This window comes from Scyliorhinus canicula, chromosome 1, assembly GCF_902713615.1.
Source record: "Scyliorhinus canicula chromosome 1, sScyCan1.1, whole genome shotgun sequence".
In the NCBI taxonomy this organism is placed as follows: domain Eukaryota; kingdom Metazoa; phylum Chordata; class Chondrichthyes; order Carcharhiniformes; family Scyliorhinidae; genus Scyliorhinus; species Scyliorhinus canicula.
The window spans coordinates 144,979,060-145,051,148 of NC_052146.1; the positions used below are offsets into that span (position 1 = coordinate 144,979,060).

The window sequence follows — 72,089 nt, forward strand, 5'->3', positions numbered from 1 at the left end:
TCAGGGCTTTCACTGGGGTGGGGACAGAGCCCCATTATTGGAGAATCCAGCCCGCTGTCTATGTTTCGGTTTTACTGTTTATCAATCTCATCTTAATTCTTTCTATTTAACATTAATTTTTCTATTCCCTAACCTTCTATTCATATTTTTTTCTCCACATCTCTCATTTGATTGTTTCATCTTTCTACCTGCCATTTTCTACTTAAATTCCCTCTCCTTCTGTCTCATTTCCTAATTGATTTGCTTCCTCCCCTTTAATTGCTTGTTCATGATTTCTTCCTCAGCAGTTCCTCTGATCTCTCATCTTTTGATTTCCCTGTTGAGCATCAAATCTCTCACATTTTTTCCTTACCATCTTCCACATTATCTTTCATTGCTAAATTCTTTTTTAATTCTCCTCTTCGGTCTTTTTATGCTCTCCTGCTTTCCTCTCAATTTCAAACTTCACTCCGTCAGCTTTTCCACTCCATATAATCTCGCCTTTCATCTTGCTCATTTCATTCAAGAGCCCCGCCCCAGGCCGGCGAATCGCCGCAACCGCACCACGACGCCCCAACGCCGGCGTACGATTCTCTGAGGTGCGCATTTGACATGGCGCCGGCTGCGGGCCACTGGAATCAGCGGGGCCTCCGATTCTCCGGCCCGGGGAAGGGCTGAGCGGCTGCGCGGATAGGACAGAGTCCAGCCGGCGCCTTTCACCCCTGGCCGCTGCCGGCGGGAACTCTGCGCGAAGGGTCGGGGGTGTGGCCTGTGGAGGGTGGGGAAGCAATCCTTCACCGGGGGGGGGGTCTACGGTGGGGTCTGGCCCGCGATCGGGGCCCACCAATTGGCGGGCCGGTCTCTTCCCTCCGGGCCTACTTTCTGGCGCTGCCGGCCCCTGAACACCGACGCCATGTTGAGTCGGGGCCGACGCGCTGAAGAAGTCCCCCGCGCATGCGCAGGTTGGCGTGGCCCAACTGCGCATGCGCGGGTTGGCGCAGCGCCCATTCGTCACTGGGAAAGGAGGCTGGAGCGCCGTGAACCACTACAGCGCTGTGCTGGCTCCTTGTGGGGGCCAGAATCGGTCGTCCCCGTGCCCTTTTCGCACCGTCGTGAAACAGGACGGCATTCACGACGGCACGAACACTTGGGCTCCATTTGGGGGAATCGCCCCTTTAGTCCCTGGAAGGGAGAATCTTGGCCATTTTCTTTTCAGTTACTCATGCCATGTTAGTCTAATAGGGACAGGAAAAGGCCATTCAGCACACCAAGCCTGCTCCACCATTTTATATGATCATGACTGATCACTTCAATGTCATTTCCACTCACTCTCCCCATAACCCTTTATATTATTGTTATGCAGAAATCTTATCAATCTCTGCTTTAAATGTACACAATGACTGAGCTTCCACAGCCCTCTGGGGTAGAGAGTTCCAGAGACTCACAACCCTCTGTGTAAAGACATTTCTCCTCATCTCAGTCCTAAGTGGCATCCCCCTTATTTTGAAATTGTTATCGACTACCCAACCAAGGGAAACATCTTACCTACATTTACCCCGTCTATTCCTCAAAGTATTGGAGCTATCTCACCCAACTCCTGTACAATTGAAGCAAGACCTCATTAATCCTGTTCTCAAATCCTCTTGCAATAAAGACTAACATTCCATTAGCTTTACTAATACCTTGTTGCACCTGCATGCTCGCCTTCAGTGACCTATGGAAAGAACACTCAGATTCACATTTTCTAATTTCTTACTATTTAGGAAATACTCGACACATCTGTTTCTTTTCCCAAATAGATTATCACACATTTTTCCACATTATATTCCACCTGCCATGTTCTTGCCACTCACCAAATCTGTCTAAACACTCCTGTGGCTGCTATACATGTTTCTCCGAACACACATTCCTGCCTCGCTTTGTATCATCTGCAAACTTGGAAATATTACATTTGGTCTCCACATCCAAATCATTGATATATATTGTTAAGAGCTGGGGCCCAAGGACTGATTCTTGTTGTGCCCCACTAGTCATGCCTGCCAACATGAGAATGACCCATTTATTCCTACTCCATTTTCTGCCTGTTAGCCAGTCCTCAATCCATGACAGTATGTTCCCTCCTGTACCATGTACTTATTTTGCTAATTAAACTCATGTGGTGGACTTTATCAAAAATATTATTAAAGTCCAAATATACTCATCCATCGACTCTCATTTATCAATTTTGTTCGGAACGTCTTCAAAAAAACTCCAACAAGTGGTCAAACATTTTTTTTTAAATGTAGAGTGCCCAATTATTTTTTTCCACTTAAGGGGAAATTTAACGTAGCCAATCCACCTACCCTGCACATCTCTGGGTTGTGGGGGCGAAACCCAGGAAAACACAGGGAGAATATGCAAATTCCACACGGACAGTGACCCAGAGCCGGGATCGAAGCTGGGACCTCGGCACCGTGAGGCAGCAGGGCTAATCCACTACACCACCGTGCTGCCCAAGTTTGTCAAACATGACTTCCCATTCATAAATCCATGCCGAATCTGCACAGTCATTTGATGATTGTACAAATGTCTATTTATCGCATCCTTTATAATAGATTCCAGCATTTTACCTACAACTGATGTAACGCTAATAGAATTGTACCCTGCTCATCAATACTCATTTAGACTGCAACCTGCTTGTTCTTACACTTAGTTAATTTTCCCAGTATACCTTGCAGAACACAATCCTAGGTGGTCGTTCGGCCACAATCAACTTTCAATCCCATTAATTTTTCAAATACAACCTTCGTACTGATGATAATTTCCTTTGTAATGAACCTCTTTTAAATACTAGTCTGACCCCTTTTTTCCTTTTTCATTCCTGTCTTGCTAACTGCTTCAATATTGTGGATTTTGAGTTTAAACTGAAGACATTAGTTAAATTGAAAACACCCCTGGTTTATGATGCTATTTGACCTGGCCTAAGGGAATTTCCCTCCATGCAGTGTGCTGTATGGCAGGGTCCTGTCGTGTCATTTTGATGGACTTGGCTAGCAGTCAATCAGCTCATCTGAAATTCCGGGACATATCCTGATAATGATTGTGATTCGTCGTGCCCTTCAAAAGATTCGAGAACAGAAGGCAGATTCCATTTTGGCTCACAGTTCTGCTTAAACATCAACAGCAGCTAGAAGCAGGTTTAAAATACTCTGTGAAATGTTAACCTCTGATTAAAATGTTGCAAGCATTCTGCAGCCAGTTCTGTGAAAACCTAGGAAGTTGTTGGTTTTGTCAGCTAAGGCTGGCGATTAAAATACTTTTCAGCCCAGCCTGTGAAAGTTTCACTTCTGATTAAAAGGATGTATGTGGAGGCCAATTCACTGAGTGTCTTTAAGACAGAGTTAGATAGGTTCTTGATTAATAAGGGGATCAGGGGTTATGGGGAGAAGGCAGGAGAATGGGGATGAGAAAATATCAGCCACGATTGAATGGCGGAGCAGACTCGATGGGCCAAATGGCCTAATCCTGCTCCTATGTCTTATGGTCTTATGTGATTTTTCTCAACTGATGGTATGTGTTTAAAGACGTTTCTCCCTGTAGTCAGTTCAATCTGCAGGAGGAACAAGTGCAGCACTACCTGTAGGAAGAGGGGGTTGTTTGAAAACCTATTTGAAACCCTCAGGTGTAGAATTCTAATGTCATCTCTGAGGCTGAGAGCCAGTTCAGTGGAGGTCATTCAAATGAGAGTGACTCCCCAGAGAGAATTCTACACCCTGTACGTTCTAGTTGGAGACCAACTTTAAAAAATCCAAACCAACCGATAATTTCAACACTTCACAGCCTTGGATGTTCACTGACTACAAAGTCTACCACTTCAGCAGCATTTCTGATCTTGTCCCTACCTCCACCATGTGTCTGTCTTGCAGGTGTCTGGGTGGAGGGTGGGATGGGGTTAGGGGAATAATTAGAGTAGCGGACCTTTGTTCTATTATTACCATTACAGCTTTATCTCTTCTCTTGTTACAAATAAAACATTTTAACATTTTACTTACAAATCTGGTTCCTGTAAGTGATTGCAGCAGTTGAGGGTCAAAGATCTCAGGAAAATACCCTAAATATTGGTTAACTTACATATGTTTGGACTTTGAGGTCTGCAGTTGACCGCACACTCGCTTAGGGTGTCATAACACCTTCAACCCAACATTCTCTCTACTCTCTTGGATATAGTCTCTTGGATCTCTACCTCTGGAAGATTTCCTATATCTTCCTTAGTGGAAACAGACACAAATTAATCATTCAGCTTTGCTGCCAGTTCTCTATTCCCCAGCATGAATTCTCCTACCCCTGTGGATCCATATTTGTCTGAGCCAAATGTTTCCTTTTTATGTACCTATAGACTAAGGGCGACTGGGGGCTTTTCACAGTAACTTCATACTTGTGACAATAAAAGGTTATTGTTATTGTAGAAGCATTTACAATCGATTTGTTGTTTTGCTAAATTGTGATCATATTCTGGCCTCCTGTTTCCTGCTTTGTCCTTCCTCTTTGTTTCTTTAGTCCCTGTTCCTCTGAACTGACATTTTTCTTTGTCATTCTTTATCATTCTTTGTCTTAATTTTTTTTGCTATTTCATATTTTATTTTTATTTTTCTGTCTTCTGCCTCATTTTTCAATTTACTTTTTCATCTCACTTTTCCGTGTCATTTTTTCACTACCCTTGCATAATCTCCCATAGCTTTTCACGTAAATTTCTGTCTCCTTCACATTAATCTTGTTACTCTATTTCTCTCTTCTTTTCGCATGTCATTTCATTTCCTATGTTCCTTGTCCTATCCTTTGCAACATTCACCTTTTATGTTTACCTTCTCATGATTGTAAATTATAAGTTACACATTAACTTAGACATAATGAAGATAGGTTTTATGAAGTGGCTTGGCAGTACACACAGCAGTACACTCAGCGTGTGTCATAAATCTCAGTCACAGGGGCGGCATGTGCTGCAGTGCTAAGCACTGGGACTGCGGCGCTGAGGACCCAGGTTCGAACCCCGGCCCTGGGTCACTGCTCGTGTGGAGTTTGCATATTCTCCCCATGTCTGCGTGGGTTTCACCCCCACAACCCAAAGATGTGCAGGTTAGGTGGATTGGCCACGCTAAATTGCCCCTTAATTGGAAAAAATAATAATAATTGGGTACTCTAAATATATAAAAAATAAATAAAATAAATCTCAGTCACAAGGTCCTTCAAAACTCTGTTTTCCTCAGGACAGAATTCTCAGGACAGAATTCAGCTCCTCTTCTCCTAGGATTTAGTATGATACACCCCACATCCCAAAAGCAGCTCATAACCAAACAGAGTTCCATGAGCAAAGTCTTCCCCAAAAATGGCATACATTTGCAGAACATCCTCAACCATGTTCACAAAGGGCTGGATAACATAAACGTACCAATGTTGTCTTAAGCAACTCAAATAGCTGCAGTAACTGTATATTTGCCTATTTTCAGTTCCTGAGTCTATATCTTCAACAGCCTGCCTGTATTGCACCAATAGGATCACCATCTGACCTCTGATGGTTCTGGGTCGTTTCATATGGTTTCAACTAGTTACTGGCCGGGATTCTCCGATCCCATGCCGGGTCGGAGAATCCCCTGGGGGACACGAGAATCGGACTCCGCCACCCCGACGCCGGCTTAGCTATTCTCCGGCGGAGATTCTCGGGCGCCTGTGGGATCGCTGCCGTGCCAGTCGGGGGCAGTTGAAAACGCCCCTCCCCGGCGTTTCTCTGGGCCCCGATGGGCCGAGTGGCTGCTGAGTTCGGCCAAGAGGTGCCGGCGTGGGTTACTCAGGTCTCACATGGCGGGTCCTGGAAAGTGTGTCTGCGGGGTCTTCCTGGAGGGGGAATGGGGGGATCCGACCCCGTGGGGGCCTATGTTCCCCCCCACCAGGCCTCCGTCAGGCTCCACCATATTGCCTGGAGGCCGATGCAGAGATGGGAACACACGCGCATGCGCGGATTCACGTCGGCCGTTCCGCGCATGTGCGCAACCACGGCAGCCATGGCGCGCATGCGCGAACACGCACCAGCCGTTCTGCGCCGGCTGGAGCTGGCGGGACCATTCCGGCATTGGCCTAGTCCCCTAGGAAGGGGAGCATTCCTGATTATCGGGGACTGTTGATGCCGGAGTGGTTGGCGCCGCTTTTCACGTCGGCGTCAGAACGTGGCCGCAGGATTGGAAAATTCCCAGCCATTGTCTCTCAGAAATGTTGTTTTCCAGTCCCAGGTTGAGACTTAATTTCCTTATGAACTGGAGGGGTCAATTTCCTTTCCCAATTTTCCTCTTTTATTCGGGTTTTTCTAAAACAAAACACAAGCTTTGAAGCAACGAAATCCATCACAGCCTTTTAAAAATTTCTTCCTTTTCTATTTTATTTTTTTTCTTTCCGTGTTTTTCCATTTATCTCTCAATTTTATATTTTTTGGCGTCTACAGCATTAAACTTTTCCCCTCTTCATCTCACTTTCTACATAATGTCCCCTTTTACTGTCATATTTATTCTATTTTCTGTCTGCTCTCCTTTATTTCATGCTACAAATCCCACTGTCAGTGGTTAATAGACTGGCGTTTTGGATCCCTAGGATGTATTTGCTTAGAAATAGTTATCACCCACCTCTAGAATATCATACCTCAAACAAATACAGACCATTGTGTTACTGGCACTGTCAGCTTTTCGAAGTCCCCTTCATCTGATGCAATTGGCACCACCCTTTATTGTTCACCAAGATTGAGGCATAACCAGACAAGGCTAATTCCTTAGCAAAGTGCAATGTCTGTCATCAAATTCCTACTCTTATAATTGGATTAATGTCACTCCAACAAGTTTGGTCAATTCCTCTCAATGATTTTCAAAGTGAGAATCGTGACCCTCGAGTGGATCGTGGGATGTCAAAAAATGGGTCGCCGAAATTGATTTTGCAAAGATTCCCTGTCCTATTTTCTTTGGGTAAATGGAACACTCTCTGCAGTATACAATATGACCACATAAGGCAATAAACAGGTCACAGTCCTATGCATATACATTTGGCACAAATTTCCTTTCCCTTTCTAGTAAGTTAATTCACTCTCTCTATACTGCACATGTAATGACAAGCTGCATGTAACCCATAGAGTGTTCTGTCATCCGAAAGGGAGGACACTGATAGCCGATAAACCTACTTGCCAGGATTGCACATCTGAATCTGCCACAGGGAACGTTAGCTGCTCTGCCGAGTCTGCGACAAGACAAAGCAGCACTAAGATTAGCTAGTTATGAATAAAATGCCAAGATCTCTGGTGGGCAGCCTGCAAATTATTGGAGGTTGTGTATGAACCATTTGGTTAAAGTGATTCGCCTGAAAAAAAGTTTGAAAACCATTGCTCTTGAACCCAAAGATATGTTTGTATATTTCCCTGCACCCTCAATCATATTCTGCTTCTACTGGGGCTGCACCCATTGCCTGGATTCAGAATGACAAAACTTTGACAATAAGACAATCTGTCAGCTAAGAAAAGGAATCAAAGATGATGTGGAGTGAATTATAATCCTAGGCTCTTTTTAGGACTATTATGGATCAGGAAAACTCCTTCAATGATCAATCTCCCTTCAGGTTGAGAAAGACAAGCCTCACAAACATTCAGCTCTGACACAGACTCAGCTCTAACAAAGAGTCATCCAGACTTGAAATGTTGGCTCTGAAATCTCTCTCCACAGATGCTGCAAGGCCTGCTGCGATTTTTCAGCATTTTCTGTCTTTATCTGGCAGACACTTAAATGGTTGCGAAGAACTGATTTAACTCTTCCTGAAGGAATGGAACCATTCGAGAATTTTAGCGCGTTTAGCTAGATTATAACAACCTAGGTATTATAAGGGCCCAGGCAACTCTCCTCAGCAATGTGCTGAGTATGCAGAGATGTGTTTTCAAGTTTTGATACAGCATAATATGTTATGAGAATATATATTTTAAATGATATTAAATAAACTTGTATTGAATAAACAAACCTACAATTCACAGTTGATGGTAATCATAATATTGGTGGCAAGTATAATTTTATTTCTAATAGAGAATCCCAAGTCTTCTGAATGTTACAGAGCTATATACAAAGTTTCCATCAATATTTAAAGTAGTATTTACCTTAAATCCCTGAGTGGAAAGCTACCGAGTCTAGTAAGCTACCTCTGTCCCAATTAAGCGGAGAATTATCATCAGCAACTACATTTATCTTGAGGGATGCTGGAGAGAATCCAAAAGAGCCAAAGAAACATACTGTTCTCTCCAATATTTATACCCTAAATGAGCAGGAAGCATGGTGAGCATTCATGCCAGACAACATACTTTGTTTTCCATCCATCTCTTTCAAGCAAACAGGATGCTAAGAGGCAGACAATGATCATTTCCTGGCAACACCAGTTTCCATAATTCAGTTAACAAGCCATTTAAGGTCATCCTTAAGGCTGCCTATTGTTATCATAGAATCATAGAATTTACAGTGCTAAAGGAGGCCATTCGGCCCATCGAGTCTGCACCAGCCTCTGGAAAGATCACCCGACCTAAGCCCACACCTCTACTCTATCCCGCGTAACCCAATAAAGTTTTTGGACACCAAGGGCAATTTACCATGGCCAATCCACCTAACCTGCACATCTTTGGACTGTGGAAGGAAACCGGAGCACCCGGAGGAAACCCACGCAGGCACAGGGCGAACATGCAGACTCCCACAGGCAGTGACCCAAGCCGGGAATCGAACCTGGGACCATTGAGCTGTGAAGCAACTGTGGTAGCCACTGTGTACCGTGCTGTCCCGTGTTGTGGTTTTTCACCATTCATCAATGCCTGGCTGAGTTGGTGTGAAGGCCAGTTCCTGTTTTTTTTCAAAACTTTGCGTTAGACGATATGCCACAGGATTTTGTTGCCCTTGAGCACACAATTATGCCCAGGCATGGTTATAAACATTTAGATATTTTTCGAGCAGATGAACTCTGTACTTAATTGTTACTTCCTACTTCATCGGAGTATCACTCTTTTTAATCGTCTAGCTCCTCATCAATAACAGGATTATCTTCGTATTTAAAGCTGCAGTCTTTCACAGACAGGGATGATAAAAGGATGCTGTATAGCCAATGGGAGCAAAAGACCCAAGGATAGTGCTAGTGTCATTAGAGGTAATCCCTCTTCCATCCACAAAGTGCCAGGTAGTGGACTCTGTGTCAGTCAAATTAATATTCCATTGGCCTGAAGTATTATTGAATTAATTTAAAGGACCAGAGCATTGTGTCTCCATTCTGGCGACATTTTAACAGGAAAGGTGACTAAGGAAGCCAGAAGATGTAACTGGCAACTCCAAAGAGTTTTGGGTTAAAAAACAAGTATAAGTTTCCCCTCTGTAGACAGGTTTTGTCAGAAAAAGTGGGAGTGTTTTTGAGATGGGCCATGAGGTTTGTTGCCTTGTATTAGGGGAATTTGTTGTCAGTGAAGGTCAGGGACTCAGGATCTTCAGCTATGGTAGGAAATTGAATCAAATTGTTACCTCCAGAGAACTGTTCTCAGTCCATTCACAACTGCAGAAAAAATGTGTGCAAATTGGTATGTGGCAAAAACAGAAAATGCTGGACAATCTCAGCAGGTCTGACAGCATCTGTGGAGAGAGAATGGATCTAATGTTTCGAGCCTGGATGACTCTTTGTCACTTTAACTATTCCCAGCAACAGGAAGGAGTGGTGTCAAAGGCAACAAGTGAAGGCATCCTGAGGGAATAATAGAGGTATATCTCTTACGGGATGAATGTGCACTGTCCCATCAAACACCCCAGCTCAGATGCTGTGAAAATCTCTCTCAATATTGGTTAGCCAAGCTCAGTCAACTCAGACAGAGAATGCATTCAATGCATTTAATGCATATAGCTCCATTGATACTGGACAATTAAGCATACCAAGTCAGTTACAGCTTAGGATAAATGCAGAATAAAAATACCAATGCATGAAATTATCAAGCATGCCCTGATGAAGTATTGAGAAGGCTACATGTGGATTAATCTCCAGAGAATTTGCTGCATCAAAAACTGGGCCTCATGTCAAACGTTGAAGATTGTCCACAGCATCTGGTTAGGTTCTTACCTCAGTTGAGTTGCTCACGTTGCTCACTTACTGTGAAACTTCTCACTTTTATCTCACCTTTGACACCAGGTCCTTTGTGATATCTGTCCCCTTCCCAGTTTCATGCAGTGATGATTCCATTTCTCTCACTCCACCTTCCTGGAATAATGCTCCCTTCAAGGAATTTCTAATATAAAATTAATATTAATTCAAGACTTTTTTTCTGGAATATGTGACAGATATATCTTATTTTGGTGTATTTGCAAATAATGACGTTTGATTAAATTACTTGCCCCAATATTGTTTCTTGACTTTCTTCCATTCCAACGGATTAAACTAATTTAGCTCGTCCCACAAATAACTCCTCTTGATAGTTACAAACCTAGTAACTTACTCATAAAAGAGGCAGCACCCAATCGCTCAACTAGGAAGTAAGTCACAAAGTCCCTCCCAACTAAGGTCTGCATCTGGTGTGCAGTGTTACTGGACATGAATGGAAAGTTTTGACTACACTTTCATGCACTGAGACTCCAAAAGTTACCCTTTTATTTTCACATTCTTTTCTTTTAAATTTAAACCAGGCAGTGTTATCCCCTATCTGTTGTGGCACTGCAAGGGCAAGGTGGTTTGAAGAAATAGTACAAAGGTGAGAGAGCTATTACAACTTCTTATCTGTTCTGAAATAATTTGAGTCCCTGTGTGGTGAATGTATATTGCGTAATTCACACTGTGTAGCATTGTGTCCTTGTGGGCTCTGTCTGTGAGCCGTTGCACGGCTCTGCCCACAGGGGGACATGAGGAGCTTGTACAGGGCTCCACCCTTGGCTCCGCCCATGGCCCCTCCCACTACCGGAAATATAAAGTGCTGCAGTCTTGTGAGTCTGCCCTCAGTTCTTCTGGGCGCAGGCAGGCTCAGTTGTAAGTCTATTAAAGCCACAGTTTATTTTCTCTCGTGTCTCGAGTGAATTGATGGCCGCATCAATTTAATAGACTTAGAAAAACCACCATGGAATCAGCCCTCAAACCTGATTGACTAGAACTCGACCCGCAGGCTGCAGAAGCAAAGGAAATCTTTCTACACTGGCTTCGGTGCTTCAAGGCCTACCTGGCTGCGTCGACTACCTCCGCTGTTACTGAAGAGCAGAAACTCAGTCTACTGCACGCACGGGTGAGCCATCGCATCTCTACGCAACTCAATAGTACCGACTCGTACACCGAGGCCCTCGCTATGCTCGACTAACTATACATGCGGCCTGTAAATGAAGTCTACGCGAGGCATATTTTTGCTACCCGCCGCCAGCGCCCCGCAGAGTTGCTAGAGGACTACCTGCACGATCTAGAAGCCCTTGCATGGGAATGTAACTTTCAAGCTGTAACTGCCTCCCAGCATATGGAACACGCTGTCCGTGATGTGTATGTTGCAGGGGTCCGATCTAACTACGTGCGCCAGCGTCTCCTCGAAAAAGGGGCCCAGAACTTGAAGGACACCAGGGCAGGAGGGTAGCATGGTGGTTAGCATAAATGCTTCACAGCTCCAGGGTCCCAGGTTCGATTCCCGGCTGGGTCACTGTCTGTGTGGAGTCTGCACGTCCTCCCCCTGTGTGCGTGGGTTTCCTTCGGGTGCTCCGGTTTCCTCCCACAGTCCAAAGATGTGCGTGTTAGGTGGATTGGCCATGCTAAATTGCCCGTAGTGTCCTAATAAGGGTAGGGTTAAGGGGGGGGGTTGTTGGGTTGCGGGTATGGGATGGATACGTGGGTTTGAGTAGGGTGATCATGGCTCGGAACAACATTGAGAACCGAAGGGCCTGTTCTGTGCTGTACTGTTCTATGTTCTATGACACGGTAGCACTAGCAACCTCAATGGAGGTCGCGTTTCAAAGTCTGAACTAGTTCCCCACAGACCACGTGGCCCCATCGTGGACCCCCGAGACTGCCCCAGGCCTGCGCCGCGCGGCCACCCACCCACTATGGAGCGCCGGCGTGCCATTTTTGCGGTCAGCCCCAACACCCACAGCAGAACTGCCCGGCCCGCAACTCGACCTACAGCGGCTGCGGTCGAAAAGGACATTATGCTAAGGTATGCCTGTCTAAATCTAAACCCTCTAACTCTCCTGCTGTCCAGAGCAATCACTCCCCCAACTCGCAGGCCTGCAGACCCCGCAATGTTACAGCGTGTCTGCCGACTCCGCCTCCATCCGACATGTGCGACTCATGGGGGCCGCCATCTTGGGTGCCATCTTCCTCGCCGCCCGCCACGTGCGATCCATGGGAGTGGCCATCTTGGACGCCACCTTCTTCATCGCCCGCCACGTGCGATCAATGGGGGCCGCCATCTTGGCCAACACCCGATGTTCATCTCGACGACTACGACCTCCGAGGACAGTCATCACGGGGCCACTCCAGCACTGCTGATGAAGCCACCGACTACCCACAACTCAACGCAGTCACTTTGGACCAGTCGCGGCCAAAGCACCTCAGGAGCTTGATGATGTCCGTTCAGGTCAACGGATACAAGACACCGTGCCTCTTCGACTCTGGGAGCACCGAGAGCTTTGTGCATCCAGACCTGGTAAGACGCTGTTCGCTCCCTATCTTCCCTGCACAGCAAACTATCTCCCTTGCCTCGGGTTCGCACTCGGTCCAAATACAAGGGCGCACCATTGCGACCCTAACAATACAGGCCGCCAGCTACTCTAATTTCCAGTTGTACGTACTCCCAGACCTCTGCGCCCCACTACTACTCGGGCTCGATTTTCAATGCAATCTTAGAAGCCTCACACTCAGCTTCGGCGGACCCCTACCCCCTCTCACTATATGCAGCTTAGCGACTCTAAAAATCGACCCCCCTCCACTCTTCGCTAATCTCACTGTTAACTGCAAACCCGTAGCCACTCGCAGCAGGTGGTATAGCCTGCAGGACAGGGTATTTATTAGAGCTGAAGTTCAGTGGCTCCTACGTGAGGGAGTCATAGAGGCCAGTAATAGCCTCTGGAGAGCTCAGGTGGTGGTTGTCAAGACCAGGGAAAAGTTCCGGATGGTGGTTGATTACAGCCAGACCATTAACCAGTTCACGCACCTCGATGCGTACCCACCCCCCCGAATTGCAGACATGGTCAACCAGATCGTCCAGTACCGCATCTTCTCCACGGTGGATCTGAAGACTGCATACCACCAGCTCTCAATCCGCCCGGAGGACCGCCACTACACGGCGTTCAAGGCAGATGGCCACCTCTTCCATTTCCTCCGGGTCCCCTTTGGCGTCATGAATGGGGTTTTGTTGTTCCAACGAGTAATGGACTAATTGGTAGACCAGTACGGGCTGTGGGCGACGTTTCCGTACTTGGATAATGTCACCATCTGCGGCCATGACCAGCAGGACCACGATGCCAACCTCCACCGATTTCTCCAAATTGCCCAGAAACTCAACCTCACCTACAATAAGGAGAAATGCGTTTTCCGCACAACCAGACTAGCCATCCTCGGCTATGTCGTGGAAAACGGAGTCCTGGGCCCCGACCTCAAGAGGTGCCTTGGATTTTTCTCCTATTACGCCCAGTGGGTCCCCCAGTATGCGGACAAAGCCCGCCCACAATTTAAGACCACACTCTTCCCACTTTCAGCCGAGGCCAGCCAGGCCTTCAACTGCATCAAGGAGGAAATCGCCAAAGCCGCCATGCGGGCGGTGGATGAATCCGTCCCCTTTCAGGTGGAGAGCGACGCCTCAGAGGTCGCTCTTGCCGCCACTCTGAACCAGGCAGGGAGACCAGTAGCTTTCTTCTCCCGAACCCTCTCCGCTTCGGAACTTCGACACTCCTTAGTCGAAAAAGAAGCTCAAGCCATTGTGGAAGCTGTACGGCACTGGAGGCACTACCTCGCAGGTAGGAGGTTTACCCTCATCACTGACCAGAGATCGGTTGCCTTCATGTTCGACAACTCGCAACGGGGCAAAATAAAAAACGATAAAATCTTGAGGTGGAGGATCGAACTCTCCACCTATAATTATGACATCATATATCCGCTGGGGAGGCTCAACAAGCCTCCAGATGCCGCGGCACATGCACCAGCACGCAAGACGACCGATTACAGGCTATCCACAATGACCTCTGCCACCCGGGGATCACCCGGCTCGCCCACTACATCAAAGCCCGGAATCTGCCTTTCTCCACCGAGGAGGAAAAAGCCATCACCAGGGATTGCCCGATCTGCGCGGAGTGCAAACCGTACTTCTATAAACCAGACAAGGCCCACCTGGTAAAGGCTTCCCAGCCCTTTGAACGCCTGAGCATCGATTTCAGAGGGCCCCTCCCCTCGACCAATCGTAATGTGTACTTCCTCAATGTCATAGGCGAATTCTCCCGTTTTCCGTTTTCTATCCTGTGCCCCGATATGACCTCCCATACAGTCATCAGAGCCCTGCACAGTGTCTTCACCCTGTTTGGCTTCCCCAGCTACGTCCACAGCGACAGGGGTTCGTCCTTCATGAGCGACGAGCTGCGTCAGTACCTGCTCGACAAGGGCATCGCCTCGAGCAGGACTACCAGCTATAAACCCAGGGGGAACGGGCAGGTGGAGAGGGAGAACGCGATGGTCTGGAAGACCGTCCTACTGACCCTACGGTCCAGGAATCTCCCGACCTCCCACTGGCAGGAGGTCCTCCCCGACGCGCTCCATGCAATTAGGTCCCCCCTGTGCATGGCCACTAACCAGACCCCTCACGAGCGATTATTTGTTTTCCCTAGGGGGAAACTACCACGGGGGCTTCGCTTCCATCTTGGTTGAAGACACCGGGCCCAGTTCTCCTCCGGAAGCACGTCCGGACACATTAAACGGACCCACTAGTAGAAAGGGTACTACTGCTACACTCAAACCCACACTATGCCTTTATTGAATACCCTGATGGCCGTCAGGACACCATTTCCCTCCGGGACCTGGCGCCTGCAGGATCCACCACCACCGCGGAGGTACCCCTCACACTACACCCCAGCCGACCCCCCCCACGCCCTGCACCCCCACACCTACAGGTTTCCTGCTCCCGCCTTCGCCCATTGAACCGGTCAGGAATGAAGCTCTGAACGAACCACCCGTGGAGTCCACCTCAGATCCACAATGCCCATCAGCACGCAGCCATCCAAAGAGGCTGCAACCCCGGTGCTCCGCCGATCCCAGCCGACGACTTGGTCACCGGACCGGCTCAGTCTATAGACCTGTCACCCCCGCCGGACTTGACTTTTTTTACAGGGGGTGAATGTGGTGAATGTATATTGCTTAATTCACACTATGCAGCATTGTGTCCTTGTGGGCTCTGTCTGTGAGCCGTTGAGCGGCTCTGCCCACAGGGGGAGATGAGGAGCTTGTACAGGGCTCCACCCTTGGCTCCGCCCATGGCTCCGGCCATGGCCCCTCCCACTATCAGAAGTATAAAGTGCTGCAGTCTTGTGAGTCTGCCCTCAGTTCTTCTGGTCGCAGGCAGGCTCAGTTGTAAGTCTATTAAAGCCACAGTTTACTTCCTCTCGTGTCTCGAGTGAATTGATGGTCACATCACCCTATAATAAATTGGACACAGAGTAAAGTTGCTGACTGAACATTGACAGGAATCATCAGAATGAACATTCACAGGATGGATATCACATAGATGAGATACAATCTGTATCTTTCTCGAAATTGGGGATTTTGTTGCCACCAGTTCTGCTCTGTGGACCTAGTGACGTATTTCCAATCCCAGTTTAGTGTGGTGACGATTCCACTTCTCTCGAACCACCTTCTTGATGTACTGTTCACTCCAAGAAACTGTTCATAAAGCACTGATTAATATGAACTTTAGAATCTGTAGCCAGGATACAATGAGACTATTTTTGTGACTATGGTTGGGCTACGGTTTGAAGAAGACTTAATGATGTGTGAGCAATGCATTCCATTGAAGTGCATATTGGTAATCAATCTGTGACAAGAAACATAGCCCATGATCAGCTCATTGGCACAAGCTACAGAAGGATTTTCTTTTCTCGATGCAAAAAATGGCATTTTGCCCTTAAATCCCATGGTGTTTGCATATTAAATTCCCACTGAATTCAACACTCAAAGTTAATCTAGTAATTAATAGCATAAGTACCAATTTAATTCTAATAATAATTATTATCATAATAATAATCGCTTATTGTCACAAGTAGGCTTCAATGAAGTTACTGTGAAAAGCTCTCTAGTCACCACATTCTGGTGCCTGTTCGGGGAGACCAGTACGGGAATTGAACCCGCGCTGCTGGCCTTGTTCGGCATTACAAGCCAACTGTTTAGCACACTGTGCTAAACCAGCCCCGTTATTATGATAATTATGCGATCATTAGTAATGACTGCCAATCAACCACTTGATCAATTAATGTGTGGTGTCTCATTCCTTCAATTAGAGATTTTTTTCAGATTTTAAAAAGCTAAAATATTTGTTTCCTATTTTACCTTTTCCTCTTTTCTTATCTCTTCCACAGATCACTTTATCTCCTTTTGATTTCTTGCTATGCAGCTGATTTGACTTTGAATTTTATGTATAATTCACCCACCTTCTTAATAGTTCCTTTGCCTATTTCAAACACCGTGGGCAGCACGGTAGCATAGTGGTTAGCACAATTGCTTCACAGTTCCAGTGTCCCAGGCTTGATTCCCGGCTTGGGTCACTGTCTGTGCAGAGTCTGCACGTTCTCCCCGTGTGTGCGGGGGTTTCCTCCGGGTTTCCTCCGGGTACTCCGGTTTACTCCCACAGTCCAAAGATGTGCAGGTTAGGTGGATTGGCCATGCTAAATTCCCCTTCGTGCCCAAAATTAGTGTTGGGTGGGGTTACTGGGTTATGGGGATAGGGTGGAGGTGTGGACTTGGGCAGGGAGCTCTTCTAAGAGCCGGTGCAGGATTGATGGGCCGAATGGCCTCCTTCTGCACTGTAAATTCTATGATTCTATGAAACACATTGATTAAGAAGGTACACACTGTTGGCTCCATCATTCATCAAGGTCCGACATGCCCAACTGGCCTTCAATAAAATCAAAATACTGTGGATGTTGGAAATCTACAATAAAACTGAAAGCAATAAAAGAACTCAGTAGGTTTGGCAACATTTGTGGAGAGAGTAATAGAGTTAAAATTTGAGTCCAATATGACCCTTCTTCAAAACTTCACTTCTGAAGAAGAGTCACATTGGACTCAATGTTAACTGTTTTTCTCTCCACCGATGCTGCCAGACCTGCTGTGTTTTTCCAGCACTTTCTGCTTTTTTTCATTGTAGCCCTATTTCCCTTGCTCACACTTTCAGCAAACAATGTTTGGGCTGATGATTGTAGAAATTAACCAGGCATGCTGACTGATGCAGTGCTCCAACTAATTCCGATGGTAAATTGAATTTCAATTCATGATATTGGAGTACAATTATTTTTTCTGTTATTTCCTGTTCAAAAAACAAAGAAAAGTACAGCACAGGAACAGGCCCTTCGGCCCTCCAAGCTGGTGCCGATCATGATGCTCAAACTAAAATAAAGACTTCTGCCCTTACTCAGTCCATATCTCTCTATTTCCTTCCTATTCATGTCCCCATCTAGATGTCTCTTAAATACTGCGAATGTGCCTGTTTCCACCACATCCTCTGGCAGCGGGTTCCAGGTACCCACCACTCTCTGTGTGAAAAACATACCCTGCATATCTCCCTTAAACATTCCCCCTCACCTTGAACCTGTGCTCCCTTGTAATTGACAATTCCACCCTTGGAAAAAGCCTCTATCCTTCCAATCTATGATTCTCATCATTTTGTCAATCTCTATCAGGTCTCCCCCTCAGCCTTCATCTTTCCAGTGAAAATAACCCTAGTTTATTCAACCTCTCCTCATAGCCAACACCCTCGAGACCCAGCAACATCCGGGTGAACCTTCTTTCCACTCTCTCCAAAGCTTCCATGTCCTTCCGATAATGTGATGACCAGAACTGCACGTAATACTCCAAATACGGCCTAACCAAGGTTTTATACAGCTGCAACATGATTTCTCAACTCCTGCACTCAGTGCCCAGGCTAATGAAGGCAAGCATTCCATGTGCCTTCTTAATCACCTTAGCCACGCACCTGTATTGCCACTTTTAGGGAACTGTGGACCTGCCCAGATTTGAACACCCAGCAGATGGGACACAGCTCCGGGGACGTGACCACAGGATGGGTGTGTGCCACAGGGTTGCTTGGAGAGATGGCCAAAGGGTCCTGGGGTCAGACCGCATTGCGGAAGAAAGTGACAGAGGCATCATAATGGTTGTGCAAAATGTTGTTTAATGTGCTGTACAATACCCCATTCCTGATAGTGACGCCCCCTAACCCTCCCAGCCCCCAACCACACCCACTTCCCATCCCCTACCTAGCCCCACCCCCACCTCCTATCCCGGTATCCTCAGTGATGCTCAACGTACCTCCTAGCGTTACCACTAGGTCTTGGTGTTTCCCCAGGATGCACATCTGAGGTGGGGGCAGCCATCTGCTTACCTCGCCCCGTGGCCTTCAATGTTGCTGGCGGACGTCCTCTGGAGGCTCTGGGGCCGGAGGGCCCCGGCTCACTTGTCAGCGGCACTTGCACAGTTGTGCCGCCCTGTCCCATGTGCTGCCTGCAAAACGCAGCCTCATCAGAGGGGGAGCTGATGGCCACTGTCACAATTTAATGCGACGGATCCAGGTTGGTACCCGCAGCTCCCGATTGGTGCCCTGGCTGCCCCTGCATCATCTGGCTCTGCCAGCCCTGGCGCTTCCCCATGGTCCGCACCATCATGTTGACGCCCTCGGCGATGCTCCTCAGTGACTTTGCCATGCTCTGCAGTGCCTTAGCCATGCCCATCAGAGAGCTCAATATATCCCGCAGAATCGGATTAAAGTCGGCCTGGTGCTGGGTGACATCCCGTGTGAGTCGGACATTCTACCGTAACCCCCAGGCATGACTGTCACCGACTGCGCGACGCCTCGGACACCTTCACTCATGGTGTCGATGTTGTGCAGCAGTCCCTACACTGCGGTCGCCACTCCTGCAGTGTTGGCCTCAGTGCCACTCATTGCTGGAGCCATCTCCTACGCTCGTAATCTCTGGGACTCCTCCAAGCAGCTATGGATCTGCTGGAGTGATGCTGAAATCTCCCTGTGAACGTCCCGGTTTCTCCCTATCATCTCCATCAGCTCCAGGTAACTCACTTCTGGAGGCTCAGCATCAGACTGGGACCCAGCTAGGTCATGCAATCCAGCAGAACTTCAACTGCTGTCTTTCCTGGGGGTTCCTGCCGCCACCAGATGTACGTTATCAGCAGTTGTGGTGCTCACCAGATTGTGCCCCAGGCGCCAGACCACTAACATGCCCACTGAGATGTGTGTATCTGCGCTGGTGGAGGATGGGGGTGCCGCGACTGTAACAGTTGCATTCACGGAGCTCTTCTCCGAGGTGTTCTCCTCGGAGTCAGGAGAGTGGGCTGCTCGGGATGGGCCTGCGCCATCGGCTGGAGGACCTGCGGGAGAATGGACATGTAGTGAGTGGGAGGGATGGGTCAGTCAGTAAGGAAATCACTACTCACGCATGACAATTCCTCCGGGTGGATCCCGGTGGCTCCTCACCTCTGCGGCATCCGCCAACCTCCGTGTTGGTGATGGCCCGGTCCTCGGCCACAACTGGTCACCTCCAGGGTCCATTTCTCGAAGGAGGTGACGATTTTCAGGTCTGTCACCCTTCCGCCAGGCTGATGCCTCTTCTGCCGATTGTGGGAGAGCATTTACTGAGGAGACAGAGAGAGGCCATCGTTAGCCAGATGTATGGTTTAGTGGTGGGAGAGGGGGTGTGAAGGCAAGGTTGGGGGGGAACGGGGAGGAATGGCTGGAGGCCACTTGGAGAGTTGGTGGGGGGGGGTGCAGTGGGGACGTTGGTGTCTACTCACTCGTGCTGCCCGGTGTAGGTAATTGACCTTCTTCCTGCAAGGGGATTGCAGTCCTGTTGGTCATACTATTGGAACTAATGGCGACCGTCCCCTCATCCCAGGCAGCACTGGCTGCCTTGTGGCTCACCCTGCGGGTCCCCCAGGGGAAAAGGGCATCCCTCCTGGTCTCCACCGCATCCAGGAGCCTCCCCATGTCAGAGTCTTGGGGCCGATCTCCTTGGCGCCATTATTGCGAGCTGGCTGGGGTTGGCTGAGCAAATGGAGTACAAGTGCTGTTTGACCTTGTTCGTGGGGGGAGGAAGGCGAGCACGGTCTTGTCGAATCGACTGGCGAGGCGTTATTGGCAGTGAGAAGCCCATGAGGCCTCCTTACGTGGACCACGCAATGTTGGATTGCGTTGCCAGTTCGCTGGGCCGAACACTGAGAAATGTGCAACAATTCCCGTTCGCAATGCTTGGAAATATTTCCGGAAGATCGTACCCACAGTATGGAAACAGAATTCACCCGAAAATGATGTCCTTTTGGGCAGTTTTGGCTGGGGGATGCCCGCCAGCTTTTCCATGAGATCCAGACTTGTATTCACCCACACTTCATTTTTGGGGGGCTTCAAGCTCCCAATTTTTTTCTGCAGCAGGGAACTAAGCCCGCCGACCAGATCGGCTCCTCAGAGACCAAGGTGCCAATTTGAAAGGGTGTTCCGATCTCAAACTTAGATTGAGGATCCTCCACTCCCCTCACCCACAGGCAAAGCAACCCCTCTCAGACATGGGCAACACCCCTAACCATTGACCACCAAGGGGCAACCTCCTCCCATCACTAAATGTTATTGTGTGCCCCCACCCCCATATTACCCAGGCATGAGAGTGACCATGCCCCACTGACTGCTTGGAGTCAGTGGACTCGTCATTATTTAAGAACTCAGCGACCAACCTAAACGAGTATGACACCACAATCACAGACTTTATGAGCAAATGTGTAGACCACAGCATGCCAAATAAAGTAGTAAGTACGTTTCCCAACTGGAAACCATAGCTTAATCGGGAGATTGACTCCCCACTGAAGGCCAGGTCTGAGGCCTTCAAGTCAGGCGACACTGACCTATTCAACAAATCCAGGAATAACCTTTGCAAAGTCATCAGGGATGCAAAGAGCCAATATCAGACCAAGCTAGAGTCACAGAATAGTGTTACAGACCATCGTCGGTTGTGGCAAGGCTTAAACAACATAATGGGCTGCAAAGTGAGGCCGAGCAGTATCTCCGGCAGCAGCGCACCACTCCCCGATGAACTCAATGCATTTTATGCTTGGTTCAAGCAGGAAACCATCAAACCGCTGTCGACTGCCCCATTTTTGGCTTCAACTCCATCTCCAAGTTTGCTGTTGACATGACTGCATTCGGTTGAATCTTGAACAACGATGAATCAGAATACAGGACGGTGATTGAGAACCTAGTGGAGTGGTGTAATGACAACAATCTCTCCCTCAATGTCAGCAAAACTAAAGAGCTGGTCATTGTCTTCAGGAAACAGAGTATTGTACACACCCTGTCTGCATCAACAAGGCCGAGGTGGAGATGGTTGACAGCTTCAAATTCCTGGGTGTGCACATCACCAAAAATGTGTCCTGGTACACCACTGGCAATGCTATGACCAAGAAAGCACAACAGCACCTATACTTCCTCAGGTAACTAAGGAAATTTGGCATGTCCACATTGACTCTTACCAACCTTTAAAGTTGCACCATAGAAAGCATCCTATCTGGTTGCATCACAGCCTGGTATGGCAACTGCTCAGCCCGATACTGTAAGAAACTACAGAGAGTTGTGAACACCACCCAGTCCATCACACAAACCCGGCTCCCATCTATTGACTCTATCTACACCTCCCGCTGCCTGGGGAAAGCGGGCAGCATAATCAAAGACCCTTCCCACCCGGTTTACTCACTCTTCCGACTTCTTCCATCGGGCAGGAGATACAAAAGTGTGAGAATACACGCTAACAGATTCAAAAACAGCTTCTTCCACACTATTATCAGACTCCTAAACAGCCCTCTTATGGAGTGATCTGAGCTCTTCACACATCTTCTCTACTGAGTAGTACTACACTCCTGTATGCTTCACCCAATGCCTGTGTCTATGTATTTACATTGTGTATTTTATGTTTGCCCTCTTATGCATTTCCTTATCATGGATGGAATGATCTGTCTGAGCTACATGCAGAACAATACTTTTCATTGTACCTCGTTACACGTGGCAATAAATAAATCCAATCATCCAGCTGGGCATTGGGGCATTGTTGACCCAAGTGAGCATACCATGCTATGGGATCACTGAGTGCCCCCCTTTCTGGATCACCCTACCCCCACCACCCCAGTCACCTCCCCCTTTGATGGACATGGCCCCACTCAGGACCTACCCATTGGCCATGCCAACCTGGCACCATGGAACCCCAGCACTGCCAACCTGACACCTGGGCACCAGCACCAACACCCTGGCAATACTAACCTGGCATCCTGGCTGGTTGGCACAACCAGTGAACCGGATGCCAGGGGCTGTGCCAGGCCATTGTCCTGTTCGTGACCACCCGGTGGGCTACATTGGACTTTGAGCCTCCAGCATCACCATCATACTTGGACTCTGCTTGTTGAGACTAGTCTACTTGGCACCAGCAAGGCCTCATCAATGCGGCTGGTGATTCCCGGGAGAATGCGAGGGCAAACAAGTCGTGCATATTTTGATGACTTCAAAGGAATGCTTATCCAGCATCTAGATTGGCTTTGATTTTAGGATTGATAATGTCTTAGTCATTAGTTGCCATCTATGAGGAAGGTGACATGTGATCGGCCTGGCGTGAAGCTCATTTTGGGCCTGTGCCCTACTGCGCCCGCCGCTGGGCGTGACGTGGGAAAATCGCGCTCACAGAATGATAAGAGTTCAAATGAAGCCATTAGTTTATTCTGCATGCACTGGCTCTTTGGTAAAGCTGTATGATTATTTTTTTCAATTTTAAAACTTATTTTTGGGTGAAAAGCATCCATGAGGGTGAAGCGAGAAAAGTTGAATAATGACCACGAGAGCACCGGAACTGTCTGATTAATGACACCGACCTGCATTTTCCCTTTGAGTTGTACATGCTTTTCTTTTTCCCTGTGGTATATGGAATGTCAGCTCCCAAAATTGCATCTTGTGAAATGATCCTCCCATCTTCAAAATAAATCTTCCAAATGACCTCCACGTCCACTTCTTCATGTATCCCACCACCCCCTCTCTTTAATATCAGGCACTCAAATCTCCCATGTGCTTTGGCAGCAGAAGATTGTTTGTGGGAATTGGTTTGGGAAGAGTCAAGAACTACTTTGGCCACCTTTGTGTTCTGAAAGCTATCTGTCGTAGTAACCGGAAAGGGAGATTTGACAGTTCATAAGTGCAGGGATTAAGTGATGGAAGAACTGGAGCAATAATTAGTGAGCAGTGTGGGGGAATAATGTCAGGAACAAGTTGGTTAAGAGACAGAATTAAACTTTTGCTGCACTGTCAGATCAAACAGGTTCATCATAGAATTTACAGTGCAAAAGGAGGCCATTCGGCTCATCACGTCTGCACCAGCTCTTTGAAAGAACACCCAACCCAATCCCACACCTCCATCCTATCCCCATAACCCAGTAACCCAACCCAACACGAAGGGCAATTTTGGACACTAAGGGCAATTTTTTAGCATGACCAATCCACCTAACCTGCACATCTTTGGACTGTGGGAGAAAACCGGAGCACCGGAGGAAACCCACGCACAGACGGGGGAGAACATGCAGACTCCGCACAGACAGTGAACTAAGCCAGGAATCAAACCTGGGACCCTGGAGCTGTGAAGCAATTGTGCTAACTGTTTTGTTATGCTCTTGACGTAGCATAAGCTGCTTCCTTGATGTGCACTCTGACAAAGGAAGGTTCAGACTTGGAGATAGCTCAAACACATTTATTAAACTGTTAATAATTCTCCGACTTGGATTCGACTCTCTGTTAATCCTCCTATAGCTACTCAGACTGACGAACCAGTCTGCTACAATCCAGGTGATGGGTGTGATGTGTATCAAATCAACCCTGTGTACTCACTGAGTGTCTCCACTGGGAAGAGGAAGATCATGTGTGCTGTGTCCTTTTATATGGGTTGGTGTAATGTCCTCCTGTGGTAGTGTCACCTCTGTGTGTGTCGTGAATGCCCATTGGTCATGTCCGATCTTACTGGCCTCTTGGGTGACTGTCTGTGTGTCATGTCTCTGGTGCTCCCTCTAGTGTCTACATGTATTTACATTAACCCCTTGTGCATTTACAATGATGCATATCACCACATCCCCTTTTTTCGTGTTACATATTTTCTGTACAGCATTAAAGAAAATTGAACAAAAACAGGTAGATAAGTGATGCTATGTACAAGTTATGATAACAGTGATCATTAAACAATAAGTCCAAATCATATGCATGAGCCCAAAATTCATTAATTATTGTGGTCGAGTGTCTTTCTTGTCTGGTTGGTTAGGTGGTGATGTTGATGGTGGCATGTCCTTGTGAATGCCGTCAGTGTCTCTGTGCGTAAGGAACCAAGAATTGGTCAAATCACTTTGTTGTCTGATGTGGACTCTTTCTTTTTTTTTTATGCTTATGTTAGCAATTCTTGATGGCATCTGTCCTGAAAGCTGGGTTGCCTTTCGATAGTGTAGCAAACGTGAATTGGAAGAATGCATTGTCCTGCCATGGGATTTCATTGTACTGAGCTGAGCAGTAACAGTGTCCCACAAATGTAGAGTTGTACCATGTCGTACCAGTCATAGTTTCAGTGGCGTTGTGTTTGACGTGCTTTCTGTCGACGCTGTTGCCTTTGGTACGCTTCTTGTTATTGTCTTTGATGTTGTTGTTGTGTTGGTTGGTTTTGTTGTTGTGTTCGCTGTGCTCAAGGACCACACTCTGTGGATAATACGAATCCTTCACACAGTTACTCGTGTCAGCGTCCTTTGTGGCATCTTCTGTTTCCTTGAGCGTGCCGTCACTGAGTTCGTGGCGCTCCCTGTCTGGAGTCATGTCCGGCTTACTTGAATCAGCTTTGGCTTGTCGATTCTCCCCGTCTGAAGTCTGGTCTGTTTCACCTGAGTCAGTTTTGGCTTCTTTTTTTTTTCTTTTTATAAATTTAGATTACCCAATTATTATTTCCAATTAAGGGGCAATTTTAGCGTGACCAATCCACCTACTCTGCACATTTTTGGGTTGTGGGGGCGAAACCCACACAGACACGGGGAGAATGTGCAAACTCCACACGGACAGTGACCCAGAGCCGGGATCGAACCTGGGTCCTCAGCGCCGTGAGGCGGCTGTGCTAACCACTAGGCCACCGTGCTGCCCTAGTTTTGGCTTCTTGATGCTCCCCATCTGGAGTTGTTTCTGGTTTACCTGTGTCAGCTTTGGTTTCTTGCTGCTCCCCGTCCGGAGTCATTGCAGGTTCACTTGAGTCAGCTGAGGTTTCTTGATCCACATCCGGAGTCATTTTCAGGTTCACTTGCATCTTCTGAGGTGTCTTGATGCTCCACATCCGGAGTCAAAATGTTCAGGAATGCGTTTGCTTGTGGAGACGCTCGAGCGAATGAGGTTTGAAGTAACGTGGTGTCACCGGGGTCACCAGTAGTCTCACTGTGATTGTCGAGTGCCTCTATACACACTAGCTGAGGTCTGTCATGTTGCACATCTTGTATGGGAAGTGGGAAGCCGTCGTCACTTGTCGCACAGTGGGTAGAGCCTCAGTGTCTTTTTGCCGTCCCCTTGAGCTGGGTAGACCGTCAGAGTCTTCTTCTGGTGGCTCAAACAATCAGGGTGGACTGTCATAGTCGCTTTGTTGTTTACTGGAGTGTGGTAGATTGTCATTGTCTTCTTGCTGTGCACTTGAGCATGGCAGACTGTCATAGTCTTTCTGTTGTTCACTTGAGCGTGGCAAACTTGCATCGTCTGCTGCTGGTTGCTCAGACCCTCATGGTCTTGTTAATGCAAGGACAGCGCTTTGGAGTCTTGCATTGCTTCTATCATGGAGGCTGTCCACAAGCTCGCTGTGGAGGCTTGTGTCACTTGAGTCACTTCTCGTTCATGCAAGGACTGCACTCTAGAGTCTTGCATTGGTTCTATCATGGAGTCTGTCCACGAGCTCGCTGTGGAGGCTTGTGTCACTCCCTCTGTGGAGTCTTGCAGTGTTCCCTGTGTGGAATTGTGCATTGGTCTTGCTGTGGAGACTTTCATTGCTTTCTGTGTGGAGGCTGGGACCCTTCATGGTGCGTGGACCACTCTCTGTATGGAGTCGGGGACTCATCGCGGTGCGTGGACCACTCTCTGTGTGGAGTCGGGGACTCTTCGCGGTGCATGGACCACTCTCTGTGTGGCAGCAGGCCGCTCTCTGTGGGCTTGTACCGCTCTCTGTCTCTTGGCGTCAGGCCGCAGCATAATCCTGCACTCACGAGTCGGGATGTCGTATACGCTGGGCTGAGGATTCCCCAATCCGAAGAACTCGTCGTCAGGGTCTTCAATATACAACAACTCTAGTTGCAGTTCGGATTTGGTACTGGGGTAGCCACCTCCCAAGGTGAAATCTTCATCTGAGTCGTTGTCTTCCAAGACCATATCATCACGTTTTGTGTCAGACCTGGCATTGGGCTCGCGATTTCCAAAGAAGAATTCAAGGTCTGAGTCATCGTCTTCAAGGACTGTATCATCTCTTTTGGCGGTGCTAACTGCTTTTTGCAGGGTTCAATAGAGGTTACTTTCAGCTACTGGTTGAATTTCAGGCATTGTGCTGTTGTTCCAGATGAAAGAATTGGGTTTTACGGCTTTAAATCTTTTTTTTTCGTGTTTTGGGACATTTCCCCTTTAAGTGGGCGTGGTCCTGGGCCTCTGATATCACGAAGCGTGTGACGTAGGTCGTAGGAAGCGTTTGCGCATGCGCATATCGCTGTTCCTTTACTTGGGGTCTTTTTCGCAATTGCGCATGTGCGGCTTCTCGCACATGCGCAAACGGACCTTCCCGTTCTGTGCGCTCTTCGCGCAACTGCGCATGTCTGGCCACCAATCAAAACTGCAGATTTCTTCAATGGAAAGCCTACCTTCGCCTCGTGGTGAGTTTTGGAGCCTCTTTTACTGTTGTTTCTTGTATGTTCCTCGCAGAATTCTTGGAATTTGTCCAGGATTGCCTGGAAGTCTCTCTTGTTTTGCCCCTTTGAGTATTTGAAGGTCTGGAAGATTTCAGCTGCTTCTGGACCCGCGATGGTAAGTAGAAGCTTTATTTTCTCTGCATCCGCCATGCCATCTAGGTAGATCTCGAACCTCTGCCTGAACCAAAGCCAGTTTTCATTGAGATTCCCTTGGTACCTGAACTGCTGTGGAACCGGAATCCCGAACATCATCTTGCCTGGCTGCTGTTGCTGGTTGCCACTGTTTTCTGAGTTGTAACTATATAGATTTAAACAGGTCACTCCTGGGTCCCATGTTTTGTTATGCTCTTGACGTAGCCTAAGCTGCTTCCTTGATGTGCACTCTGACAAAGAAAGGTTCAGACTTGGAGATAGCTTCAACACATTTATTAAACTGTTAACAATTCTCCTACTTGGATTCGACTCTCCTGTTAATCCTGCTATAGCTACTCAGACTGACAAATCAGTCTGCTACAATCCAGATGGTGGGTGTGATTTGTTTCAAATCAACCCTGTGTACTCACTGAGTGTCTCCACTGGAAAGAGGAAGATCATGTGTGCTGTGTCCTTTATATATGGGTTGGTGTAATGCCCTCCTGTGGTAGTGTCACCTCTGTGTGTGTTGTGAATGCCCATTGGTCGTGTCCTAGCTTACAGGCCTATTGGTTGAATGTCTGTGTGTCATGTCTCTGGTGCTCCCTCTCGTGTCTAGCTAGTCTACGTGTATTTACATTAACCCCTTGTGTATTTACAGTGATGCATATCACCACACTAAACACCATGCTACTATGCTGCCCTCGGTTAGAGAAAGTGTAAATTTCTCTCAGAATTGGTTAACCAAGTACCGTCAACTCAGATACAATGTAGTCTACCGATCCCTTGACAATATTCAATGAGCACAGTAAGAAGTCTTGGAACACCAGGTTAAAGTCCAACAGGTTTGTTTCAAACACGAGCTTTCGGAGCGTAGCTCCTTCCTCAAGTGAGCTCTGCTCCAGGCGCCGGAATGTGGCGACTAGGCCACAGTAACTTCATTGAAGCCTACTCGTGACAATAAGCGATTTTCATTTTTTTCATTTCATCTCAAGTACAGCTTTGGATGAACAATGAATTAACATTTCTGTATATGTGTAAAATGCACCGAGGTGAAGTATTGGGAAGGCTTACATGCAATTTCACTTGAGTAAACTTGCCACATCAAAGGTCGAGCGTTGTGGTTCTATATGGTCCTGAACAGTCTGAGAGAAATAGAAGAGCAGATATGTCGGCAAATTTCAGAGAAGTGTAAAAGTAATAGGATAGTGATAGTGGGCGATTTAAACTCCCCATATATTAACTGGGGTAACCACAGCTTGATAGGGTTAAGGGAGCGGAATTCTTAAAATGCATATGGGAGAACTTTTTAAGCCAATGGGTAGGAGGACCAACAAGCGAGGGGGCGGTCCTAGTCTTAAGTTCCGGTATGAAGCCAGACAAATGGTTGAATTATCAGTGGGGGAGCATTTTGCAGACAGTGATCAAAACTCCATTAGATTCAAGATTGTTATGGAAAAGGACAAGGATGGGCCTGACTTTTAAACTGGGGGAAGGCCAATATTAACAAGATCAGATCATAAAAGCAGACACTTTTAGGTAAACATATGACAGAACAATGGGAGGCATACAAGAAGGAAATAGGGAGACTGCAGGGCCAATATTTTCCAATCAAGAAAAAGGGAGGGACTAACTAAACCAGAGAATCCTGGATATCGAGGGATATACAACATTTTATGAGGAGAAAAGAGTGGCTTACAGCAGATATTAAGCGCTTAAAACCGCAGAGGACCTAGAGGCATATAGAATGTGCAAGATGAATCTTAAAAAGGAAATTAGGAGAGCAAAAAGGAGGCATGAAAGGATACTGGCAGATAAAATAAAGGAAAATCCCAAGTTGTTTGCAGGTACATTAAAGGTAAAAGGATAACTACGGAAAGAGTAGGGCCCATCATTTAGAACCACAGAGATACTTTGTGGAGCCAGAGGACATAGGTAGGGTCCTAATGAATACGTTGTGTCAGTGTTCACTCGTGAGAGGGACCATATGAGTGTAAAAATCAGGGAGAAGGACTGTAATAAAATTCAAGAACTTAACATAGTCAGGAAACTACAGGCCAGTCAGTCTAACCTCCTAAGGTGAGGAAACTAGTGGAAGCAATTCTGAGGAACATAATTCATCTGCATTTGGAGAGGTAGGGATTAATCAAGAACAGTCAGTATGGTTTTGTTAAGGGGAGGTCATGTCTGACCAACTTGATTGAAATTTTCGAAGAGTTTACCATGTGTATAGGTGAACTTCAGCAAGGCTTTTGATAAAGTTGCACATGGGAGACTGATGGCAAAGGTACAATTCCATGATACAGTAAGCTTGTGGGTTATAAAAAAAATGGTGGGGTGGTTAATAGTGATGAGGATAACCTTCAATTACAGGAGGATATAACCGTATAAAATGTTGGTTAGGCCACAGCTAGAGTATTCTGTGCAGTTCTGGAATCCACATTATAGGAGGGATGTGATAGCACGGGAAAGAGTGTTATCAGAATGTGGCCTGGGCTGGAAAGTTTTAGTTATGAAGAGAGATTGGACAAACTTGGATTGTTTTCCTTGGAGCAGAGGAGACTGAGTGGGGACATGATTGAGGTGTATAAAAGTATGAGGTGCACAGGTAGAGCAGACAGGAAGACACATTTACCCTTGGTGGAGGGATCAATGACCAGGGTTCATAGATTTAAGATAAGGGGCAGGAGGTATCGAGAGAATGTGAGGCAGAACCTTTTTAGCCAGAGGGTGATGGAAGTTTGGAGCTCGCTGCTTGAAAGGATGGAGAAGGCAGAGACACTCACAACATGTAAGAAGTATTTAGATGTGCACTTGTGATTCCAGGGCACACAAGGCTATGGGCTAAGTGCTGGGAAATGGGATTAGAATAGTTAGGTGGTTTTTGACCGGCACAGACTTGATGGGCCGTAGGGCCTTTGCTATGCTGTATGACTCTGTGACTCTATGATTCTATAAGATGTTGAATAAATTCCAGGAGCTGGTTAGACTAATCTCAGAAAAGTCCGTAACTGAAGAGATTGACAATAAAGTGTCTCACTTTACCAATCATACCTGAAGCATTTCATTTCAACCAAATCTGCTGCAGTGCCAGTATAATGTGGTAATTATTCAACTTCTCCCGCTTCAACTTCCTGGGTCCTCTTCATTCTAAAAACGTTTGTACTCAAAATAATTAATAATAATTCTGGAATACAATGCAACTATATTTGAGACTATCGGTGGATTCGGCAGTCTCTGATGCTGAAATCGCATTCGGCGATTGGCCAGAGAATCCACGTTGGCGCCGAAATCAGGGCCGGCGGCGCGTTTGTGATGCTCTGTCCCCATCAAAATGGCATACTCTAGGAGAATGCCACATGCCGTCGGGACGGCCTCAGGACGTTACCTGAGGCCCTTTCCCTGGTGCTCTGCCACCGATGGGCCGAGTTCTCGATGGCATCGGTCACTCGGGAACCCGGTGTGGCAGATGCGGACTAAGTCCAGAGCCGCCACAGCTGGAGGGAGCCAATCCGCAGGCGGGGGGCGGGGGGGCTTTGGCGGAGGCTGGGGGCACTGGTGGAGGATGGTCTGAGGGTGGCGAGCATGGCAAAAGAGGGTGATTATTTGGCAGGCTGGGTCCATGTGCAGTCGGCGCCATGTTGCACGATGTGGCCACTGCAGGCCGCCGCAGTGCGCATGCGCGGCTACGGACCTGACAATTCTCCACCCGTATCCGCAGCTGGAGCTGGGTGCTAGCCCCCACAAGACGGACGATCAGTGGCCATTTTGCGCCATTTTTCCAGACGTAAAACGCCACCTTTCCCAAGCCAGCATCAGCACTTAGCCTCAGTATCGGAGAATCCAGCCCTATGGTCATTTGAATATATTTTCAATTAATTACATTTGTCTAAATTATTTACTTTGTCATTAAATTGTTTCTGGCTATTGCTGAGGACTAAACACACTCAGTGTCAGATTTTACTTCAGTTTCAAATACAATCACTCTCACTGATTGAGAAGCTAGTGTTTTTCCAGGAGACACATCCGTAGTGAGACTCATCCAGAGTGGGGATTGCAACTTGGTAATTTGGTGCAGTGAGGTAAATCAGCAAAGGAAAGTGGAAAATCTAATTCTGCTGTTTTTCAGTTAAAAGTGCAGTGTGTAGCTTAGTGTCTGATTGGTTGAAGCTGCCCCCACCCTAATTGCTGAGAGGCAATTATCTGTCCATCACCTGAGGCCTGTTTAGGGGCACATTGTATTCTTCTCTTTGAAGTTAAGGTATTTTTTGAGTCATCGGTTAGCTGAGGTCTGTATAAAAGACAGACAGACAGCGCACACAGTAAGCTAGCACTTTTCCAGGAGACACATCCGGAGTGAGACTCATCCAGAGTGGGGATTGCAACTTGGTAATTTGGTGCAGTGAGGTAATTCGGTGCAGAGTGTGAGGAGGTGCTTTTTAACCCTGGTAAGTGACTGGTAAGTAGTTTCTCTTTTTCTTTTCATTGTCTAATTTATTTATTTTTACTTTGAAATTCTAGTTGTTTAAGTTTACCTAGGGTTTAAGACATGGCAGGAGATCCCAGACCCGTGTCATGCTCCTTGTGTGCGATGTGGGAGCTCAGGGACACGTCCACTGTCCCTGGCTCCTTCACGTGCAAGAAGTGTGTTCAGTTGCAGCTCTTGTTAGACCGCTTGACGGCTCTGGAGCTGCAGATGGACTCACTTTGGAGCATCCGCGATGCTGAGGAGGTCGTGAATAGCACGTTTAGCGAGTTGGTCACACCGCAGGTGAAAATTAATGAGGGAGATAGAAAATGGGTGACCAAAAGAAAGAGCAAGAGTAGGAAGGCAGTGCAGGTGTCCCCTGCGGTCATCTCCCTGCAAAACAGATATACCGCTTTGGATACTGTTGAGGGAGATGGCTCACCAGGGGAAGGCAGCAGCAGCCAGGTTCATGGCACCGTGGCTAAAAAGTAGGACATCAAAGGTAGTAATCGCAGGATTGCTACCAGTGCCACGAGCTAGTCAGAGTAGGAATGTCAGGATAGATAGGATGAATGCGTGGCTCGAGAGGTGGTGCAAGAGGGAGGGATTCAAATTCCTGGGGCATTGGGACCGGTTCTGGGGGAGGTGGGACCAGTACAAACCGGACGGTCTGCACCTGGGCAGGACTGGAACCGATGTCCTAGGGGGGTGTTTTCTAGAGCTGTTGGGGAGGGTTTAAACTAATGTGGCAGGGGGATGGGAAATGATGCAGGAAGTTGGAAGGTAGTAAAACAGGGACAGAAACAAAAGGAAGTAAGGGGAAAAGTGCAAGGCAGAGAAGACATAGTCAAAAATCTAAAAGGGCGACAGTACAAGGTACAGTGACTGAGGGGAGCTCAGTGAATAGGCCCAGAAATAACAAAAGGAATAAAACTGGAGATGTTAAGATTCAAAACAGAGGTAAAAAAACCAACATAAGTGTACTTTACCTGAATGCTCGTAGTATTCGGAATAAAGTAAATGAGTTGATGGCACAAATCATCGTAAATGACTATGATTTAGTGGCCATTACTGAAACATGGTTAAAGGATGGTCACGACTGGGAGTTAAATATCCGAGGGTATCAAACTATTCGGAAGGACAGAGTGGATGGTAAGGGAGGTGGTGTTGCTCTCTTATTTAAGGATGACATCCGGGCAATAGTAAGGGAAGACATCGGCGCTATGGAGGATAAGGTTGAATCCATTTGGGTGGAAATCAGGAATCATAAGGCGAAAAAGTCACCGATAGGAGTAGTCTATCGGCCACCAAATAGTAACGTTATGGTGGGGCAGGCAATAAACAAAGAAATAACTGATGCATGTAAAAATGGTACAGCAGTTATCATGGGGGATTTTAATCTACATGTCGATTGGTTTAACCAGGTCGGTCAAGGCAACCTTGAGGAGGAGTTTATAGAATGTATCCGCGATAGTTTCCTAGAACAGTATGTAATGGAACCTACGAGGGAACAAGCGGTCCTAGATCTTGTCCTGTGTAATGAGACAGGATTGATTCATGATCTCATAGTTAGTGATCCTCTCGGAAGGAGCGATCACAATATGGTGACATTTAAAATACAGATGGAGGGTGAGAAAGTAAAATCAAATACTAGTGTTTTGTGTTTAAACAAAGGAGAGTACAAGGGGATGAGAGAAGAACTAGCTAAGGTAGACTGGGAGCTAAGACTTTATGGTGGAACAGTTGAGGAACAGTGGAGAACCTTCCAAGCGATTTTTCACAGTGCTCAGCAAAGGTTTATACCAACAAAAAGGAAGGACGGTAGAAAGAGGGAAAATCGACCGTGGATATCTAAGGAAATAAGGGAGAGTATCAAATTGAAGGAAAAAGCATATAAAGTGGCAAAGATTGCTGGGAGATTAGAGGACTGGGAAATATTTAGGGGGCAACAGAAAGCTACTAAAAAAGCTATAAAGAAGAGTAAGGTAGAGTATGAGAGTAAACTTGCTCAAAATATAAAAACAGTCAGAAAAAGTTTTTACAAATATATAAAACAAAAAAGAGTGGCTAAGGTAAATATTGGTCCTTTAGAGGATGAGAAGAGAGTTTTAATAAAGGGAAATGAAGAAATGGCTGAGGAACTGAACAGGTTTTTTGGGTCGGTCTTCACAGTGGAAGACACAAATAACATGCCAGCGACTGATAGAAATGAGGCTATGACAGGTGAGGACCTTGAGAGGATTGTTATCACTAAGGAGGTAGTGATGGGCAAGCTAATGGGGCTAAAGGTAGACAAGTCTCCTGGCCCTGATGGAATGCATCCCAGAGTGCTAAAAGAGATGGCTAGGGAAATTGCAGATGCACTAGTGATAATTTACCGAAATTCACTAGACTCTGGGGTGGTCCCGGTGGATTGGAAATTAGCAAACATGACACCACTGTTTAAAAAAGGAGGTAGGCAGAAAGCAGGAAATTATAGGCCAGTGAGCCTAACTTCGGTAGTAGGGAAGATGCTGGAATCTATCATCAAGGAAGAAATTGCGAGGCATCTGGATAGAAATTGTCCCATTGGGCAGACGCAGCATGGGTTCGTAAAGGGCAGGTCTTGCCTAACTAATTTAGTGGAATGTTTTGAGGACATTACCAGTGCAGTAGATAATGGGGAGCCGATGGATGTGGTATATCTGGATTTCCAGAAAGCCTTTGACAAGGTGCCACACAAAAGGTTGCTGCATAAGATAAAGATGCATGGCATTAAGGGTAAAGTAGTAGCATGGATAGAGGATTGGTTAATTAATAGAAAGCAAAGAGTTGGGATTAATGGGTGTTTCTCTGGTTGGCAATCAGTAGCTAGTGGTGTCCCTCAGGGATCCGTGTTGGGCCCACAATTGTTCACAATTTACATTGATGATTTGGAGTTGGGGACCAAGGGCAATGTGTCCAAGTTTGCAGATGACACTAAGATGAGTGGTAAAGCGAAAAGTGCAGAGGATACTGGAAGTCTGCAGAGGGATTTGGATAGGTTAAGTGAATGGGCTAGGGTCTGGCAGATGGAATACAATGTTGACAAATGTGAGGTTATCCATTTTGGTAGGAATAACAGCAAACGGGATTATTATTTAAACGATAAAATATTAAAGCATGCCGCTGTTCAGAGAGACTTGGGTGTGCTAGTGCATGAGTCACAAAAGGTTGGTTTACAAGTGCAACAGGTGATTAAGAAGGCAAATGGAATTGTGTCCTTCATTGCTAGATGGATGGAGTTTAAGACTAGGGAGGTTATGTTGCAATTGTATAAGGTGTTAGTGAGGCCACACCTGGAGTATTGTGTTCAGTTTTGGTCTCCTTACTTGAGAAAGGACGTACTGGCGCTGGAGGGTGTGCAGAGGAGATTCACTAGGTTAATCCCAGAGCTGAAGGGGTTGGATTATGAGGAGAGGTTGAGTAGACTGGGACTGTACTCATTGGAATTTAGAAGGATGAGGGGGGATCTTATAGAAACATTTAAAATTATGAAGGGAATAGATAGGATAGATGCGGGCAGGTTGTTTCCACTGGCGGGTGACAGCAGAACTAGGGGACATAGCCTCAAAATAATGGGAAGTAGATTTAGGACTGAGTTTAGGAGGAACTTCTTCACCCAAAGGGTTGTGAATCTATGGAATTCCTTGCCCAGTGAAGCAGTTGAGGCTCCTTCATTACATGTTTTTAAGGTAAAGATAGATAGTGTTTTGAAGAATAAAGGGATTAAGGGTTATGGCGTTTGGGCCGGAAAGTGGAGCTGAGTCCACAAAAGATCAGCCATGATCTAATTGAATGGCGGAGCAGTCTCGAGGGGCCAGATGGCCGACTCCTGCTCCTAGTTCTTATGTTCTTATGATGCTGTGTAACCAGAAGCATTAATACCTCTCCAGGTGGCATCACAAAGGTTGCAGCAACTATCGTATAAAAGCCATAAAATAAGCAACAAAGGAGCCCACATCCTTCTCCTCAAGGTATCACTGGGATTAAATGGCTCTGCTGCTGGAAAGCAATCTTATGGCGCGACACTGTTGCATCACATCACCAGGGTCCCGGGTTCGATTCCCAGCTTGTGTCACTGTGCAGAATCTGCACATTCTCCCCTTGCCTGCGTGGGTTTCCTCTGAGTGCTCTGGTTTCCTCCCACAAGTACCGGAAAACGTGCTTGTTAGGTGAATTGAATATTCTGAATTCTCACTCTGTGTACCCGAACGGGTGCCGGAGTGTGGCGACTAGGGGATTTTCACAGTAACTTCATTGCAGTGTTAATGTAAGCCTACTTGTTGATGTGTTGGGTAAGCTGGGTCTTTGTGGACTCCATTTGATGCAGTGTAGAGAGAGGCAGGCTTCCAACACTTGATGAGATGCAACACGATTTTATTTAACATCTAACTATATTACATGCTTAACTGTGGGTTGACACTATGCTGACTTGACTGGAGATCTGAGGCTAGCCTGACCTGACTAACTGACTACTACATGCTGTTTGTTCTAGTTGCTGCCTACGCGCTCTGACTGTCTCAGAGGCTGGATCCCAAGAGAACGGGAAAACTGGTGCCCTCTGGCTTTATAGTGGTTGTGTCCTGTCTGGTGATTGGCTGCAGTGTTCTGTGTGCTCAGTGGTCATCCTGTGTGTCAATCACTGCCTGTCTGCACTCCATCATATATATGGATGTATATTATGACACTTGTGACAATAATAAATATTATTATTATTATTATCATCATCTTACTAGGAGTGAATGAAAAATATTCTATCAGTCCAGTCTCAGACCCCATTGGGATTCGAGGGACCTCCAGAAATGACCCCTTGTGAATTATTTACTCCATCCCCAAAATATGAGGTCCTGATGTATAATGACCCCTATGTCACCTCTTGTTTCATGCACCCCAAAATTTCCCATATTTTCTATCAAGCATTATCACTCTTCGGTTGTGGGAAGGGGAAGGGGTATCAGAAACACTAAGTGAAGAGATCATCAGGTGAATCAAGAACACTGGATAACATCAGACTCACCTTGCACAAGATCTTCTGGCATACCTATGGGATGGTAGCAGTTTCAAAGATGTGCATTTCTTCATGTTAAACTTAGTCATGATTTTGTTCCACCTGTGACACTTTTTTCAAGGCTTTACAATTCCTGAGCAATGTCACTGTAAAAATCTGCTGTAACCTAAGCCATATGTACTTAATATTTTTTTGAGCACAACTTTCAGTCTTCTGTGGATTTTGGTGACATGGAAAGAAACCCAGCACAATATATTTATTATCCTTATTTAATATAAACAAATATTATCCTCATCGCTATGTTCTGTTGAACAAAGACAATTAAGATGGCTGCGACACATGGGCAACAAGGTGGCGCAGTGGGTAGCATTGCAGCCTCTCGGCGCTGAGGTCCCAGGTTCAATCCAGGCTCTGGGTCACTGTCCGTGTGGAGTTAGCACATTCTCCCCGTGTCTGCGTGGGTTTTGCCCCCACTACCCAAAGATGCGCAGGGTAGGTGGATTGGCCACGCTAAATTGCCCCTTCATTGGAAAAATGAATTGGGTACTCTAAATTTTTTTTTAAAGATGGCTGCTACACATCACCTGACAATATGGTTGGCCCTCTATCTGGGGATCAGCCCTCAGGAGATTCAAGGACAAAATAATTATTCTTTCAAATCCTGGAATTTGCACCTCATTATGCCGAGAGAGCTACTAATATAGCTATACACTCCACACTTGGGACTGTCAGCCCAATTTCAAAGAGAACTATGGAGACGTCCTTGACATTTGATAAATCACCCTTACTAGTGGAATCAGTAGGTTCACTGATAAAATGGCTTCTCACATGCCAGACATTCCACATATATGGCACCCCTTTCAACAACTAATGACAGACATTATCAGTCCTGAAATCAAAGGCAATCTAGATGCTGGATGAACATTTCTTTGGAAGTCATTGTTGCGAAGAAAAGTCACATGACCCAAGCCTCCGGCCTTTGAAACAGTTTAATATTACATCTGTGGCCTTCATAGGAAGACTGTTATTTTAAGATCAACTGAACATAACTCCTGCAGCCAACTGAGTAAGCAGTCTTGACTCCATCAAGACTGCTTGATTTTTGAAGTCTCTGATTGATGGCTGCCATGTAGTCAGATCATAGAAAAGCCTCATGCAGCATGATCATTTGTTTTAAGGATTTCTTGTATCATATACTCAACCAGAAGTTCATGGAGAAAGAACACCACCATGAAGGAAACACCCTTTGGCCGCTGACTTTGGACTCTGGAACTCGGGTGAAATAATATTGATTTACTTGTGGTTTTTATAACACAGAATCCTTTTTCTATCTCTGCTTTTTAACCGTGAATGTATGGAGTGGGGAGTAGTTAACGCTCCTTTTTTCTGGGTTTTGAATGTGTAAAGTAAACTAACCCTTTGAGTTAATCCTTATCCTAACTCGGGTTTGTTGTGGATTATAAGCAAAATTGGATCACAGAAAACCAAGGGATTGGAAAATCACACCAGCACCTGTTCATTTTAAAACTAATTTGACCGGTTAAATGGCAAAAGAAAATCAGTGTAGTTTGAACTGTCCCTCCCTGTCTGCAACACCTCTCAATCTTCTCGAAAATGTCTACCATTCCATCTATGTCTCAGTTTACTTCATGTGAACCTGTTTTCTGACATCAGTAAATTCAAGGTATTTTCTCAATTTCTGAAAATCTAAACTTAATTTAAAAACCCTGACAGAACATTGGCAGAACCCCAAGCCAGGAATATACTGCCGACAGCTCAATGAGTCTCTTTGGCATTACAGCTCTTCAGATAATGCGGTTTTGCTAAATTTTTTAAATGTTTATTGTTATTCAGGTTGTTGACACCTGCCCTCTGCCAATTGCATAAATATTAAAGAAAATGCCATTTACGCGATTTGTTCAGGTTTTCTGCTGATCTTAAGCCAAAGTTATGGTGGGAGCTGGTGTAAATCCCATCCTGCCCCAAACACTTCCACCACCCCAACATACCTGCTTGTTTTTAGGCTGTAAAATGTAATTCCTATTGTTACATTTTTAGTTGAACATTTTCTGTCTATCTTTCCTCTGGTCATACTTATCAATTGTCTCTTGTGGCTATGTAATCTCAAACACTGGCCACACATCACTCGATTTGCTTTCTAAAATGAAAACCCATGCAACAACTGGAAAAGAGAAAATAATGACTGCTCCTTATATGAGAGAGAGAGGTGAAGGAGCACTGGACCCTCATCTCTGTGAAGCAGGCCAACCTCGTTGTTGGTCAGCCCCGCAATCTCCAGGTCCTGTTCCTCATAGGGGGATCTTTGGGACTTTGCCCCCCCCACCTCCCCACCCCCATCTTGGCTTATTATGCTTTTCCACTTATTATGGGCTATCTTCCCCGGCGGAAAAGACATTGTGAGCCATAGCCTTGATGGGTCAGGGGGGTCTATAGGAAGTGGCATGTGTGGGCACCGCACCTGGACATGAATTTTTAAAATAATCTTTATTGTCACAAGTAGGCTTACATTAACACTGCAATGAAGTTACTGTGAAAAGCCCCCAGTCGCCACGCTCCGGCGCCTATTCGGGTACACAGAGGGATAATTCACATTGTCCACATTACCTAACAGCACATATTTGACGACTTGTGGGAGGAAACCGGAGCAGCCGGAGGAAACCCACGCAGACACAGGGAGAACGTGCAGACTCCATACCGAGAGTGACCCAAGCCGGGAATCGAACCTGGGACCCTGGAGCTGTGAAGCAAAAGTGCTAACCACTGTGCTACCGTACTGCCCTAAGGGGTTGTACTGGTGGGTGCCAGGGGCTTCTGAGGAAGAAACACAAAGATTGGATGTGGGGAGCATGCAAAGTGTCAGCCAATGATCTCTGGGGGGTTTTGGAATTTGAGGGGTGACGGGTGGAACTGATACCAGGAGAGAGGTGGTAACTTACCCTTGCAGATCGGTGGAGGCCGTTGATCTTGTTCCATTATTGGACAGTTGTCATCCTGGTTATGCTGTCCAAACTGGCTCCCAGGTGGCATTGCTGACCCTGCTGCTGGTCCTCCGACCCCCTCAGTGTAACAGGGAGCCCCGCCTCTCATCCACGGCCTTGAGAAGCCTGACCAGCCATCATCCCCAAAGAGAGGAGCAGGTCGCCATGCTGCCTTGCTTGTGTGTTGTCTGCTAGTGAGTGCTGAGGGAACGTTTCAAAGCAACTCCACTTTGTTAGTGGCGAGAAGCCGAGTCGCAAGTCCAGCGAATCAGACGGTGAGACAGCAAGTAGTGTGGGCTCATTTACGGCACTAAGTGCCATTGATACGGGCCGGGATCTCGCCAATGCATCCGTCGAGGAATACCCTGTCAAACAGCTCCAAAATGTGATTTCTGATTTCTTTATACGGGCAGCACGGTAACATGGTGGTTAGCATAAATGCTTCACAGCTCCAGGGTCCCAGGTTCGATTCCCGGCTGGGTCACTGTCTGTGCGGAGTCTGCACGTCCTCCCCGTGTGTGCGTGGGTTTCCTCCGGGTGCTCCGGTTTCCTCCCACAGTCCAAAGATGTGCGGGTTAGGTGGATTAGCCATGCTAAATTGCCCGTAGTGTCCTAAAAAGTAAGGTTAAGGAGGGGGTTGTTGGGTTACGGGTATAGGGTGGATACGTGGGTTTGAGTAGAGTGATCATTGCTCGGCACAACACCGAGGGCCGAACGGCCTGTTCTGTGCTGTACTGTTCTATCTATCTAAAATGACACAGAAATGTTTACATTGAATCACACCCACTATCACTGAACTCAGGACTCTTCGATGGAATTTGATTGGAGTTGTCCCTGGAGCTGTTCACTCTGCAGGACAGGCGTTATTATCCAGGCGAGTGCATTAATTCCAAGAAAACACAGCAGCAGTTTGGATTCTTCTTTTTTTTATTTAGAGTGCCCAATTCATTATTTTTTTCCAATTAAGGGGCAATTTAGTGTGGCCAATCCACCTAACCTGCACATCTTTTGGGCTGTGGGGGTGAAACCCATGCAAACACGGGGAGAATATGCAAACTCCATGTGGTAGTATGACTAGAGGTACTACGGTACCTGGGAGTTTGAGCTACCATTGGTGGAGAAGGCTCGTTGCTCATTGGCCCAAGTGTTTGCATTTCATTGGTCGGAGCGTAAGGTAGCTCCGCCCAGTGAGGCGGGGTATAAGAACCTGTGTTGCCGGCCTTCTTTCTGTACTCGAGCTGCTGGGGAAACATCTTGTAGATTAAAGCCTTCAATTTGGACTCCTTCGTATCAGTAGTTATTGATCGCGTATCAATTTAAACAACAAGTTTTTAAAGGATGGAGCTTCGCATCAAGCTGGAGTGTCTACGACTCGGCCCCCAAGCAGCTAATGCAGCAGCTACGTTCAAGCATTGACTGGCTTGTTTTAATAGCTACCTCAGCACGGCGGAAAACGTACCGATGAGGGACCAGAAGCTACACATCCTCCACTCGTGCGTCGGCACCGCCATCTACACGCTCATCGAGGACACGTGGAGCTGCTTAAAGGACACTTCATCCGGCTGGTAAATCAAGGTTACGCTCGGCACTTGCTCGCTATGAGGCAGCAGATCCCTGGTGAGTCGTTAGACGATTTTTACCGTGCGCTCCTTGTACTGGGGAGGAACTGCGGCTGCCCGCAAGTTTCTGCTAATGAGCACACCGATCTCTTAATCCGAGACGCCTTTGTTGCGGGTATGCATTCCCCACAAATCCACCAGAGACTGTTAGAAAGGGAAACTTTGAGCCTCACGGAGGCACGGGCCCTCGTGAACTCTCTGGATGTTGCTGACAGAAACGCCCGTTCATACGCCCCTGACCACGCGGCGGCCCCCTGGGCAGCGTGGAATTTAGCTTCCCCTTCCCCTACAGACTCTGAATCGCCTCAGGCCTGCGCTGCAAGACGCCCTGGAAACCTTGCTGGGCCCCATTGCTACTTTTGTGGACAGACAAAACACCCCCAACAGCGTTGCCCAGCCCCATCGGCAACGTGCAAGGGCTGCGGTAAGAAGGGCCATTTTCTGTCCGTTTGCCAGGCCAAGGCAGTCCTTGCGGTCCCGGGCAGCGACTGCGGGACATCACCCCGTCTCTCTCCAAGGTATTGGTCTTGGAATTAATGCACTCCCCTGGATAATAATGCCTGTCCTGGTGAGGGAACAGCTCCAGGGCTAACTCCTGCCACGGTAAGACACTGCACTCTCCCTGTCTATCACGTAAAGCAAAAAATCGCCCTGGCCTCTGCCTCTCATTCGGTTGAGATCACAGGGTATTGTATAGCGGACCTCACGGTTCAGGGGAGGGAGTTTAAAAATTACAGGCTCTACGTCCTCCCCCACCTCTGTGTGGCCGCACTCCTGGGGTTAGACTCGCAGTGTAACCTCCAGAGTCTAACATTTAAATTCGGCGGCCCTATACCTCCCCTCACTGTCTGCAACCTTGCGACTCTCAAGGACGATCCCGCCTCCTTGATTGCAAACCTCACCCCGGACTGCAATCCTGTCGCCACCAGGAGCAGACGATACAGTGCCCAGGACCGGGTCTTCATCAGGTCCGACGTCCACCGACTTATGAAGGAAGGGGTCATCGAGGCTAGTAACAGCCCCTGGCGAGCACAAGTTCTGGTGGTAAAGACCAGGGAGAAGAATAGGATGGTCAAAGACTACAGTCAGACCATCAACAGGTTTACCAAGCTGGACGCGTACCCTCTCCCCCGTATATCCGACCTGGTCAACAGGATCACACAGTACAAGGTCTTCTCCACAGTAGACCTGAAGTCGGCCTACCACCAGCTCCCCATCCACGCGAGCGATCGCAAGTAAACTGCGTTCGAGGCGGACGGGAGGCTCTATCACTTTTTAAGGGTTCCCTTCGGTGTCACAAACGGGGTCTCGGTCTTCCAACAAGAGATGGACCGAATGGTCGACCGATACGGTTTATGGGCAACCTTCCCGTATCTCGATAATGTCACCATCTGCGGCCACGATCAGCAGGACCACGACACCAATCTCCGCAAATTCCTCCAAACTGCAAAACTCCTGAATTTGACCTATAACAAAGAAAAATGCGTGTTCAGCACCGACCGCCTAGCCATCCTCGGCTACGTAGTACAAAATGGAGTGATAGGCCCTGAACCGGAATGCATGCACCCCCTGATGGAACTCCCCCTCCCCCACTGCTCCAAGGCCCTGAAGTGCTGCCTCGGGTTTTTCTCTTATTATGCTCAGTGGTTCCCTAACTACGCCGACAAAGCCCGTCCCCTCATACAAACTACCCACTTCCCCCTGTCGACGGAGGCCCGCCAGGCCTTCAGCCGCATCAAAGCGGATATCGCAAAGGCCACGATGAGCGCCATCGACGAATCCTTCCCCTTCAAGGTCGAGAGCGATGCATCTGGTGTAGCTCTGTCAGCCACGCTCAACCAAACGTGCAGACCCATGGCCTTCTTCTCGCGCACCCTCCATGCTTCCGAAATCCGCCACTCCTCGGTCGAGAAGGAAGCACAGGCCATCGTAGAAGCTGGGCGACATTGGAGGCATTACCTGGCCAGCAGGAGGCTTCCCCTCCTCACAGACCAACGGTCGGTGGCCTTCATGTTTGACAATGCACAGCGAGGCAAGATAGAAAAACCACAAGATCTTGCGGTGGAGGATCAAGTTATCCACCTACAACTACGATATCTTGTATCGTCCTGGGAAGCTAAACAAGCCTCCCAATGCTCTGTCCCACAGCACTTGTGCCAACGCACAAGTGGATTGCCTCTGAGCCCTCCACGAGGACCTCTGCCACCCGGGGGTCACCCGCTTCTTCCATTTCGTGAAGACCCGCAAGCTGCCTTACTCCATCGAGGAGGTCAGGACAGTCACCAGAAACTGCCACATCTGCGCGGAGTGCAAGCCACACTTCTACCACCCCGAAAAAGCGCATCTGATAAAGGCTTCCCATCCTTTTGAACGCCTCAGCATGGACTTCAAAGGTCCCCTCCCCTCTACCAACCGCAACACGTACTTCCTCAATGTGATTGACGAGTACTCCTGCGCCGACATGAACACAACCACCATCATAAAAGCCCTCCACAGCATTTTCTCCCTGTTCGGATTCCCCGCCTACATACACAGTAAAAAAGTGAACAAGTGAAAATCGCTTATTGTCATGAGTAGGCTTCAATGAAGTTACTGTTAAAAGCCCCTAGTTACCACATTCCGGTGCCTGTTTGGGGAGGCTGGTACGGGAATCGAACCGTGCTGCTGGCCTGCTTGGTCTGCTTGAAAATCCAGCGATTTAGCCCAGTGTGCTAAACCAACCCCTCTGATAGGGGGGTCCTCATTCATGAGTGACGAACTGCGTCAATTCCTGCTCAGCAAGGGCACCGTCTCAAGCAGGACGACCAGTTATAACCCCCGGGGTAATGGGCAGGTCGAGAGGGAGAACGGTACGGTCTGGAAAACCGTTCTACTGGCCCTACGGTTCTGAAATCTCCCAGTCACCCGCTGGCAGGAGGTCCTCCCAGATGCCCTTCACTCCATCTGGTCTCTACTCTGCACTTCTACAAATCAAACCCCTCACAAACGCCTCCTTGTCTTCCCCAGGAAGCCTTCCTCAGGGACCCCGCTCCCAACCTGGCTAGCAGCCCCCGGGCCCATCCTGCTCCGGAAACACGTGCGGGCCCACAAATCGGACCCGTTGGTCGAGAGGGTCCAGCTGCTCCACGCTAACCCGCAATATGCGTGTGTGGAGTACCCCGACGGCCGACAAGACACTGTCTCTTTACAGGACATGCCGCCCGCCGGTTCCCCGCCATCGTCCTCGTCACCAGCCCCACCCACCCGCCCACAGGCTATGGCGGGCCCCCCCCCCCCAACTGCAACTTCTCCCTGCAGGCGCTCCCCTCCCTGGCCCGCTAACCCCCTCACCTGGGCCTCCTGGAGGACTAGACGCCCCCCCCCCGGCCCGGCCCTCACCAGCGCCGTCTATGGGTGTTGAAACCTCCACAAGGACCGGATCATCACTCCCGGAGTCATGGACGCCCGCATCTCCATCAACATCTCCGCCAAAACACGGTCGGTCACAGAGGACGTCCACGGCCCCCGATCGTCTGATCGAGTCGATGTGAACTCTTAATGTATTTGTTTCTATCTCTGTAAATAGTTACAGGCCATTGAGCCATGTTGATAACACAATTCCTGACTCTGTACATAGTTAAGGGCCAGTGGGCAGCTGCCGTTCGAGAGAGGTGGTAGTCCCATATCACTAGTCATACCACCAGTAAAATTATCACATCCGCACCGGTCATGGATGGACACCCGAGCAGTCTTCCGCCCCCCCCCCGCCGGTTCATTCTCAACAAGGGGTGAATGTGGTAGTATGACTAGAGGTACTACGGTACCTGGGAGTGTGAGCTACCACTGGTGGAGAAGGCTCACTGCTCATTGGCCCAAATGTTTGCATTTCATTGGTCGGAACGTAAGATAGCTACGCCTAGTGAGGCGGGGTATAAGAACCCGTGTGTCCTAGCAGCCGGCCTTCTTGCTCTACTCGAGCTGATTGTTCATTAAAGCCTTCAATTCAGACTACTGCTTCATTTCAGTAGTTATTGATTGCGCATCACTCCACACGGACAGTGATCCAGAGCCGGGATCGAACCTGGAACCTCGGCGCCATAAGGCAGCAGGGCAAACCCACTGCACCACCGTGCTGCCCTAGCAGTTTGGATTCTTGATTGTTGTTCAGTAGCTGTCCTTTGTTCAAGGATGATTGTAACAGTCTTTAACAACTGTAACAAGCCTTGATGTTCAAAAATCGTCCTTTTAAAATAGGTCCCCTGTGATCAGGATTCCTGTCCTCATCAGCTCAGGGTGGCTATCAGCTGACCTTCTAGACAGCAGGTTCCTTTTGCCACTGACTTAAGCTAATATACATCCCTGAGCCAACCCTCTGCAACCTCATTGCCAAAGTTTTCAAATTTGAATATTTCTGAGCAGCAGATTTTCAGGGTTAAAGCGAATGGTAGCGGAGACTGGCATATGCTGTTTTCCTTAGGCTAACTAGAATATGAGTGAACTCCATTTACACAGGAGGTGTAATGCGCCAGTGCACTGGAGGCAAGGTGGCAGTGGGCAGCACGGTGGCACGGGGATTAGCACTGCTGCCTCACATCGTCAGGGGCCCGGGTTCAATTCCGGCCTTGGGTGACTGTCTGTGCGGAGTCTGCACATTCTCCCCTTGTCTGCGTCGGTTTCCTCCGGGTGCTCGGGTTTCCTCCCACAGTCCAACGATGGTGGCCATGCCAAAATTGCCCCTCAGTGTCCAAAGATGGGGTTACTGGTATGAGGTGGAGAGTGGGCCTGGGTACGGTGCTCCTTCAGAGGGCTGGTGCCAACTTGCTGGACTGAATGGCCTCCTTCTTTAGCGTAGGAATTCTATGAATCTATGGAGGAGGCAGAAATAGCATCAGTGGTGTCTGTTGTTTGTTTATATTTGTTCCTCGTTGGAACAAGGTCACTTGAAGAGTCCGATCATGTGACATATTGATGATGTCATCAGGAATTTGAACGGGGAACTTGCAGTCTATCTTTTTTTCGAAATATATTTATTGAATTTCCAAAGCGAACAATAACGACAATATAACCAAATATACAGAGCGTTATCTGCAAAAAAACCCAGAAAAGTAATATACATATACATTGGCCTTTATAACTCAAACAATCAAACTATCCCCATTATAAACTAACCACCTTAGCTGTCGACTGTGTCCAGTTCTTTAAAGAATGATATAAATGGCTGCCACCACTGGGAGAACCTCCCCACCGAGTCCCTAATGATATATTTAATTTTCCCCAGGTGTGGGAGTGACTTCAAGGCTGCAATTCTCTGGAAAGATTTCGAAGCGTTGTACCAAGCAGGAACTGCTGCGAGCTTCCCAGCGCGCGCCCCAGCAAGGCCGGCAATGTAATTCACCATTAATTGGTTCACCTAAGGAGGCTCCATGGGCTTCATGCTTCAAATGAAGGTGTCATGATATGCAGACATGCAGATAATGATATACAGACAGGCACAGACAGGCAGCTAATGAACACAGAGAACAGGACATGACCAATGAGCAGGCACGACACTCAGGGTTGGTATCTCACTATAAAAGGCACAAGGCACTAACATTCCTCTTTCCACTGATGATCATCTACAGAGTGAGTCAGGGTGTATGTACAGGATCACACACCCATCACGTGGCTAAGAGCTTGTCTAGTTCAGGCAGACAGAGTAACCACACTTAGGTTAGCAGAGAGTCTAACTCATAGAGAACTGTGCAAATTGTGCTACTGTATCAATAAATCAGATTGAACTAACTTCAAGGTCTGGAGTATCTTTTGGTTAAAGCTGCATCCAGTTGCAGCCTGTGTTATCCCAGAGTACATAACACAAGACAAGGCTTGCCAGCCGATTCGCCAGGACCGCCCTCGCCAGCCCTCCCACCCCGTCAACTCTCTCTCCCCCCCCCGTCAACTCTCTTCCCCCCCCCCCCCCCCCCCCCCCCCCCGGCTAACGAAGTTGAGCAGCACTTAAACTACACATCCACAGCCAACCCCGCACACTCGCAGCTATGCGCTGAGACAACTGGCCCAAAAGTTTGGAAACACGGGGCTGGCAAGGGCGGTCCTGGCGAATCAGCTGGCGAGCCTTCATTTGCAACATGAAGCCCATGGAGCCTCCTTAAGTGAACCAATTAATGTTGAACTGCATTGCCAGCCTTGCTGGGAAGCTCGCAGCAGTTTCTGCTCACCCCAACCCTCCCTTCACACCCCCCCTCCACCCACCCACCAATGTGAACTACACGTGTGGCTGATGATGCCCTCTCTGTGTCTCCTCTGGAGACGTTCTCTCATAATCATTGGGAGAGAGCCCAGACTGACAGAGCGATGCTGGTCATAAGAATCCTCATGATCTTCGAGGAATGGGCCTTGGAGGTTATGGCGGTCGCCGAGGACAGAGCCTTAACAATACAGAGCTCCATGCAATCTGCAGAGGTGAGGATCCACTGGGCCCCACCCAATATATTGTCACACATTTTTTTTTCTTATAAATTTAGATTAGCCAATTTTTTTTTCCAATTAAGGGGCAATTTAGCGTGGCCAATCTACCTACTCTGCACATTTTTGGGTTGTGGGGGCGAAACCCACGCAGACACGGGGAGAACGTGCAAACTCCACACGGACAGTGACCCAGAGCCGGGATCGAACCTGGGACCTCAGCGCCGTGAGGCGGTTGTGCTAACCACTAGGCCACCGTGCTGCCCTCTATATATTGTCAAACATGAGTTGTCTTGCCATACTGACTGATCCATCTCTCCCATTGACCACATGTCCATTCTCCCGCAGGTCTTCCAGCCCAAGGCAGTGGCCATCCGGGGTGGCCCCCTCCCCTGCCTCCCATGGGACCATCTCAAGGATACCACAGTTGATGCGTCACAGCTGTCATCTGCGCTCTCCACCAGCAGAGACACGCACCTCAGTGGGAAACGTGAGTGGACAGGCTTCTTTGGCAGAATCTGGCAGGAACCACACAGTCTTTAATGCACATCAGGTGGCGGCAGGAACCCCCAGGTGAGTGATATACCTTCAATTCACTGCGAGGCAGAGAGAGCAAGTCATGAACTTGCCTAGCCAGAGTCAGTAGTACAGAATGGATGCCGCCTACAAGAGGCCGGCTTATGTGTGCCCCGGTGTGGGCGGAGCCAGAGGCAGAGCCATACCGGGGTTACAGTACAGTGCCTGGAAGCAGCTCATATCACCACTTCCAGGTCATAGGTCACAGGTTACAGTATCATGCATGCATTATGGTGAATACATTCACCACAGTGAGATAGCAGTCAGAGGTCTGCTGGATCCCAGGACCCAAATGGGTCCATCCTGATGCTGAGCCTCTGGAACAGGTTTACCCGGAACTGATGGAGATGGTGGGAGTGGCTGGGTCACTCTGAGGGAGATGTCAGCGACACTCCAGTAGGTCAATAGCCAATTGTAACTGTCCCAGAGGCCACAGTCGCAGGAGATTTCACCATCAATCTGTGGCACTGAGGCCAACACTGCTAGGGTTGTGACCGCAGTGGAGAGCCTGATGCACAATGTCAGCACAATGAGTGAAGGTATCTAAGGCATCGCGCAGTCGGTGTTGGCCGTGGCTGAGGGTCTCGGCAGAATGTCTGCCTCGCTGGGGGATATCACCCAATACCAGACTGACCTTGATGAGGTGCTGCGGGGATATGTTCCAGTCTTAGATGGAATGGTCTAGATGCGGTGGAGCTTGTCCCAGTCACAGGTGGGTATTGCCGAGCCACTGCAGAGTGTGGCCCAGTCACTGAGCAGCTTTGCCAAGGCGTCAACACCATGGCGCAGACATTGCAGAGCCACCAGGACTGGCAGAGCCAGATGGCACAAGGGTAGCCGTAGCTTAATCCAGCTGCCCCGCCATCCCATGGTGAAACCCAGGGCCTTATGTGCCTCCTCGGCCTGTAGGAGGGGCCGCTGGGTGGCAGTCCGGACCCATTCTATGTACTAGCGACAGTGGACACCAGCTCCCCTGGGTTACACCCCTCTGACAAAGACGCGTTGCACAACCAGCAAACGGGACAGGGCGGCACAGCTGTGCATGTGCCACTGACAAGTGCAGCGGGGCTCTTAGGTCCTAGAGCCTCCAGAGGACGGCCGCCAGAGGCATCGAAGACCACATGACGAGGTCAGCAGCTGGCTATCTCCACCTCTGATGAGCATCCTGGGCATTAACCTAGACGTAGTGGTCAAGCAAGGAAGGCAAAGCACATCAAGGATCATTGTGGGCGTAGGTGGAGGGGGTAAGGAATTAAGTGTGCATTGCGGGGAGGGGACATTGTGGTCATTGGGGAGTTTGGGGGGGAGGCAGGGAAGATGGGGATTGTGGGTCAGCACCATCGGGAGAGTGGGGCGGTCGTGTAAACCTGTACGAAGAACATTAAAATACTTTCACCACAACCAGTATGATTCTTCTGGCTCCTTGTTCCGCGATGCGGGCCGACCACCAATCCCATGCCCCATTCCCTCAGACATGGCCCTCCCCTCCCCCCCCCCAGCACCTCCACACAAGGACCACCCCGCGCCCCCCACCCAAGACAGCCTGTACACGCACACCCGGCCGTGGACATGTGCCAGAGCTGGGGCCACCCCCTGTTGATCAAAGTTTGGCCACTCTGTGGTTGCTGCCTCCCACAGTGTTCAAACACAGTGTTCATGCATGAAGGTGTGACTTTGATGTTAGGCAATTAGACCCACATGCTACATGGCCCACCCACCCACGGGGAACCACTTGCGATGTGTACAGTGCGCACTTAACCACAATTGCCAATTCCTTATTATCAATAGCCTTTAACTGGAAGGCACTGATACTTCCCAGCCCCCATGAAGGCCCACTCCCAACTGGGGCTGCACCTCCCCGGTTGCCCCTGCCACAACCACACTTGCCCCGCGCATAGGGGCAGCATGCCCAGTGTTCCCAGGCTCGTTGCCTGTGAACGAAGATGGCTGCTCACCTTCTGATCTCCCAGCAGCAGCCCATCCGCCTGGTTCACGTTTTTCAAAAGGAGTTCTAGTCGGCGCAAGCATGGCCACTTGCTGGATCACAGGAAGCCATTGGATATGGGGTGGCTCCCGATAATTGTAGGGAAGTAGGCTTAAGTGATAATCGCAACTTCGCCTATGGGACAGGCACGTGCATCGCAAACGGTTTGGCGACCACCGCATTTCTTGTTTTCGGGCTTCCCGCTGTTCACTGGCCTCATTGAACTCTCGCTCGAGAATTGCGACCCAAATCATCTAACCAGGTGGATACTTTAGGTGGTATGGAATATCTCCAATTGAACAATATTCACCTCCTGACTATCAAAGAGGCAAAATCTAGAATGTCCACCCCCATCTCCAAATGGGATGCCGGCGAGTCAGAGACCCCAAATATTGCTACCCATGCGCAAGGTTCTCCAGCCACCCACAGAATCTTAGATATCAGATCAAAAAAGGAGACCCAGGAGCTAGCAAGTTTACGACAAGACCAAAACACTTCAGAGCTGTGGAGGGGGAGAGGACAATGTTTAAGAGGTGTCGAACATTGACTGACAACTGCCGGCCTTTAACAAAGCCTGTCTGATCCTCAGATATGAGACAGGGCTCCAGGGGGGATGCTAAGACCTCAGCCTGTAGTTTAACATCTGTGTTAACAAGTGAAATGGGTTAGTACACTCTACTGAATTTCTGTCCCCCTTGAGTAGCATAGAAATTGAGACCTAAGTGAGAGTCAGAGGTAGTGACACCCTGGACAGTGAATCATTCAACATGCCTAATAATAGAGGTGTGAGCTGTTCTGAAAACATTTTATAAAATTTGGTTGAAAGCCGCCAGGACCGAGGGCTTTGCCAAATTGCAATCACCCAATGCATTTCAGTATTTCTTTTGGGCATAAGGGGGAGTCCAAATCCCGTCTCCTGCCTCTCTCTATGGCCAGAAGATTGTTGAGAAAACTCATCCTACCTGAAGTGTTTGGAGGAGGCTTTGACTCATATAGCTCATGATAAGATGAGCTGAAAGCCGCACTAACCTGGACAGGACCTGAAACCAAGTGATCTTCCTTGTTCCGAAACAAAGGGAGTTCATGAGAGACAGGTTGCTTCTTCAGTTGATGTGCAGGTAAATGACCCACCTTCTCCCCATGCTCATAGAATGTGCCCCAAGAAAGTTATAACTGATGCACGGCCTTATCCATAAGTATCAATTCAAATTGGAACTGTAAATCTTTTCTCTGCAACAGTAGATCCGGCAATGGGGGCAGCAGGGTAGCATTGTGGATAGCACAATTGCTTCACAGCTCCAGGGTCCCAGGTTCGATTCCGGCTTGGGTCACTGTCTGTGCGGAGTCTGCACATCCTCCCCGTGTGTGCGTGGGTTTCCTCCGGGTGCTCCGGTTTCCTCCCACAGTCCAAAGATGTGCAGGTTAGGTGGATTGGCCATGATAAATTGCCCTTAGTGTCCAAAATTGCCCTTAGTGTTGGGTGGGGTTACTGGGTTATGGGGATAGGGTGGAGGTGTTGACCTTGGGTAGAGTGCTCTTTCCAAGAGCCGGTGCAGACTCGATGGGCTGAATGGCCTCCTTCTGCACTGTAAATTCTATGATAATGGGGCACGTTAATATTGGCGGTCTTAGTCATTCCAATCTCTCCATTTTCATGATGCGAACTTTATATGAGATAATTTCCCCCCTGATGAAGGCCTTCCCAGAGTGTCGAAGGCGATATTTACTCTGATTTGTTGAGCAGCATGGCAGCACAGTGGTTAGCACTGTTGCTTCACAGCGCCAGGGATCTGGGTTTGATTCCCGGCTGGGGTCACTCTCTGCGTGGAGTCTGCACGTTATCCCCATGTCTGCGCGGGTTTCTTCCGTGTGCTCCGCTTTCCTCCCACAGTCCAAAGATGTGCAGGTTAGGTGGATTGGCCAGGCTAAATTGCCCTTCGTGTCCAAAAAGGTTAGGTGGGGTTACAGGGATAGGGTCGAGATGTGGGCTTAAGTAGGGTGGTCTTTCCAGGGGCTGGTGCAGACTCGATGGGCCAAATAGCCGAATAGCCTCCTACTGCACTGTAAATTCTAAGATTCTTCATAAGGTCTGCTTTGGCACCAGCAAATGCTCACAAAATTTGTCATCAGACATCAAAGTGATATCTAGTCTGCAAGGTGGGTGTTGGGGAGAGCCAAAATTAAAATAAAAATCAACAAAATGAGGGGCATGGTTAGGGATGACAAATGCCAAGTATTCGGCTGCCACCCATGAAGCAAAGGGGGACTTATCAACAATAAAAAAAATCAATTCGGGAATAATCACAGTGAACATGTGAGAAAAAGGAAAGTTTTTTGCTAATTGGATGCAGAAAACACCACGGATCTACCCCACCGATCCATTCCATAAATGAGGTCAATGCCCTGGTCATCCAAGATGGGGTCAGAGATTTTTGCATGGAACGGTCCAATGGGGCGTCCGAGACACGATTCAGGTCACCTCCGAGAATCATCCGATGTGAATCTAAGTCAAGAAGAAAGTGCACCTGTGAGTTTACAAAGTTTATGTCAGTACAGTGAACCACAGACAGCAATATAATGACCATTAGTGTCATCCACATTCCGAGAGGGGAAGAATTGTACTTTTTTATGGATTAGTATTGCTGTGCCTCTCACCCTACTGTTAAGGTTTGAATGAAAGACTTGTCCCACCCAATTTTTGTGAAGAAGTATCTGGTCCTTCACACACAGATGGTTTCCTGTTCAACTGTTTATACCCTAAGATGAGCAAAATCCTGAGCCTGCTTCACTGAGATCCATTTAGCCCCCTGACATTCCAGGTTAAGAGGTGAAGTGGAGATCCCTCATTCATTTGGGGCCAACCATACCTCCTGAAGAATATCAAGCAAGGGATCTTCACAACTCAAGGTGAGGAGGGTTCATTCAGGATGGCAACCAAACCAGGTCCAATGACCAGAAAAACATAGAGTAGCAGATACCATCAACCAACTAACTTTAACAACCTCCACCCCCCCATCCCTCCCAAACCCAACAACACCCATTAATAATGTTACCCAACAATCCCTTATCACAAAATCCGTACGCAACATGATACTACCAAAACTATATTCTAATTTCCTGTCCACAAAATGTTGGTGACGAGGAGCTGCAGCACACCCTCTCTTGTACCTTCCATCAGCTAAACACATCATTAGCTGGGAGGCTTTCCCTTCAACCATATACTTAAAGAAAAAAGTTAACGCTTATAGAATTCTCAATGCAATGATAACATGAAAAAATACATTCAAAACCCAACAATAATTTATACTGTGATGTTGAACGAAGTAAATAATGGCATGATGGGAAAACTGGTCAACTACTGGGTACAATGTAAGAAAAGTTGACCTTGCATGACCTAAAGCCTGAATAAGATCAGAGAAGGTCAAGATGATCCGAAATGCCTGGACTCCGTAAATTCTGATAAGACTAAACTCGTCATAACCCAAAGCAGTATAAATACGACAAGATAAGGGCAGGAAGAAACAAATCTCCCCCGACTCCTAAACATTCCATCCAAGGACAAAATAATGATCTGAGTGATGGGACAGAGACCTGAAAGGTCAGCAAGGTGATGCCTGTTTTATGATATTGCTTATGATTGTACTTCTGATCGAATTCCTGATCAAGCTGTAGTCACGTAATCCTGATTCTGATAATGTATAAATACTGAGCTAATTTTCTGCGAAAGCGCGAACTTGGAAAGGAATCCGCAGTGACATTAACTGCGCTCTGACCTCAAGTTTCAGCCATAAACAGCAGTCTGTTTGAAAATAAAGTCTTGTTATGTTTTCTTAACGAGCGTTGTTGAATCTTTCTACCACAGTCCAGAAGCGGGAAAAATATTGGGCGCGATTCGCCGCCCCCCCCACGACGGGTCGGAGAATAGCGGGAGGGCCTTCCCGACATTTTTTATGACCTTCCGCTATTCTCCGCCCCCCCCCCCCCACGGCCGCCCCACGACACGAATCGCTGCTCGCCGTTTTTTACGGCGAGCAGCGATTCTCCCCTAGCCGATGGCCCGATTTCCCAGGCCTTTACGGCCGTTTTCACGAACTCCAACACACCTGCTCTCACAGTTCGTGAAAACGGCCGCAAAGTGCCGTTCTGGAGAACCATGCCACCGATTGGCACGGCCGCACCACGGCCGTACCAAGGGTGGCATGGGCCCGATCGCGGGCAGCGGGTCCGAACCCCGCGCACTCTTTGTTCCTCCGCCGCCCCACTGGATCAGTCCGCGGGGCGGCTGAGGGGCATAACGCCCCGCGCATGCGCGGGTTTCATGCACATGCGTGATGACGTCATCCGCACATGCGGGGATTGGAGCCGTCCAATCCGCGCATGCGCGGCTGACGTCATCGTTTGCGTCAGCCGCCGTTAACCTTGGCGCGCGGGCTTAGCGAAGTTCGCTAAGCCTGCGATGGCGAGGTTCACGGGGCCCCGCTGCTAGCCCTGACCGGGGAGCAGAATCGGGTCCCGGGAGGGGGCCAGTTTCACGGCAGCCTTCACGACTCTCCGCATTTGCGGAGAATCGCGCCCATTGTCTTCTACATTACTCCAAATTCAATACAAGCAATGTGAAAATCCCTAAATATCATAATGCATAGAAACTCCAATAGTAGAGAGAATCAAACAGAGTTCAAATTGAGTTTCAGAACAAATGCATTTGCCTCTTCAGGAGAGTAAAAAGAGTGACCCTTCTCCCCGACAGACACAAGGAGCTGCTCTGGGTAGATCAAATCAAACCAAAGTCCTTTTTTGTATAAAATGGATTTCAACTGTGAAAGGCTGCTCTTTTCTCCGCCATGTCCATGCTTATGTCTTGATATAGCTGAACAGAGTTGCCTGCCCATTTATCTCCCGGTGCTACTTGGCACAGCGAAGGACCAGTTCCTTCTCCTTAAAATTTTGGGACCTAACCACAACCGCACATGGGGATTCCCCAGCACGAGGTCTCGGTCGCAATGAACGATGAGCACGGTTTAGCCCCAGAGGGGACACCAACACATTTTCACCCACCATTTTGGATCTCATACTGGTGAAATATTCTGTAGGGGTGTTGCCCTCCAGCCCTCAGGAAAACCCATGATAAGGATGTTTTGCCTCTGCGAATCTACTTGGCGCTTACATTCTTATTAAGAACAAAGAACAAAGAAAATTACAGCACAGGAACAGGCCCTTCGGCCCTCCCAGCCTGCGCCGATCCAGATCCTTTATCTAAACCTGTCCCCTATTTTCCAAGGTCTACTTCCCTCTGTTCCCGCCCATTCATATACCTGTCTAGATGCCTCTTAAATGATGCTATCGTGCCCGCCTCTACCACCTCCGCTGGTAAAGCGTTCCAGGCACCCACCACCCTCTGCGTAAAAAACTTTCCATGCACATCTCCTTAAATTAATTCCCACAACTGATGATAGGCGGCTGGTTTCCAATGAAAAGATCCGATCACTGTGGTTGGTTCGGGCTGTTTCCATATTTTTTACTGTGCTCCCAGTAATTCAGCTCATATTTTCCATTTTCCCAGGCATATAAGCTAAAGCTTCAAAGACGGACCTCTCCAGCTCTTCTGCTGAACTCTGATGGTGTCTTACCAATTCGGCCACGACAATGCGGCTGATGTCGTTAGCTCGGCAACATGTTTGGCAGGGGAGAAGGAGAGCCCATCCTCACCATCTTGCAGCCAGCCAAGTCTTGCAAAGATCGGAATCTGAGGAGCAAGTGCAACCCGCTTCTTCCCTGCTTTTGTCTTTTCTCGGCATTATCTTGGGGTCGAAGCATTTGTCTGTCGAGTACTCAGTTTTTTTATTTTTATGAAAGGTCGCTGCACTTTAAAAAGCGTTTTCTGAGCAGAGAGCCTCCTCGTGCATCTCCCTCCATTACATACATCACTGGAAGTTGGGCTTTTCAATAAAGCTCTTGTTTGTTTGTACCTTAGTGGCCTACAAGCCTATCTTTTAAAAATTCCACAATGTCTCAATGAAAACTCTCAAGATGCAGCCTTCTTTAAAGTGAGTGATATGGCAACTTTCTTCAGGATACATTTTTGTTTCAGTGAGTAAATGAAAAGGAATGAAACAAAACAGAAGTGTCATATAAACACCATGAAAACAAGTGAAGAGCACAACACAATGTTTTCTCTGCCCGAGATATTTTATGACTGCTCTTCAAAGAGAGTAAGAGATATGTTTACGGGTAACTTCCCCCCTACAGATTTTATCTCATTGTTCAGTCTTCTGCAAAGAGGAGAGATTTATTTGACGGGTTTTAATTGCCAGGAAGACTACAGTGTACAACCATATTGATGTATCAGTGTGTAGCTCATAGGCAGCTCAATTATATGAATAGGCATAGATAAACTGTTTATTTGGTGAAAATATTTGAGAATTAAAAGGAAGAAAATGGGAGCTGCTCCGAAGTATGTAAGTTCAAAGATGGTGTAATATATAAAATCTACGTATGATTTTGGTGATATGCAGTTCCTTGACAAACCTAGTGAGATAATTAAATTTGGTGCAGTAATAGCATTTCCTAATGGAGGTACAAACATACAGGGCCCATTAAAATGTCATTCCTACTTGCTAATGAATATACTCCCAATGACATATTATTTATTGTGGACGTTACCAGCAAAATGACAATTAGCGGTGCCAGAAAACATTGATGGAGTCAACACACTGATCATCAACTGTGCCTTAGTAAGGCACTATCGAGTAAGGCAGGGCTAGATTATCTCAGTGGGTTAGACAGCTGGTTTGTGGTGCGTAATAAGACCAGCCCCACAGGTTCAATTCCCATACCAGCTGAGAATTCTGAATTTTCCCTCTGTGTACCTGAACAGGTGCCGTAATGTGGTGACCAGGGGCTTTTCACAGTAATTTCATTGCAGCATTAACGTAAGCCTACTTGTGATGATAAAGGTCATTTACATTTAATCCATGTGACAAATCGAGACTCCAAGTGTGAATTATGGCCTTGGTTTCCACCAGGTTATCTAATGCTGTCAAACTCCTTTTGCGCTTTAATTCATTCTTCACATTTCAGGGGAAGGTAAAGAACGAGAAAAAAGGAGAAAAAGTTTAAAGCAGGAAAGAACGAAGAAAACAATTGATGTCAGAGGAGGAAAGACTCACCCAGACAGAAACAGAGAATCGATTACTGTACGTCAATCTCTGAAACCTACCAAGGTTGTTCCTAAAACAACTTAGGTGCTGAGCATCCGAGTATAAAATGTGAACTGCCAATATAGGTGTTGCCATTTTGAAATGTGAAAACAGTACCACCAATAATTCAGATTGACTTAATGGCACTGTTTAATGAATAAATTAATGATGAAAATATATCTTTAAACCTGTCAAATTCATTGTCTTTGGCATTCGAAGCAAAGACTGCATGAAATTCAATGAATCATTTTGGCTCTGGCATCATCATATGGATCCCACTCTGGATCAAATGTTGCACCTTCAGTTTCAGACTCATCGCTCCACAGCAAATCATTGCCCGCACCATCTATTGAACTGGATGTTCTGTATGTTTGAATGATCTGACGATAAGATGGATGCTAGCACCCCCCCCCCCATAATGTGGGTCTTATTTCTTTGCAGTTGGAAGGGATCACCCCACACTTTCTTTACTAATGCCACTGGGATGCTTATTCTGCACATTGGATTGGATTGGATTATTGTCACTTGTACCGAGGGACAGTGAAAAGTATTGCTCTGCGTATAGTTCAGACAGATCATAAGACCATAAGACATAGGAGTGGAAGTAAGGCCATTCGGCCCATCGAGTCCACTCCACCATTCAATCATGGTTGATTTCAACTCCATTTACCCGCTCTCTCCCCATAGCCCTTAATTCCTCGAGAAATCAAGAATTTATCAATTTCTGTCTTAAAGACACTCAATGTCCCGGCCTCCACCGCCCTCTGTGGCAATGAATTCCACAGACCTACCACTCTCTGGCTGAAGAAATTTCTCCTCATCTCTGTTCTAAAGTGACTCCCTTTTATTCTAAGGCTGTGCCCCCGCGTCCTAGTCTCCCCTGCTAATGGAAACAACTTCCCTACGTCCATCCTATCCAAGCCATTCATTATCTTGTACGTTTCTATTAGATCTCCCCTCAACCTCCTAAACTCCAATGAATATAATCCCACGATCCTCAGACGTTCATCGTATGTTAGGCCTACCATTCCTGGGATCATCCGTGTGAATCTCCGCTGGACCCGCTCCAGTGCCAGTATGTCCTTCCTGAGGTATGGGGCCCAAAATTGCTCACAGTATTCTAAATGGGGCCTAACTAGTGCTTTATAAATCCTCAGACGTACATCCCTGCTTTTATATTCCAAGCCTCTTGAGATAAATGACAACATTACATTTGCTTTCTTAATTACGGACTCAACCTGCAAGTTTACCTTTAGAGAATCCTGGACTAGGACTCCCAAGTCCCTTTGCACTTTAGCATTATGAATTTTGTCACCGTTTAGAAAATAGTCCATGCCTCTATTCTTTTTTCCAAAGTGCAAGACCTCGCACTTGCCCACGTTGAATTTCATCAGCCACTTCTTGGACCATTCTCCTAAACTGTCTAAATCTTTCTGCAGCCTCCCCACCTCCTCAATACTACCTGCCCCTCCACCTATCTTTGTATCATCGGCAAACTTGGCCAGAATGCCCCCAGTCCATACATGAAAAGAAAATACACAGAGCAAACATAAATTACACAATGTAAGTACATTGATCGATCATTCTCGATCCATAGCTTCACTGCATCCTCTCCCATCGAACCGTTGTCATGGATATGAATCTTTTGTGCTCCTGAAGGGATCTTGAATTTCAACATATCCTTCCATTTGAAAATCATCATAGGCTTTGTTTTTGTTCCATTGGTCAAGCAGGCCAATGCCATCATGAATGTGGTCTTTTCATGCCCTGTGCTTTTTCCATGACAATTGTTTTGAATCTTTCCAGTTCATTTGCTGGGCACATCGAAATTCATGGGCTTTTCATTTGTATTGTTGATATAGCATAATGTGGACACAAATTCTTTTGCTGCTGTCTGATGATACTTGTGTCATTCCCAGTGAATTATGAATTTTCAGTCAATACTTCTAAAAACTAGGACACAAATAAACTATTAAAATGGCTGCTGTAAAACATGGATGGCTGGATTCTCCAATTTTGAGGCTATGTCCTGAGGAAGTGAGGCTTCAGATCCTCCTGATGATGGTTGTAATTCTGAATTACATCTCTATAATCAAGATTTGCAGCTCCAGGACTTTCTCCGGGTGACAGACCTGTGGTAAGGGGAAGAGTTTCCAGGGCAGGAGGTTTAGAAACTGTGGAGAGGCCGTGCCCAAATTGCATCCCTAGCACAGGGCTCAGCAACTGGCTGAATGGCTATAGGATCCAAATAAGGTCTGACCAGGATACTCTGAGTTGCAAACGGTTTATGGAGGTTGTGATATGGGATTGCAGCCATCACTAGATGGATTAGACGCCTTCCCTCCCTCCCCATCCTGATCCCTGGCTCCATTCCATCCCTCCAGCTCACCAAGCTGGAGAAGATGAGGCTTTTAAATCACTGTCTAAAATAACTGCTTACTTTGCACCTCTGCTCCTGGACAGCACCTACTGTGTCTCTTGCAATGAGATCACAGGGTAAAACAGTAAATAGAATCATAGAATACCTATAGTGCAGAAGGAGGCCATTCAGCCCATCAAGCCTGCACTGACACTCAGAAAGAGCACCCTACCTAGGCTCCACTCTATATCAGTAGTCATCCGTTGATCAGAAAGCCAGACCACAAACTCATTAAGCCACTAAGCAGCCAAGGTAATTAACAGGGCTCTGGATGGATCCTGAAGATGAAGTGGCCGTGGATGGGCGTGGTTTCCTGGACTCAACAGTTGAAGAGTTGGCTCATCATGTTAGCAAGGCTGGATGGAAAAGAGAAGACCTATGGAGGCTGGAAAGGCCTTGTTGCTATGCATGTCAGGTTGACCTCCTCTAATGGCCATGAATTTATTGTAACGTGAGAACATACATCAACCTCTGGCACTATTAATGCCTAGAACAGTTACTGAAAATGAAACAAATGAAGTAAGTTAGAAATAGCCATAGATCCAAGAAACCTAGCAGGCTGGCTTGTGCCGTCCATTGTGAGCTTCACATAATGATGAACCTTACTGCAGAGGGCAGCTGCCATCTCCTTGGTACGTTCATCTGTTGAGGATTGAGAAATACCACATAGGACCCCTCTAGATCCCTAAAATAAGTTGGTTGCAAAACCATTGACTGCGATGGTGACCCTTGGGTGCATTTGCAGAGGATGGCATTGCAGTTCATGCAGCATTAAATCCTCCCACGGAACGTACCAGATAATAAGCCACCACATTTCTTGACAAGCACAGATGTGTCGCTGCTCATCTCTAAATAGGAAAGGTGTCTTTGGTATAACCTCAGTCATGCCAGGCTTCTCTGAGGGAGGTATTTGTCCTCTTCACCCTTGATTCTTCTTGGGGACTCCCTGGGCCAAGAACCTGAGGCTGGGACTCCTCTCGAAGCCCATCTTTTCCACTGCAATTAGAGCACGTCCATCAAGAATGCAGCATTGACCGTGGCCTCCACCCTGTAATCCCTTTTCTTCCTGTGCATAGGGAGATCCAATTGATTAATGCAAAATGCGCAACTCTAGAAGACCTCCCATTCTCAAACAGAAAGCCACTATCATGCCCGAGTGATATGTTTGCGCTGTTCCCTTTCCTGGTTTCAGATGTGTAGCTGAGGCGCTACCTCAGAGATCTCGGTGCTGAAAAAGCCAACTCAGCCAGTACACACCTCAATCCTATTGATGTTGGAAAAGCTTGAGCACAGCCATGCAGTGTTCACCCTCACTAAAGGCACTCACACAATGCCTGATTTGGTATACAAATGATGGCAAACTTGTCATTCTGAAATATGTGGATGCTCTTTGGCCCATGAAGCATACCAATTGGACAATGCAGGGTTTCAGTAATCATCTTGCCAATATCCAGCAGCTGTTCTCCACTAATGGTTGGCTGCATCTTCCCTTCTCACGTTCCTCCCTTTAAATTAATCACCATGAATGTGATGCCAATGACTCTTGCAGTCGAGCATTGTCATTGGTTCCTTATCTACATTCTCAATAAAGTCTTCTTAAGTCCTATCAGGTGAGACCTCACCTCCATTTTGGGAATCTAAGAAGTATGAGGGTGCCACCTGCAAGGGCTCGTGAGCCTGGCCATATCTTCTCCCACATTCCCTCAGGCCCCTCTCATGAAGAATTTTTTCCAGTTTTCATTTTATATTGTGCCATTACTTCTGCGCCTCTGGATGATGGTGCAGCATTTCTACTTTAATAGCCAACTTCAGAGTTCCCCCGTTACATTTATGCGTGTCCCCTCCAGCCACCATTCAGCCTTGAACCTGATAATGTGCAAGCAGACCTCTCTCCAGTTATTCTTTACCCTCCACCAGTGGCCCTGGAGCCCATACTTATTGTTGTTATGAACATTCCTGCCCTTCCCTCTGAGCCTGTCACTGTTGATGTCCCCAGCGCATGTGGATCTTACAACTCCCGATCCTGAAGTTGCGTTCACTGTGATGTTACATAGTTACATAGAATTTACAGTGCAGAAGGAGGCCATTCGGCCCATCGAGTCTGCACCGGCTCCTGGAAAGAGCACCCTACCTAAGGTTAACACCTGCACCCTATCCCCATAACCCAGTAACCCCACCCAACAGTAAGGGCAATTTAGCCTGGCCAATTCACCTAACCTGCACATCTTTGGACTGTGGGAGGAAACCAGAGCACCCGGAGGAAACCCACGCACACACGGGGAGGATGTGCAGACTCCGCACAGACAGTGACCCAAGCTGGAATCGAACCTGGGACCCTGGAGCTGTGAAGCGATTGTGCTATCCACAATGCTACCGTGCTGCCCCCCCTGTAGAGGCGCCCCCCCCTCCGCCCGCAATCAGAGATCTTTGAGCACCCTTCCTTTCTTATGGGCAGCACAGTAGCACAGTGGACAGCACTGTTGATTCACAGTTCCATGGTCACAGGTTCAATTCCTGACATGGGTCACTGTCTGTACGGAGTCTGCACGTTCTCCTCGTGTCTGCGTGAGTTTTCTCCGGGTGAAGTGTTGGGCAGTGTAGACTTGTGAAGCTAACATATGCCACCAACACTGAAGAAGGTTCAACTCTCTTTTATTAACTACTTATAAAATAATAGACATACTATAACTGTGGGTTTATACGATGCTGGTTTAACTATAGACCTGTGCCTGTCCGAACCAGTTGAATCTCTCGGCACGTGGTGTGAGTCTGTACTAAACATGATGAGCTCTTGTGCTTCTGAGAGGCAGCATCCAGAATGAACGGGAAAAGTGATGCCCTCTGTCGTTATAGTGTGTGTGTTCTAACTGGTGATTGGCTGCGGTGTTTGTGCATGTTGATTGGTCCTAGTGTATGTCCATCAGTGTGTGTCTGCACCATGATATACTGGTGGATATTATGACATCCCCCTTTTAAAAAATAGTTGATGTGAATGTGTGACAATAAATAGTGTGGGTGTGTGAAGAATGTGCCTAACTACATGTAAGGTGCGAAGACATATGTACAAATTTATATACAGGAAACAAAGCTATATACAAGGGAAGGTGTTTGGTGCAGATAATTAGTATGCAGCAAATTGAACAAGAACAATGCTCTATACAAACCACTGGAAAACGATTTTAACAAGGAAGGAAACATCTCAGAGAGTCCACATATTTGTCAAGTTCATAAATTCAGTCTCTGAGGTGGGTGACAAACTCTGGTTGACCGCCTCAAGGGTGGGTCAATAGCCGCCAGGTCAGGAGCTGGATGGGCTGCAGCACAGTCAGGGGGAGGCAGAGTGACCGGAAGCTCTGCACAGTCCATGGCAGGGTCAGCAGAGGGGCTGGGTGGGCTGCAGCACAGTCAGGAGGAGGCAGAGTGACCGGAAGCTCTGCACAGTCCATGGCAGGGTCAGCAGAGGGAGGCAGAGTGACCGGAAGCTCTGCACAGTCCATGGCAGGGTCAGCAGGGGGAGGCAGAGTGACCGGAAGCTCTGCACAGTCCATGGCAGGGTCAGCAGAGGGGCTGGGTGGGCTGCAGCACAGTCAGAGGGAGGCAGAGTGACCGGAAGCTCTGCACAGTCCATGGCAGGGTCAGCAGAGGGAGGCAGAGTGACCGGAAGCTCTGCACAGTCTATGGCAGGGTCAGCAGAGGAGCTGCTCGGAGGATCCCGTGATGACTGTGGAACAAGGCGAAGGGCACGCCGATTGCGGCGTCGAATATAACCGTCTGGTAACCGGACCAGGAAGGAGCGGGGGGCCACCTGCCTGAGGACAACAGCAGGTGCAGACCAGCCACCATCCGGTAGATGAATGCGAACCGTGTTGTTTGGCTGGATGTCGGGGAGATCAGCAGCACGTGAGTCATGTGTCGCCTTTTGCTGCACCTGAGATGTCTGCATCCTGTGGAGCACGGGGACATGATCAAGATTGGGGGCGTGAATCGATGGCACTATCGTCCTGAGGGTACGGTTCATCAGTAACTGTGCAGGCGACAGCCCAGTGGAGAGTGGGGCGGAGCGATAGGCCACCAAAGCGAGATGAAAGTCAGAGCCGGCATCGGCAGCCTTGCAGAGTAGCCTCTTGACTATATGAACCCTCTTTTCCGCCTTGCCATTTGACTGAGGGTACAGGGGACTGGACGTGATGTGTGCAAAGTTGTATTGTCTGGCAAAGCTGGCCCATTCCTGGCTCGTGAAACAGGGTCCATTTTCCGATATCACTGTGAGCGGGATGCCATGCCGGGCAAACATCTCTTTGCACGCCCGAATGGCAGCAGAAGTGAGGTCGTGCAACCTGATGACCCCGGGTAGTTAGAGAAGTAATCAATGATTGCATGGAACAGGTCGATGCCCACCTTGGTCCAGGGCGATGTGACAAACTCATGGAACATCAGGGTCTCCCGTGGCTGGGCGGGTTGAAGATGCTGGCAGGTGGGGCAGTTGAGTACCGCATTGGCAATGTCATCGTTAATGCCTGGCCAATAGACAGGTGCTCTAGGACCAGCTGGTGCATGCTGTGCGGGATCACGATGCGGTCTAACTTTAGGAGAATCCCGTCAACAACTGCCAGATCGTCACGAACATTGTAAAATTGTGGGCATTGGCTCTTGAGCCACCCATCCATCATTAAACGCATGACACGCTGCAGAAGGGGGTGAGCCGCTGTCTCGCGGCGAATTTGTACCAGGCGTCCATCCGATGCTGGCAAGTGGGAGGTTGCGAACTGAACTTGAGCGTCGATCTTGCAAATAAACCCTTTGTGATCGCATGGAGTGGTGACCGACCTAAAGAGGGCGTCGGCAACGACAAGGTCTTTGCCAGGTGTATAAACGAGTTGGAAATCATACCTCCGTAGCTTGAGTAGGATGCGTTGGAGGCGCGGCGTCATATCATTCAAGTCCTTTTGTATTATGTTGACGAGCGGACGATGGTCGGTTTCAACAGTAAACTGGGGAAGTCCATATACGTAGTCGTGGAACTTCATGACACCGGTCAGAAGGCCGAGGCACTCCTTCTCAATTTGCGCTTAGCGCTGTTCCGTAGGGGTCATTGCCCGTGACGCATAGGCAACGGGGCCCATAAAGAGGCCTCATCGCGTTGCAGAAGCACGGCTCCAATTCCAGACTGACTTGCATCTGTAGAGATTTTAGTCTCTTTGTTCGGGTCGAAAAAAGCCAGCACTGGGGCCGTGGATAACTTGGCCTTCAGTTCCCTCCACTCGAGCTCGTGGGCAGGGAGCCACTGGAAGTCCGTTGTTTTACGAACCAGGTTTCTGAGGGCCGTGGTGTGCGAGGCGAGATTTGGAATAAACTTCCTGAGGAAATTCACAATGCCGAGGAACCGGAGGACAGCTTTCTTGTCCTCGGACGTTTTCATGGACGTGATCGCCGCAATCTTGTTCTCATCCGGCCGCACCACTAAATGGGAGATATGATCACCCAAGAACTTAATGTCCGACTGGCCGAAGGAGCATTTGGCCCTATTGAGGCGGAGGCCATGTTCATGAATGCGCTTGAGGCGGCTGATGTGTTCCTGCGGGGTGGTGAACAAGATTATAATGTCGTCGACATATGCACGGACGTCTTCGATTCCCTCCATCATCTGTTCCATTATTCTATGGAATACTTTGGACGCTGAGATGATGCCACATGGCATTCGGTTGTAGCAGTATCTGCCAAAGGGCGTGTTGAATGTACACAGCTTTCTGCTCGATTCATCCAGCTGGATTTGCCAGAAGCCTTTTGAAGCGTTGAGTTTTGTGAAGAGTTTGGCGTGGGCCATTTCACACGTGGATTCCTCACGTTTTGGAATCGGGTAGTGCTCCCGCATGATATTCCGATTAAGGTCCTTAGGATCTATGCAGATCCTTCGCTCGCCGGACGGTTTCTTCACACAGACCATGGAACTCACCCAGTCGGTTGGTTCCGTGACTCTGTATATGACCCCTTGGTCCTGGAGGTCCTGGAGCTGTTGCTTGAGGCGGTCCTTAAGGGGCGCTGAGACCCTGCGAGGTGCGTGTACCACAGGCGTGGTGTTGGGCTTGAGTAGAATCTTGTATGTATACGGGAGCGTGCCCATGCCCTCGAAGACGTTGTGGGAGTGTTGGATGATGGAGTCGAGTTGCGCCCTGAAGTCAATGTCAGGAGAGGCAGACACGTCGCTGGGAGAGAATGAACCCACTGCACTAAGTTGAGCAGCTTGCATGCCTGCGCACCAAGCAAAGAGGCTTTCGAGGCGACAACGATCTCAAAAGATAGGACAGCTGTGTGAGCACGATGTGTCACCTCGAGTTGGCAGGATCCACTGGCAGCGATGGCATTCCCGTTGTAGTCAAGCAGGTAGCATGCAGATGGCAGGATGGCAGGCTGGACACAGAGGTTGCGAAGGTCAGATGACGCAATGAGATTGGCGGAGGCGCCAGTGCTTTGGCGGAAACTCACAGGGGACTGGTTGACCGTGAGGGTGGCACACCAGTCATCATCCGGGTCGATGCTGTGAATGTGGATGGGTTTGGTGCTGCGCTTAGGAGAAATCCTGTTCTTGGTTATGATGCCAACTTGGAAGGGGGCTTGCAGATCGTCGCTGTCAAAGTTGGAGGACAGGTCTGGGACAGGCTCGTTGATTGTGGGCTGAACGGCCCGGACATCCCTGCAGGGCTGGCTTGATCTCCTGAAAGTAGCAGGCTGGGTCAACCAGCATAAAGCAGCATAGTATTGGAGTTTGCACATTCTTGGATAATTGGATAATCTAAATTTTAAAAAAAAAATTTTAAAAAATAAAAAATAAAAAATAAAGCAGCATAGTGGCCAAGTTTGCCACACTGCAGACAGCGTTGGGTCTTCGCGGGACATTCGCCGCTTTAAGTGGGCGGAGCCACAGTTGCCGCACGCTGTTGCGTCGGCACGTTCGTTTCGCCACCGCGCATCCGCAGGATGATCCAGCGAGGTGCGCCTGTGCAGAACGATCCTCGACGTCACCACATTCGTTACGTGCCAGCGCGGGAGACCGCGAAATGGCAGCCAACCTCCAGACTTAGGCCCTGGAGAGACTTTATAACTTGGACCCGTTCTGCCTCGTGAGGAGCTTGCCATGCCGTTTCAGCGGCCTGGATGCGGGAATATTGCGTGGAGGCGTGTTCATGGAACATGCAGGTCTCTATGGCAGTGGACAGGGTGAGCTGTTTTACTTTAAGCAGCTGCTGGCGAAGGGGCTCCGACTGCACACCAAAAACTATCTGGTCACGTATCATGGAGTCAGAGGTGGACCCGTAGTTGCAGGACTGCGCAAGGACACGGAGGTGGGTGATAAAAGCCTGGAAAGGTTCGTCCTTACCCTGTAGGCGCTGCTGAAATACATATCGTTCGAAGCTCTCATTTACCTCGACCTCGCAGTGGCTGTCGAACTTTAGGAGGACCGTCTTGAACGTTGATTTAACCTTCCCATCAGCAAAGATGAGCGAGTTAAAGATGTGGAGGGCATGGTCCCCGGCTGTGGAGAGGTAGAGAGCAATTTTCCGTGCGTCCGAGGCAGCTTCCAGGTCCATGGCCTCGAGGTACTGCTGGAAGCGCTGTTTAAATATCTTCCAATTTGAGCCCAGGTTCCCGCCAATGCAGAGGGGCGGCGGCAGGCGAACGGTGTCCATTCTGCAGGATGGCTGGTGGAAGTCTGATCACTGGAAGGTAGGTCTCAGAAGTACTAACATCCCTCAACTACTGGTACATGAAGTGGTGGGCAGTGTAGACTTGTGAAGCTAACATATGCCACCAACACTGAAGAAGGTTCAACTCTATTTCATTAACTACTTACAAAATAATAGACATACGAGAACTGTGGTCTAAACGATGCTGGTTTAACGAGAGACCTGTGCCTGTCCGAACCAGTTGAATCTCTCAGCACGTGGTGTGAGTCTGTACTAAACTTGATGAGCTCTTGTGCTTCTGAGAGGCAGCATCCAGAATGAGTGGGAAAAGTGATGCCCTCTGTCGTTATAGTATGTGTGTTCTAACTGGTGATTGGCTGCGGTGTTTGTGCATGTTGATTGGTCCTAGTGTATGTCCATCAGTATGTGTCTGCACAATGATATTGTGTATATCACTGGTGTATATTATGTATATCACTGGTGTATATTATGTATATCACTGGTGTATATTATGACACCGGGTGCTTTGGTTTTCTCCTACAAGTCCTGAAAGATGTGCTGTTAGGTAAATTGGGCATTCTGAATTCTCCTTCTGTGTACCCGAACAGGCGCCGGAATATGGCGACTAGGAGCTCTTCACAGTAACTTTATTGCAGCGTTAATTTAAGCCTACTTGTATCAATAAAGATTACGATTAAAGATTTTTATCATAATTTCCCCACTTACAGGCTCTCCCTCCCTTGACCATCCCATCTGAAGCCCAGTACCGAACCAGACACCCCCCTCAGCACTGAATGAGAGACTATGAACACGGTCTGCACACCAAGCTGTGCCTGAACACCACTGAGCACACTGGCCTTACCCCGCCTTGGTTCAGGAGAACAACATTGTGCCATGCATAACCCTGTAGTATGGCCCGTTACGCCACAGGAGCACCTTTAATTTCTCACTCTGACTACGTGGCCCACAGAGCCCAGGACTACCTTTGATTCCTCAACCCGATCTTGTGGCCTCAGTCCCTAGAATATGACTATCTGTCATTCAGCTCGATGTTTTTTTCAGGTTTGACAACAGTGTCTCCCTTCCTCGGCTCCATGATTCTATGTGCAACGCAGCCCCATGTGTAAGTTCCCTAACCCCCACCACCGCATTCATGAATTTCTGTGTGACCTTTTCCGCTTGTGTCTCACAAGCACCCACTCTCCGACTCTAGAGTTTGCATTCAACCCCTCCCATTCCTGCCAATCGAATCCGACCCACACACCCCCCTCCACTTTGTGTCCACATTCTAGTCTTTCATGTCGGGTTCCATGTTTCCCACCTCCAATTCTCCCTCTGCTTGCCATTGTTCCCCAACAATACCACCCCCCCACCCACCCACCCAACCAGAACACCCTCCCCTGCACCCTTCAACATCATGTCTCCGAATGCAGCTCTGCCTGAGACCCAAAGCACACTGAGAAGGAGAGGTTCAGTGATAATACCTTTTAAACACTAAATAGTTAGCATCCATTAGATTAATTTTGCATAAGTTACTTTATTAAGGATTGAGATGAATTATGGGAAGAGTACTGAGTAATCATTATTAACCATTAAACATGTATTTTTAGGACATAGCAGTAATAAGTAATCAATAGTGAAACAATCCAGTGTGCTGCTTTTGTTGTTCTGTTTCTCACAGGCAAACAGCACAGGAAGTTGTGATTGTACATAGCTGTCAGGTTGAGCATCCTGGCATCAATCATGGATTGCTTTCAATTCTATTGGTTGAAGTTTAAACATTGCTTGCAATTCTATTGGGTGAGTTTAAACATAGCAGCTTCAGAGATTGGATTACAGTCGATTGGGGCGGGCTTTTGATTTTTGAATGTTGTATATGTGTTGAGTTCATGCCTTTGTTCTGTAGACAGGACCTTGGAAGCTTTCCAAGTCTTAACTCTCATTTACATGAAATCAAGCTTGTAGGAATTAAACCGTCTTCAGATTGTTGATGTGTCTGCTGTTCTTTGTACTGAGTTGAGCCATAGGAGAAAAGCCCACGTGGAATTCGACTCAATACACAGGCCTTGAAACCGCTCGAATAGACTGTGAGTGCTCTCCTCCAGGATTAGCACAACCACCGTGAGCTGATGACCTGGAGCAGTATTGTTGTGGGTAGCCTTTGAACCTTGCACTCATCTCAAAGTAATAAGCGAAGTGAAGGCGGACAGCAGCACGTCACTGATATTTGGTCGGGATACCAGTCTAATTTCCCACTGGCGTAGCACGTAATTAGGAGGAAGAGCATAATTCCGGCAACTTGGGCCGCTAATGAATATTCATGACATGCTAATACAATGCAAATTTGGTCCCTGGCATGGCCCAGTGCTAAATTTGACCTGCTGTCAGCCTGCCATGAAAGTGCTGAGGGGAAAATTCCGACTTGTTTTCCCAATGGCGGAAATATGACTTTCAGTCTCTCTCAGAATGTTCCTCTCCCGCCCACCATGAAACCTGCCAAAGGCGAGACTAGAAAATTTCATGTCACAATTGTATGAGGAACGTCTTATCTGCTGCGAGCACAGATTGTAAAATTCAGAGTTTTGCCTGCTGGAAGCAAAAGTTTTGTCACATCGGCCCTTCTCAGAGATTTATATTTTAATGGATTTTAAATCAAAAAAATTGGAGCATTTTAAGAATATAAAGTGAAGTATGATTTGGAGTGAGCAAGAAGACTAATTTCAGTCAAGGAGTTCATAGCACGCTGTCACTAATGTATTATGTTCAGCCTGAGTGGAATTTTTTATCGTATCACACGCTTGGCTACGTTATGATTTAGATAGAACTTTTGCAGTTGGTTCCTACCGAGGTTAATGCTTGATTGCTCATTATAGAGGAACAAGCTTGACAGAAAGCATAATATCATGCTAGTAGAACCTTTTGGTGTAGGTTCTTAAAGTCAAATGTTGGCATAGGGGAACAGTTAAATTCTGTACGTTGACTTTGGCTTTGAAATTATTTTCTGTTGGTTATAATGTTCTGTTAAATGTCTAACTCCAGTCAATCACTGCTGAAGAGAGGCTACAAAATTGCCTGTTGGCCCTAGGTTTGAAAATAAATCTGCCAAGGGGTATGGAAAATGATGAGTGTGAGTCAGGCTTGATGAGGTCAAGCTGAAGACAAGCAAACTGAAAAGTACCATTTCTAAAGTAGCTAGAATGAGAGGAATGCACACAAAGAAGGATGATAGGTTATAACCTTCAAGACTCGATGAGGCCTATAATTTCCCTCTAGTTGGCAATCTGTGACACAATGCACTGCTTGGTAGATTATGTAATAAGTGACTCAAACACGTGTAATTTGTAGTAATGGCTATCATTGTATATATGATAGCCATTAGATTATTAGCCATTAGGCAATAAAGATTGATGTGCTAACAATTGCACACAAAGAGACGAATCGGTACAAGAGAGGCTTTATTACCGTGAGATGTTATTCACTCGACTGCAGCTGTAGAATGGCAGCTCAGGAGAGCTCATGAATATTTATACTGTTCACTGTGGGCGGAGCTAGCCGGCAGGGGCTTACCGACAAACCTGTAATACAGGTACTGTTGTACATCCCCTAATACAGGCACACACATATATATACAGTGGTGGATCACCACATTCACCCCTGTTAAGAATGAGTCCGGCGGGGTGAAGTGAAACTATTATACATAAGCAGTGATTTATTTACGGGGGGGGGGGGGAATTCAAGTGTCCATCTTGCAACCCGGTGCCCGTCATAGGTTGAGTCTGACCGGCGGTCTGACGGTTCGTTGAGAGCGACGCAACAGTGGTGGCGGCATTTGCACAGGTGGTGTCGGCGCCGACGGCATCGGTGGTGGCGGTGTTGGTGCTGGCCAGTGGCTGGACGACTCCGGGAGCATGCCGAAATCTTCCATGTCCTCTAGTGTTGGCAGGGGAACGAGGGATGGACCTGGTGGGCTGATGTTGGGGGCGCCGGGGAAAAGGATGGTGGCGTGTGGGTGGGGAGGTGTGTGGGTGTGGGATTGGCACCCAAGGGAGCCAGGTCCCTGAGCGAGACAGTATCCTGGTGGCCGTCGGGGAACTCCATGTAGACATACTGGGGGTTTGCGTGGAGCAGGCGTACCCTGTCCACCAGAGGGTCTGCCTTGTGGAGTCTGACATGCCAACGAAGTAGGACCGGCCCTGGAGCTGCGAGCCATGTTGGGAGCGACACCCCAGATGTAGACTTCCTAGGGAAGGTAAAAACACGTTCATGGGGTGTGTTGTTAGTCGCGGTGCACAGCAGTGACCGAATGGAATGGAGCACGTCAGGGAGGACCTGCTGCCAGCGAGCGGCTGGGAGGTTCC

The 72,089-nt window shown here is 47.9% G+C and overlaps 1 long non-coding RNA gene across 1 annotated transcript; it reads left to right on the forward strand.

Moving 5' to 3' along the window:
* Positions 1–27,096: 27,096 nt before the first annotated feature.
* LOC119977630 lies at positions 27,097–57,736 on the forward strand. The gene is made up of 3 exons (XR_005463240.1): positions 27,097–27,150; positions 48,223–48,447; positions 57,512–57,736. It is a non-coding gene; the product is annotated as an uncharacterized LOC119977630 (long non-coding RNA).
* Positions 57,737–72,089: the final 14,353 nt, after the last annotated feature.